General features: G+C 35.7%; 8 protein-coding genes across 17 annotated transcripts in view; 4 read left to right on the forward strand and 4 right to left on the reverse strand.

The window, feature by feature from the left end:
* LOC116143219 (calcineurin B-like protein 10) overlaps positions 1–9,168 on the forward strand; it is a 9,206-nt gene extending 38 nt beyond the window's left edge. Inside the window, exons 1-9 of one of the 3 annotated variants that reach the window (XM_031428662.1) lie at positions 1–367; positions 474–651; positions 959–1,041; positions 1,889–1,948; positions 2,320–2,428; positions 2,526–2,578; positions 2,693–2,773; positions 2,844–2,960; positions 3,074–3,426. The exon at positions 1–367 is cut by the window's left edge and continues 38 nt beyond it. In XM_031428662.1, coding sequence (XP_031284522.1) covers positions 338–367; positions 474–651; positions 959–1,041; positions 1,889–1,948; positions 2,320–2,428; positions 2,526–2,578; positions 2,693–2,773; positions 2,844–2,960; positions 3,074–3,139 — 777 coding nt within the window. In that variant the 5' untranslated portion in view covers positions 1–337 and the 3' untranslated portion in view covers positions 3,140–3,426. Of the gene's footprint in view, positions 368–473; positions 652–958; positions 1,042–1,888; positions 1,949–2,319; positions 2,429–2,525; positions 2,579–2,692; positions 2,774–2,843; positions 2,961–3,073; positions 3,427–8,925; positions 9,018–9,095 lie in introns of those variants that run through there. The other 2 variants (XM_031428663.1, XR_004130098.1) reach the window with 2 other exon arrangements.
* Positions 6,410–7,765, forward strand: LOC116143221 (calcineurin B-like protein 10). The gene is made up of 4 exons (XM_031428664.1): positions 6,410–6,653; positions 6,732–6,903; positions 7,210–7,292; positions 7,501–7,765. Exons 1-4 carry the CDS (start codon positions 6,618–6,620, stop codon positions 7,528–7,530), a joined length of 321 nt encoding a protein of 106 aa, XP_031284524.1. The 5' UTR covers positions 6,410–6,617; the 3' UTR covers positions 7,531–7,765.
* A 9,074-nt stretch (positions 9,169–18,242) lies between the features above and the next one.
* Positions 18,243–21,693, forward strand: LOC116143218 (calcineurin B-like protein 10). 2 transcript variants are annotated; one of them, XM_031428661.1, is made up of 9 exons: positions 18,243–18,332; positions 18,421–18,592; positions 18,908–18,990; positions 20,080–20,139; positions 20,511–20,619; positions 20,716–20,768; positions 20,873–20,953; positions 21,036–21,148; positions 21,265–21,693. In XM_031428661.1, exons 1-9 carry the CDS (start codon positions 18,282–18,284, stop codon positions 21,317–21,319), a joined length of 777 nt encoding a protein of 258 aa, XP_031284521.1. In that variant the 5' UTR covers positions 18,243–18,281; the 3' UTR covers positions 21,320–21,693. The 2 variants fall into 2 exon arrangements, 1 of the variants encoding a protein (XP_031284521.1); XR_004130097.1 differs by lacking the exon at positions 21,265–21,693 and having other exon boundaries at positions 20,862–20,953.
* A 523-nt stretch (positions 21,694–22,216) lies between these two features.
* Positions 22,217–24,759, forward strand: LOC116143217. 2 transcript variants are annotated; one of them, XM_031428659.1, is made up of 6 exons: positions 22,217–22,494; positions 22,933–23,003; positions 23,088–23,149; positions 23,245–23,754; positions 23,829–23,919; positions 24,408–24,759. In XM_031428659.1, exons 1-6 carry the CDS (start codon positions 22,353–22,355, stop codon positions 24,492–24,494), a joined length of 963 nt encoding a protein of 320 aa, XP_031284519.1. In that variant the 5' UTR covers positions 22,217–22,352; the 3' UTR covers positions 24,495–24,759. The 2 variants fall into 2 exon arrangements, with proteins under 2 accessions (XP_031284519.1, XP_031284520.1); XM_031428660.1 differs by having other exon boundaries at positions 22,322–22,494; positions 22,926–23,003.
* A 257-nt stretch (positions 24,760–25,016) lies between these two features.
* Positions 25,017–28,358, reverse strand: LOC116143276 (protein REVERSION-TO-ETHYLENE SENSITIVITY1). 3 transcript variants are annotated; one of them, XM_031428735.1, is made up of 4 exons: positions 28,288–28,357; positions 27,689–28,080; positions 26,030–26,482; positions 25,017–25,692 (listed from the first exon to the last, which is right to left on the reverse strand). In XM_031428735.1, the coding sequence occupies exons 3-4, from the start codon at positions 26,345–26,347 to the stop codon at positions 25,270–25,272; spliced, it is 741 nt and encodes a 246-aa protein (XP_031284595.1). In that variant the 5' UTR covers positions 26,348–26,482; positions 27,689–28,080; positions 28,288–28,357; the 3' UTR covers positions 25,017–25,269. The 3 variants fall into 3 exon arrangements, with proteins under 3 accessions (XP_031284595.1, XP_031284596.1, XP_031284597.1); XM_031428736.1 differs by lacking the exon at positions 27,689–28,080 and having other exon boundaries at positions 28,288–28,358; XM_031428737.1 differs by lacking the exons at positions 27,689–28,080; positions 28,288–28,357 and having other exon boundaries at positions 26,030–27,670.
* Positions 28,359–30,661: 2,303 nt separating this feature from the next.
* On the reverse strand, positions 30,662–33,436 carry LOC116143231 (uncharacterized protein ycf36). The gene is made up of 3 exons (XM_031428683.1): positions 32,647–33,436; positions 32,470–32,526; positions 30,662–31,742 (listed from the first exon to the last, which is right to left on the reverse strand). Exons 1-3 carry the CDS (start codon positions 33,154–33,156, stop codon positions 31,533–31,535), a joined length of 777 nt encoding a protein of 258 aa, XP_031284543.1. The 5' UTR covers positions 33,157–33,436; the 3' UTR covers positions 30,662–31,532.
* Positions 33,437–33,573: 137 nt separating this feature from the next.
* On the reverse strand, positions 33,574–44,072 carry LOC116143230 (probable serine/threonine-protein kinase SIS8). 3 transcript variants are annotated; one of them, XM_031428681.1, is made up of 15 exons: positions 43,609–44,072; positions 42,022–42,462; positions 41,656–41,759; positions 40,877–41,109; positions 40,049–40,285; positions 37,529–37,621; positions 36,855–36,895; positions 36,346–36,414; positions 36,129–36,229; positions 35,382–35,460; positions 35,165–35,263; positions 34,956–35,024; positions 34,780–34,829; positions 34,495–34,671; positions 33,574–34,156 (listed from the first exon to the last, which is right to left on the reverse strand). In XM_031428681.1, the coding sequence occupies exons 1-15, from the start codon at positions 44,011–44,013 to the stop codon at positions 34,057–34,059; spliced, it is 2,298 nt and encodes a 765-aa protein (XP_031284541.1). In that variant the 5' UTR covers positions 44,014–44,072; the 3' UTR covers positions 33,574–34,056. The 3 variants fall into 3 exon arrangements, with proteins under 3 accessions (XP_031284541.1, XP_031284540.1, XP_031284542.1); XM_031428680.1 differs by having other exon boundaries at positions 40,049–41,109; XM_031428682.1 differs by lacking the exons at positions 35,382–35,460; positions 36,129–36,229; positions 36,346–36,414; positions 36,855–36,895; positions 37,529–37,621 and adding exons at positions 37,808–37,886; positions 38,555–38,655; positions 38,772–38,840; positions 39,281–39,321 and having other exon boundaries at positions 39,956–41,109.
* Positions 44,073–47,467: 3,395 nt separating this feature from the next.
* LOC116143266 (glycine dehydrogenase (decarboxylating), mitochondrial) lies at positions 47,468–59,037 on the reverse strand. Of its 2 annotated transcripts, none has more exons than XM_031428723.1 (15): positions 57,597–59,037; positions 57,121–57,366; positions 56,961–57,038; positions 56,754–56,854; positions 56,478–56,673; positions 56,244–56,369; positions 50,642–50,827; positions 50,398–50,511; positions 49,840–49,992; positions 49,156–49,344; positions 48,800–48,877; positions 48,588–48,713; positions 48,408–48,506; positions 48,149–48,266; positions 47,468–47,842 (listed from the first exon to the last, which is right to left on the reverse strand). In XM_031428723.1, exons 1-15 carry the CDS (start codon positions 58,854–58,856, stop codon positions 47,748–47,750), a joined length of 3,165 nt encoding a protein of 1,054 aa, XP_031284583.1. In that variant the 5' UTR covers positions 58,857–59,037; the 3' UTR covers positions 47,468–47,747. The 2 variants fall into 2 exon arrangements, with proteins under 2 accessions (XP_031284583.1, XP_031284582.1); XM_031428722.1 differs by lacking the exons at positions 47,468–47,842; positions 48,149–48,266; positions 48,408–48,506; ... (4 more) ...; positions 50,398–50,511; positions 50,642–50,827 and adding exons at positions 52,615–52,760; positions 53,067–53,184; positions 53,326–53,424; ... (4 more) ...; positions 55,316–55,429; positions 55,560–55,745 and having other exon boundaries at positions 57,597–58,856.
* Positions 59,038–69,187: the final 10,150 nt, after the last annotated feature.

The following is a 69,187-nucleotide window of genomic DNA, read 5'->3' on the forward strand; positions in this document are numbered from 1 at the left end:
CCTTATTAGTAGTGGTGGCCATAAAATTAATGATCAAATAAGTAACCCTTATTAGCAGTCGGTGTGGATTCGAAAAATAATAATTTAAGTACTTCATGATTCATAATTGTTTTGGTTGTTTTAACTTTTACCATAAAGCATGAATTGAGGTTAAGGAGGCGGTGTCGACAGCAATATGCATAAACACATAAGTCATACGCCAATTTAGCACAGACATGAAGATAGTCCCTACAAGATGACTGAGTCTGTGACAATGATAACTTGTATACACACTTTATTCGAGCATTAGAGACATAAACAAGCTTTCATGTCATGAGTTTTCTTTTCGCTTACTTCCATGGACTCTAACAATAACAACACCTCTTTTGTAAGAGCTTTCTTTTTTAATGTATCAAATCTCTTGTTTATGTCAATTTCTTCAAACTGCTTGGAATTGTTATTTGATGCTTAATTTTTTTATTTATTTTGACCAGATGTCGAGGTCGAGCTCTCTATCAATAGCTGAACGTATCTGTACAGCTTGTCTACCGTTCATAGCCATCATAGAGGCTCTAGGAATCTCTATCGTTGGCTGTTGCGAGACTCTGCAACCACCTAAGAAATGCCGCTTAGCCATCAGCGATCTGGCTCGACTCGCTAATGAATCTCGATGTAATTTTCTCCTCTTGCTTTGCTTCTGCTTTTCAGTTTATTCTTAATGTGTTTGGTACTTGAGAAATTGCAAAATTTGACACTATATTTTTGCTTCTTATAACAACTGGGTAATTAACTTTCACTTTTGAAATTCATGAGTTTTTTGTCGCTTTCTTCCAAGTTCTTATAAAAAACTAAGGTCTAAGCATATTGACATAAGAAGAGACTAATATCTTGGGAAAGGTCTTGAAAATTATAGTCTGCGAGTGATTTTTTTCTTTAGTGTGCAACTGGGATTTGAATGCTGGTGCTTTTGCTCATGCAGTTAATGTTAACGAAGTGGAGGGTTTGCATGAGCTTTATGATAATTTGAGTTGTTCGATTATCAAAGATGGGTTGATTCACAAGGTAAATTGAAAATTTAAGTTTCTTGCCTTAAATTTTGCAGCCTAGAAGTTCTGATGTAATATTTGCTTGCTGTCCAAGTATTTGATTAGTTAAGAATCTATATAACATATGGACTTTCAATTAATATTACAGGACCTGGCATATTGAAATTGCTATTACAATAGGATATTGTCTTTTAATAGCTTCTGAATTATTCACTACTTCTCAGTTAATATATGAAACAGAAGCAAAACTATAAGAATTCGGCAACACTCGTTATTTTTGAAGTAAGGCATTGAAGGATTTCAATATCTGAGAATTTTGTGACAAATTTGGTCTTGGGTGTCCTTTTCAGTTCTATATCTAGATGATGAGTGAAAGGCGAAAGCACTGTTCATTGTAGAGATTTTTCATCCAAGTTGTGGAGACGATTGCGGGTACCTTGATGGAATTTGATTCAATGTTGAGATTGTTAGAGAACTGTTTCAATTCTTTGTGTTAGAATCACATAATTGGTTCTATCTCAGTATTCCATGTGTTTGTCAAGTGAAGAAAACAAAAATATAAGACTGAATGTCTTGCATGCGATTCTTGGGTCATAGGAGCAATACTGGTGTCAAGAACTTGACCTTAAAATCTTGGTCTGGATGATGATGTAAGAGCTGTTGAAAAAAGTAAAGAAATTAAAGGATTTTAACACTGAACTGGCACATAAAAGGTGTCTTGTAGTCATTCTCACTTGTGTCTATCAAAGGCATCCTCTTTCATTTTGGTTATGCATCAGTGTTTTTGTTTGATTCTTTTTGCAAATAGGAATGTGTTTCTTGCATATTGATGTGATTATTGTTTACGATTGTTTAACTTGTAGGAAGAGCTCCAGTTAGCACTCTTCCATACTCCACATGACGAGAATCTTTTTCTGGATCGGGTAATCACAACGGATCCATGTCTTAGAATTTTATCATGATATGGATATTGCTTTGACTTGATGCTGTGCTGGAATAAACTATGATAGAAAGGGCAGGGGAACAATTGATCTAGCTTTTGAAGGATTGTTATAGGGTGTGGGTGTGACTTGCCTGACTGAATCTTTTTTATCTGTTCAGTGCAGTCAAAGTGGAAGTTTGATATACCAAAATTAAAGTTTCACAAGTTTGATGTACCAAAATCAAGTCCACAAATTGGTTAGCAAACTTCATATGTTTCTGAACCAAATAAAAGAAGTTTGTTAAAAACAAAAGTTTTTCTTTAGTCTTACACATCAATGCATGTATACAACTACTGCATTTGTTTTTGTAGGTTTTTGATCTTTTTGATGAAAAGAAAAATGGTGTCATTGACTTTGAGGAATTTGTTCACGCACTCAGCGTCTTTCATCCCTATGCCCCAATGGAAGAGAAAATTGATTGTAAGATTTCTAGAGAAAAAAATTTGGGATCATATACAACCAAACATTTAGCTCAATAAATGTTAATCTTCAGACTTTTTTCTATTTTTTTTGGCAGTTGCCTTCAGGCTATATGATCTGAGACAAACAGGGTTTATTGAGCGGGAGGAAGTGAGTAACTTTTATGTACTTATTGTTGTCAGTAGTTGAATTCTGAAAAATGCTGATAATTGATGTTTCAGAGCACTTGTTGGCTAATTTGTTTAAAGAATGTTTTCATTTCAGGTTAAGCAGATGGTAGCTGCCATGTTGAATGAATCCGATATAATATTGCCAGATGACATTCTTGAATCTATCATTGAGAAAGTAAGCTATTCATTTTAACTTCCTTGAGTCTATTTTCTTGGGCATTTTGATAACCATAGCATCCCTGCAGACATTTGCTGATGCTGATACTGACAAGGATGGTAGAATCAATAAAGATGAATGGAAGGCATTTGTGATTCGTAATCCATCCCTCTTGAAGATCATGACTCTTCCTCATCTAATGTATGTGAGTGGCTCCTTGTTGAAATTTGGTCATTTTTTTATTCTATGCTCCCTAATTGTTTGTCGTTCCTTGCAAAGCTGATTATTATGCTTATTTTAATTATTATCATTTTCCAGGCCCAGTTTTTGAGGTTGAAGACTGAAAATCCAACATGCTTTCGACCTTGGTGGTTTAGTACATAAGAAGCTATTGGTGAGTTTACTGTAGATGATGTAAATATACCAAAATGAATATAAACTACAGAACTAGTCATAGTCAATCAATCAAATATTGCAAGGTGTATAATGTAGATGATGTAAATATAAAGATATTTAATTTTGGGTAAGTGTAATAATCAAGCGAGTGGTTGAAATTCAGAGGCATCATTGACATTAAGGTTTGGACGATAGCCAAATCCAAACCTTATATTAGTTTTCCGTTTGAAAATTATATAAGTTATTCCATTCAAAATAATTAGAGTATGATGTTTGATCATCCCGTACCCGTAACTTGATGTTACAACTGTGATCATGTAAAGTTAAGAGTTGCGTCCTGGTCCCTGAGATGCAGTGATATGAACAACGTCCATTTGATCTAATTTCGTCTACTAAATTCCAAAATGATCAATACTTCACTTAACGGGCCATTGGGCCCTCGCTGTCTTCTTGAATTATTAATAGGGAGAACAACATTTTCCCACCCAAGGTTTGATAAAACAACCCTTTTCCACCCATTAAGTTTCAAAATGACACTTTCACACCTTTCGTTAGGTTCTGTCAGTGTTTTCTGTTAACATTTGACCGAAAATACCCTTAAATAGTTTATTTCTTAATTAGTTTATTATAAATTAAAATTTAATTAATTCAAAATCTTTATTCGATTATCTATTAGTCCAAGTATAAAAATATTTTTTTTTTCTTTGCTTATTTAATTAATTAGAAATATTGATTTTTTATGTTAATTACTAAAAATAAAAAACATTATAAATAATATTAATGTGATATTGATGACATTATAAATAAATAAATATTAAGATTTTTTAATTTTAAATAATTTTATATCATTACTCCTAACTTTTTAAGTGGGATTAACTGTTTTTTTTTTTTAAATTTTAATATTTGACTTTTTGGTTAATTAAAAAATAATAAAAAATTTATAAAGTAAAATATTTAAGGGTATTTTTACCTTTTCAATAAAATATTAACGGAAAATATAACAGAATCTAACAAAGGATTGGAAAGTGTCATTTTGAAACTTAATGCGTGGAAAAGTGTCGTTTTGCTAAACCTTGGGTGGGAAAATGTCGTTCTCCCTTATTAATATTATACTAAATTAATTGAGGCAGGGGGGCTCCAGTTGAAATTTTACCTAACTATTAGCCAACTTTGAAATAGGATAACCATTATCCTCTCTCTCTCTCTCCCCATATACATATATATATATAATTAGGAATGATAATTATAAAAAAATTATAACCCCAACTTAGAATAATTATAAATAAGTATAAACTCTATAATTATAATCAATTATAATTTTCTAAATTCCCAAAAGTTGCATTCACATAGTAACAATTTTTTATCTTGCAAAAAAAAAATATATATATATAAATATATATATATATATATGTTGTATTGCATTGAAGGCGTAAAATAAAATAAAATATTTATTTAAAATTGTTTGACCAATAATTTATATTTTAGAGTTGTTAGAACATCTCCAAATGACCTTTTATATGATCTAAATTATTTATTATAGAGAGTCTATCTATAAAAACAAGAGTCCAATATACTATTTATCTTGAAAGTATAAATTAAAGAGTAAATTTGACTCTCTACATCTAGAGAGTCAAATTTCACTCTCTATCCTAATTTTAATTAATAAATTACAACTTTCTATATATTTTATTTATTATTTCTCTCTCCCATTAAGTTACTTTCTTGAAAATAAAGAACATCTTCATTAAATTTAAAGAGTTTATTGGATTTGAATAAAAATTATGTTCTTTATATTTAAAAATTAATGAAAATGCTCTTTATTTATAAAAAAGATACTCTTCAAAATAAAGAGCACTATTGGAGATGCTCTTATACGGATTTTAACTTACATGTACGCAAATAATTCGCTAGTATTAACACTTTCTTCTTTAAGTCAAAATATTTATATCTTTTAAGACATATTTAGAGTTTATTGACATGAAACATTTTATATTTTTATATTATCATCTTTATGATTATTATTATTTTTTTATTGTTTAATTAAGACAATAACTATTAAACAATAGATTGAAATTCTGATATATACTATTAAAAATTAAAACAATAATTTTAATAACAAACGAGATAATAATGGTTGTGAGCGTAACCTCTTGCAACAACCACGATAACATTTTTAATTTTTATTCTTGTTTTACTCAGAAGCTGTCTTTATTGTCGATAACACATGGGCAGTAACCATAACAAATATTATGGTAGGTTTGGTTTATTATTTTGATGGTTTTTAGAATAATATTTTAAAAAAAAATTAAATTAGATGGGTATTACGATAAAAGATTTGAAAATTAATAAAATAACCCTTATGTTTATTTATTTACTAAACATCCCTATAATAAAATATTAAAAGTTAACAAAAATACCTTCAATCCACCAATTAAATACGGACAATCGGCCACTACCATTGGAGGATTATTGGGGTGTTTTTGCAATAAAAAAAATATTTAGGAGTGTTTAGTTAAATTAATAAATTTAGGAGGATTTAAAAAAAACTGAATAATATAGAATAATATTTTGAGAATAAGTCAATTTTACTGTTTAATTTTATTGGGAATACTAATAATAGTGTAACAAACGGAGCCTATGTAAGTTATACTATCACTCCCCTTATTTTAATGAGAAACAGTTCATACGCTTTACGAAGGTCCAAGCTTCACGGCCTTGTTAAATAAACAATAATACTAGATGTACAAACAAATTTTATAAAGATTTGTATATAAATTGATGTGACATAAAATAAATAAATGAGTAAATATAAAAAATCAAACTCATCATATTCACTCTTTTATTTATTTTGTACCACCTCAGTTTGTATACAAATCTTTATAAGACTTGTTTGTACATATAACATTACTCTTAAATAAATGCAAAACCATATTCTTTATTTGGTAAGCCTCAATTATAAATTATTAAATTAAAACAGTTAAGACTCATTATTATATATGTATTTATCTGTAACTTTCATGTAATTTTAGATATTTATATTTTTAATATAATACAAAATAAATAAAAATAATCAATAAATATTGGGTGGTACTGGTTGGGCGGAACACGTGTGCTCCACCCAATACAAAAACTTTCTATAAAAGTACGAGGGGGAGAAAACACGGCTCTTTGATGATTACTACAAACAGATCTGATATGAAAAACAAGGAATACATTTTTGTGCATAAAAAAATTAAAAAGTAATGGAGTGATTACTTTATGATTTATAATTTAATTTGGTTGTTTTGACTTTTACCTCATAAACCATGAATTGAAGTTACGAAGGAGATAAACCACACGTTAGTTTAGCAGAGACATGAAGATAGTCCTTATAAATAAGAATAAAGATAAGACTGATTCTGCGACGAAGTAATGGAGAATTAGAGACATAAACAAGCTCTCATCTCATGTCTTTTCGCTTGCTTCCATGGATTCCAACAATAACAGAGCTTTCTTTCATAATGTATCAAATCTCTTGTTTTCTTCAAACTGCTTCGAATTTTTATTTGATGCTTAATTTTTTGTTGGTTTATTTGACCAGAGGTCCAGCTCTCTATCAATAGCTGAACAGATTTGTACAGCTTGTCTACCGTTCATAGCCATCATAGAGGCTCTAGTAATCTCTACCGTCAGCTGTTGCGCGAATCGGCAACCACCCAAGAAATGCCGCGTAGCCATCAGCGATCTGGCTCGACTCGCTAATGAATCTCGATGTAATTTTCTCCTATTACTTTTGCTTCCACCCAAGAATTAATGTGTTTGGTACGTTGAGAGATTACAAAATTTAACACTATGTTTTTGCTTCGTATAACAACTGGGTTTTTTAATTTGGCTTTTGAAATTCATGAGTTTTTGATAGCTTTCCTCCAAGTTTTTACTAAAAAACTAAGGTCTAAGCATATTGACATAAAGAAGAGACTAATATCTTGTGGAAAGGTTTTGGAAAATTATAGTCTGCAAGTTATTTTTTTCTTTAGTGTGCGACTGGGATTTGAATGCTGGTGTTTTTGCTCATGCAGTTACTGTTAACGAAGTGGAGGCTTTGCATGAGCTTTATGATGGTTTGAGTTGTTCGATTACCAAAGATGGGTTGATTCACAAGGTAAATTGAAAATCTAAGTTTCTTGCCTTAAAATCTGCAGTCTAGAAGCTATGGTGTAATATTTACTTGGTGTCCAGGTCTTTGATTAGTTAAGAACCTATATGACATTTGGACTTTGAATTGACATTACAGGACCTGGCATATTGACATTGGTTTTACAGTAGGATCTTGTGTTTTAATAGCTTCTGAATTATTCACTACTTCTCAGTTGATATATTTAACAAAAGCAGAACTATAAGAATTCGGCGACACTCAATTATATTTGAAGCAAGGCATTGAAGGATTTCAATATCTGAGAATTTTGTGACAAATGTTGTCTTGGATTTCCTTTTCAGAAGTAATTCTTATGTTGAAAAACTACTTTAGGATTTGGTTATTATTTATTTATTTATTTTCTAATGTGTTATACCCAAATCCTACACTTTTGCATGACTCTAGATAATGTTGAGCAAGCATCTCATGCTTCTGTGTCATTCTCCCCATGGTGAGTGTCGAGTAATATTTTGAGTTAGAAAAATGACTTTAAGAACAGTTGTTTCTTTTGGCAAGTATGCTAGGTGCTTAGTTGAATCAGTTAGCCTACCAAGATGATGAGTTAGGAGGCAAAAACACTGTTCAGTGTAGAGCTTTTTCATCCAAGTGTGGAGACGATTGATGGAATTGATTTAATGTTGAGATTGTTAGAGAAGTATTTCAATTCTTTGTGTTAGAATCATATAATTGGTTCTATCTCAGTGTTTCCTGTGTTTATCAAATGGAGAAAACAAAAATATAAGACTGAATATCTTGCATGTGATTTGGGTCATAGGTGCAATCCTGGTCTCAAGAACTTGGTCCTAAAATCTTGGTCTGGATGATGTAATAAGAGCTGTTGAAATAGAAAAGAAATTAAAGGATTTTAACACTGAACTGGCACATAAAAGGTGTCTTGTATCTTTCTGACTTGTGTCTAGTAAAGGAATCCTCTTTCATTTGGGTATGCATCAGTGTTTTTGTTTGATTCTTTTTGCAAATAGAAATTTGTTTTTGCATATAGGTGATTATTGTTTACTATTGTTAACTGTAGGAAGAGTCCAGTTGGCACTCTTCCATACTACAGGCGAGAACTTTTTCTGGATCGGGTAATCACATTGGCCATCTCTTAGAATTTTATCATGATATGGATATTGCTTTGACTTGAGCTGTACTGGAATAAACTATGATAGAAAGGGTTCGGTGAACATCAATACATGTATACAACTGCTGCATTTGTTTTTGTAGGTTTTCGATCTTTTTGATGAAAAGAAAAATGGTGTCATTGAATTTGAGGAATTTGTTCACGCACTCAACGTCTTCATCCCTATGCCCCAGTGGAAGAGAAAATTGATTGTAAGATTTCTAGAGAAAAAAATTTGGAATCATATACAACCAACATTTAGCTCAAGAAATGTTTATCTTCAGACCTTTTTTTTTTTTTTTTTTTTTTTTTTTTTTTTTTTTTTGTTTGCAGTTGCGTTTAGGCTATATGATCTGAGACAAACAGGGTTTATTGAGCGGAGGAAGTGAGTAACTGTTTGTCGTAGTTGAATTCTGAAAACTGCTGATAACTGATGTTTCAGGGCACTTGTTGGCTTTTTAGCTAATTTGTTTGAAGAATGTTTTCAGGTTAAGCAGATGGTAGTTGCCATTTTGAATGAATCCGAAATAAAATTGTCAGATGACCTTGTTGAATCGATCATTGACAAAGTAAACTATTCATTATAACTTCCTTACTTGAGTCACTTTCTTGGGCATTTTGATACCCATAGCACCTGCTGACCGCAGACATTTGCTGATGCTGATACTGACAAGGATGGTAGAATCAATAAAGATGAATGGAAGGAATTTGTGATCGTAATCCGTCCCTTTTGAAGAACATGACTCTTCCTTATCTAAAGTACGTGGTTGCTCCTCTGGAATTTGGTCGTTTTTTATCCTAAGCTCCTAATTGTTTGTCGTCCTTGCAAGGCTGATTATTATGCTTATTTTAATCATTATCATCTTCCAGGGATGTCACGACGATATTTCCAGTTGTTTTCAATACTGAGGTTGAAGACTGAAAATCCAACATGCTTTCGACCTTGGTGATTTAGTACATAAGAAGCTGCATGTATCTTATTAATTTGTTTTTGCAGGCTTAAACGATGATTTTTAGCATAAATAACAGTTTTGAGCTTAAATTATGTAATTTGAGTTTGGAAACTCGGATGACTGAATTTAGAAGCTTTGGAAAGCTAAGAAGAGAGCTATAACTTTCATGTTTGGTGTTTTTCCTAATCTACCGGACAAGGGTGAAAACTTGGTTTGAAGTTGTGAAAAGTACACAGGAACGGAAGAAAAAGTCTTTGGACTACTTAGTATTTGCCATAAATTGAGCTGTAGACCTCAGATTGTGCTGATTCTTGAACGACCAAAAAGATAATTAAAAGGGTTACAATTCATATGTTTAACAGTTTTCCAGATTCAGACTATATCAGGCTCAAATTTGGCCCGAAAGTCTTCGCCACGGCGAGAAAAAAGCTTCGCCGCGGCAAAACCTGCATCAGATGTAAAAATAAGACGACGCGTTTTGGCTTGCTAGAGCTTCATCCTTAAGTGAGAGAGGTATAAATTAGAGCAAAAAGAAAGAGAAAGGATTTTGGTTCGTCATTGGGAGGCAGCTCATGGAAGGAGAAGATTATTGAAGATTGGGCTTCAAATTAGAGAAGATTTCTCCATCTTTTACTTGTTTTCAATGATGAATCTTGATTCAGTTTGTTTTTGTTATTTATTTCATTTTTGAGTATGAATGAGTTGTTTAGCTAGGGTTTGATGTAACCTTGATACCTTGATTCAAATTATATGAATGTTACTTTGAGTTTTAATTTCATGCTTGAATTATCTCTTTGCTTAATGACTTTTGGATGCTTGATCACCATTCAAATGTGTGTTGTTCACAATGAGACTGAGAAGTGATTTGTGATTGTGCCTCTTGGAATAAATATCGTAGATTAAGCAAACGTATAGATAAGTTTAGCGATCTATGAAATCTAGATAGAATTCCATAAAGCTTAAAGACTTTGAACTATTAATCTTCATTTTGTTGGGTGCGGAAGCTTGATAGAGATAAGTAGGGCAAAGGTAGCCTGAGAAGGTATGTTTTACAACTTAGGGAATTCGATTTTCAATCAAAGAATTAGAACTTGGGTAATAGATTCTATGATTTGGGTTAGCATATCTAGGTGAAATCAACACCCTAGCATTTTTTAGCATTGTTTAATTAGTTAAGTTGTTGGGTTTTGCTTTAATTTCATTATTATTCATTTATATATATTTTGTTAATTTGTATTTAATTGTTAATTTTTCATCAATCCAATTTATTGTTGCTTTAATTAAGACTTAAACTAAGGAAATCGGTACTTAGTGACACTATCCTTGTAGGAACAATACTCACTCATCACTTTATTACTTTGTGTGACTAATATACTTGCTACATTAGTATGTTTATGAAATCAGGCATCAGTTACCTGTGTACATTTTCTTTTCCTGGTAATCAAACAGTGCTGAACTGAGGCCGTGGGAGTGGAGACTTTTCTGAATATTGAAGGATTGTCAAGGAACCTTAATACTGTCCACTTTGGAGAAAATCTGAATTGAGGGTTTTGATTGTTTCATTGCACCAACTCAATTTCCAAATTTGATCTTCTACATATTCCCTATATAATGTCATGAATTTAGATGCTCATAATCTGGTTATATTAAACTATCAAAATAAAATTCTAATATGTTGTCAACTACTTCACTTTTTTTGAAATTAATAATAATACAGCCGTGGGCTGCTTGCTCAACTATAGCCGACTCAAATAAAATAATCAATCAGTTCAAACTACTCACAATCTATTACCTAGAAAAATGAAGCGACTTCTGATGGTGGTGAGCCATCTTTTTTTGGGTTTCTAAATTATACAATCAGTAAAAGGTGAACCAGATGCATTAGGTATACCCAGAAGACAAATCAACTGAGAGACCATCAAGCTCAAATCACATAAAATAAAACTAAAAATAACAGCTCTAGTAAGTCCTTACTACAGAAGACCAAGTTAAACATGGCATTTTGACCAGCATTACCACTTAAAAGTTCACAATATACTACTACTAAGAAAATTTTCCTTCAAAATTATTTGTGCAGTATTGCATCTTCATGGCAAAACTTATGGAACGAGATGAAAGGCACCAACTGGCAAGTCATGCGTATAATACATATGAACTAAGGACCCATCTGTATATCTATGCATATTATAGAGCTGAAATTGGACTTTACAGCTGTTACAGTGTCAATTTTCATAATCCTTTAGAACAGACTCCTGCAATGTAACTTTTCCCATTACAAGTCAATATTGCCTTCAAAACCACTTGAAAACAAGCTCGATGCTAGCTTACATAGTTAAATACTTTCATATCAACTCTTATATTCATAATAAGTCACTGCATATGCCAAAGAGAAAGAAAAGCAAGAGTTCATCAATGATATAAAAATTACCACAAGGAGATCCTTTTTTGACGCTTCCATTGGCTCAACAATACGAGTTTTGTCCAAAACACCATCCAAATTGAGGAACTGGCATATGCGACCCCATTTAGAAGAATCAAGTGGATGCCTTCATCCATTGCATAGACAAGTCAAGAAAACAGTCTATTAACTACTCAAGTTCAGTCCACAACCCACCAAATTTAATGGAATTGGATTTTTTTACATTATCCATGATTAGCACAACATCCTGTTAGGGAAAGTTATACGATACCTAAGTCCAAATTGTTTCACGGTGAGCAATAATGGACTAAATTTCATCTTGGGCTGGAAAGGTCTAAACAAATAAGTCCAAAGCTAAACTCTAGGAATTAGGCACGTTCACGCTCTAATTGAAAACGCATATATTAAGCTAGTTAACCAAATTAATTTAAACTCTTCTGTACTTCAAATTGATTATACTCTTTTACATTTCTTCACTAATCCGTTCAAATAATAATGAAAAAAAAATATAAAAATAAAATCACATAAACTGAAAGAAAAAGAAGTAAGAGCCTCAGCTTCTCTATTCCAAGAAACGAAATATCGTAAGCGCATGAGTAAACCATTGGGACCTGGATAAAACAATAAAAAATTATCAGTCCAAAAAAAAAATTTAACAACGTGTATAACTTGTAAAAACATATCAGTGTTAGGTTACCTTGGATGGGGAACATCGAAGTAGAGCTTGCTGGAGAGAATTCTGTTTCGCCGAAGAGTTTCAGCGTCAGTTGCAGTTGAGGTTGATGAAGAAGATGACATTGTAAGATTTCGCGTGTATGTCAATATAACATTACCGAGTTTCCGAGTTGACTCTACGACAATCGGTATGAATTGGTTCTTCATGGGTAATTGTCCAGTAAGTAAGTAGAGCGGATAAAAGGGGAAACATAAAAGCAGTGTTGAATTGAGATTCGTTGATCTTACCAGTTACCGCTAATAGGATTGCCATTTGGCGCCTTCAATGAATTGGTTTAAACATGCGGCTACGTAGCGTGGAAATCTAATCGGTGACATGGTAAAGGTGATATCATTGTCGGTTAATAGTTGTAGGGTCAATAACAATCACCCTCTATAACTTCACACTTCAACCATGGTTTCTGAAGTCAATGGTTGCAAGGTATTATTCTCTAAAGTTACAGAGGGGGTAATTGTCGTAACCAGTAGTTTTATACCACTACGGGCTTAATGGACCTATGAACGGTGGATTTTTGTTACAGGGTTAACGGTGCCCGTTACTGTAGAAAAGTAAGGCCCGTGAATACTAGATATCAAGAGGAAGCTTCTTGTTATCCGGATCATGTTTTTCACGAGCAAATGATGGCTGCAATGAAACTTAGCGAATTGATTAATAAAACGGTGCGATAAGCATTAGTAATAATTTACAATTCCTTACAACGTTGGCAATAAATATGCCATTTGAAGACTAGGAAAATTGGAATAAATCCTGAAAAGAACACTTAAAAGATATAAAGATATAAAAGTGTAATATTATTTATTTATTTTTGGTAACCGAGATGTCCAAATCAGTTAATGCACACCTCAACTAATTTGTTAGGTACATTGAACACTTTACAAGTTCAAAGAACTAAATAAACCATAATATTATTGTGATAAATAAATTCAAGATTTGAATTTAGGAACTCAAGAAATATTGTAAACCTCATTGACCAATAAACTCATCCCTTAGGTTAAGTGTAATATTATTTGTGAAACAGTTTTTAAAATAATTACAAAATTAAATTAAATTTTAAATTATTCGCGAAAGGACAATAAAAAATATACCCGAATGAATATAACCACTAATCATTTAGGCCTCATAATCCATAAATCAAATATTGCAAGGTGGAAAATGATTTTTCCAGTTTCCACATAACTGTGCGATTGATGAGTTTAATGTAAATGATGTAAATGTAAAGATATTTAATTTATAACCACATGTTGGGTAAGTGTTATAATCAAGTGAGTGGTTGAAATTCAGAGGCATCATTGACATTAAGATATGGACGATAGCCATATCCAAACCGTATATTAGTTTTCCGTTTGAAAATTATACAAGTTATTCCATTCAAAATAATTAGAGTATGATATTTGATCATCCGGTACTTGTAACTTGATATTACAACTGTGATCACGTGAAGTTAATGTTGCGTCTTGGTCTCCTAGATGCAGTGATACGGAAAACGTCCATTCGATCTAATTTCGTCTACTAAATTCCAAAATGACCAATACTTCCCTTAACGGGCCATTGGGCCATCGGTGTCTCCGTTAATTTTTTTTTTTTTTTTTTTTTTTTTTTTTTACCCATTTTGATCAATATTTTTTTTTTGCTAGTTGTCTTCGTAAACTATTAATACGAGATAACAACTTTTTCCCACCAACGGTTTAAAGATGTTTTTTCATCCATAGATTTTTAAAATATTATTTTAGTACTTAAAGTTAGTGATTTTCATGGGTGAAGAAGTGTCATTAGATCATTATTTGGGTAAAAAAAAGTCGTTTACCTTTATTAATACTATACTAAATTAATTGAGGCAAGGGGCTCCAGTTGAAATGGATAATTTCTTCAATGATTTTACCTAACTATTAGCAATATATATATATAACATTTCTATAGTTATACTTATAAAATATTATAAAATTTGGGTAGTTTGATTTAGATAACAAAATGGTATTTTAAAAGTTTATGGGTAGAGAAGTGTCGTTAGACCATTATTTGAGTGGGAAAAAGTCTTTTACTCTTATTAATATTATACTAAATTAATTGAGTCAGGGGAACTCCAGTTGAAATGGATAATTTTTCGATGATTTTATCTAACCATTATATATATAATAAAATATTTCTATAGTGATACTTTATATAGGACCAACTTTTATATAATCATAAAAACTTATAATCTCAATTTGGGATAGCTATAAATAAGAATAAATTTTACATTATAATAAATTATAATTTTTTTAATTTCCGTCTTAGTAAAATTGCATCCACATAATAATAATTTCTTATATTGTAAAAAAATATATGTTATGTTACATTAATTTTTTTTTAAATATAATATTTATTTAAAGTTGTTTGGGATAACGATTTATACTTTAGAGTTGTTATCACATCTTTTGATTTACAGGTACATTAAAATTGGAATAAATCCTGAAAAAAACACTTGAAGAAGATATAAAGAAATAAAAGCATAATAGTATTTATTTATTTATTTTTGGTAACCAAGGTGTCTGTGCCAACTTACACGTATCTCAATTAATTTTTGAGGTCTATTGAACACCTTACAAACCCAAATGACTAGATAGACTATAATATTATTGTGATAAGTAGTCTTAAAGTTTAAACTTTGAACCAAAAAACTCAAGGAATAGAGCAAATCTCTTTGACCGCTAAGCTCACCCCTAAGGGGATGTTTGGATTAGGGGTAAATAAGATAACGAGGGTAATATTTGTTTATTTTGCAAGATTTTTGTGTTTGGTTTGCAAGTAATAAAATAGTACAGTAATCTTTTATTGCAAATAGTGGTTGCTGTTGGTAATGTGAGAGGTAATCTTATTACCTTGTTAGAGGGTGTTATTAAAACATTACCAGGGTAATATGATATTTCTTCCTATTTTGCCCTTAATTAAAAACCATTTCGGACACAATTGCCCTCAAATATTTACCAAATAACAATTACCTAACCCTCTTACATTTGAAAAATTGGCTAAAACACCCCAACCACAAAAATAAATAAATTAAAAGTTAACAAAATACCCCCAACCACCCAAGACCATCGCCGGTCGTGACTCACCACTGCCAGCCGTCGGTGTTAGTCGCAGTAATGGTGCACGACCGGTGGGATTTTGCCGATCGTGCACCGGTAAGGCCTTTTCCGACCAAATCTGGGATTTCTATGGTCGTTTCATGACCAAAGATGTGGCCGTGAGATGACCACAGATCTAGCTGTGAAATAGCCACGGATTTGGCTGTTTTTCGGCCATGGATTTGTGATCCGTGGTCATTTCCTACTTTGCCAACGAACAGTAAGCCATATACGGCCAATCGTGTAACATTCCATCGATTGCTGGTGATGCCCAACGGTGGTGGCTGCCTACCGCAGTGGTTTGGGGAGGGTAAAGATGATTTTGCTATAAATTAAAGTTTTATATAGTTGTGATGTTTTAGCAAAATTTAAAATGTAGGGGGTTAAAAAAATGATTCAAAAAATAATAATAAAAAATACTATTATATTAATATTTAAAAATGAGGGTAATTTAGTAATCTATATAACATACCCATCCATTTATCCTCTAAACCAAACATATTATTTACCAATTTATTCGAACTAACCAAACACATTTTCTAAACATTTATAATAATTTTCAAGATGATATTTCTTTCCGTTAATATAATATACCTCTATAATAAAGTATTATATAATCTAAACACACCCTAAGGGTTAGGTGTAATATTATTTGTGAAACAGTTTTTAAATAATTACAAAAATTAAATAAAAATTTAAATCATTGGCAAAAGGACGATAAAAAATATACCAAAATGAATATAACGGCTAGTCATATCAGGCCTCATAATCTATAAAGCAAATATTGCAAGGTGGAAAATGATTTTCCCAGTTTCCACATGATTGTGCGATTGATTAGTTTAATGTAGATGATGTAAATATAAAGATATTTAATTTATCACCACATGTTGGGTAAGTGTTATAATCAAGTGACTGGTTGAAATTCAGAGGCATCATTGACACTAAGATTTGGACGACAACCAAATCCAAACCGTATATTAATTTTCCGTTTGAAAATTATATAAGTTATTCAATTCAAAATAATTAGAGTTTAATATTAGATCATGCGGTACCTATAACTTGATATTACAACTTTGATTACGTGAAGTTAATGTTGCGTCTTGGTCTCTTAGATGTAGTGATACGGACAACATCCATTTGATCTAATTTCGTCTGCTAAATTCCAAATGACCAATACTTCCCTTAACGTGCCATTGGGCCCTCGGTGTCTTCGTGAATTATTAATATGAGTTAAACAACTTTTTCCCACCAATGGTTTAAAGTCGTTTTTTAATCAATAAAATTTTAAAATATTATTTCAATACTTAAAATTAATAATTTTTGTTAATAATTAAAAATTCGTTATAAATGAGGGTAAAATAGTGAATTAACATTTTACATTTGAATTCTGAAATCAAAATTACATAAGACAACTTTCTTCCTCTCTTTTCTTTATTTCTCTTTGTCTATTACCTTTCTCAATCGCACCAGGCAGCTTTCTCTCTTCTCCTTCACTTTTATTTTCTTCCTTCTTTCTCTCTTCCCATTATTTCTCTCTTTACCCCCACCTATCCACCCGTTAACACAACAAATGTCAACTTCTTCCAGATCTAAGACAAGGCACGCCACATCTTCATCATTGTATTTTCGTATTATTATCTTTATGATTATTTCTTTTTTCTTATTTTCTAATTGCGATAATAACTATTAAAACAATGAATTGAAATTCTAATACATAATATTAAAACATGAATTATAAAACAAAAAATCAAAACAATAATTTTTGTAACTACACCTTTATTACATTATAACATTTTTATAATAATAAATTAGTTTAATCATACTTCAATCAACCATTACATAATTAATAAAAAAAAGAAGCATCGTATTCCAATTCCAAGTTCAGATTAATATTATATATGTATGTAATGGTCAGCAAGAATCAATAATGTTAATAACAAATGAGATAATAATGGTTGTAAACGTAACCTCTTGCAACAACCACGTTACGATTTTTATAATTGTTTTACCCAAAAGCTGTCCATTCCCCTTATTTTAATGAAAAACAGTCCATACGCTTTACGAGGGTCCAATCTTCACGGCCTCCGATCCCTCATTAAAAAAATGCTAACTAACCATATTCTTTATTTGGATGGAAAGCCTCAATTATAAATTAAAATAGTTAAGACCCCAGCCCATTCAATAATTTAAATAAATAAAGATTTAAATAAAAAGTTAGTATTTAAGGGAATTATTGGGTTGTCTTGTTGGGCGGCAAACGTGTGGCCCACCCGGACCCAGTACTAGGAGAGAAAACACGGCTCTTGGATGAACAATGCAAATAGTTCTGATGTGAAAAACAAGGAATACATTTTTGTGCATAAAATAATTAAAAAAGTAATGGACTTATATTATATGTAGTCCATTTAATACGAGTGATTATGATTTATAATTGTTTTGGTTGTTTTAACTTTTACCTCATAAATAATGAATTGAAAGTTATGGAGGACATAAGACACGCGTCAGTTTAGCACAGACACGAAGATAGTCCCTGTAAATAAGAGTAAACATGACTGATTCTCCGACGAAGTAACCGAGAATTAGAGACGTAAACAAGCTCTCATGTCTTTTCGCTTGCTTCCATGGACTCCAACAATAACAGCTCTTTTATAAGAGCTTTCTTCCATAATAATGTATCAAATCTCTTGTTTATGTCAATTTCTTCAAACTGCTTGGGAATTGTTATTTGATGCTTAATTTTTTATTGGTTTGTTTGACCAGAGGTCCAGCTCTTTATCAATAGCTGAACGGATCTGTACAGCTTGTATACCGTTCATAGCCATCATAGAGGTTCTAGTAATCTCTATCGTTGGCAGTTGCGAGAATCGGCAACCACCCAAGAAATGCCGCTTAGCCATCAGAGATCTGGCTCGACTCGCTAATGAATCTCGATGTAATTTTCTCCTCTACCTTTGCTTCTGCTTTTCAATTTTTATCTTTTAATGTGTTTGGTACTTGAGAAATTACAAAATTTAACACTATGTTTTTGCTTCTTATAACAACTGGGTTTTTAAATTTGACTTTTTGAAATTCATTAGTTTTTGATTGCTTTCTTCCAAGTTTTTATTAAAAAACTAAGGTCTAAGCATATTGACATAAAGAAGAGACTAATATCTTCTGGAAAGGTTTTGGAAAATTATTGTCTGCAAGTGATTTTTTTCTTTAGTTCGCGACTGGGATTTGAATGCTGGTGCTTTTGCTCATGCAGTTACTGTTAACGAAGTGGAGGCTTTGCATGAGCTTTATGATGGTTTGAGTTGTTCGATTATCAAAGATGGGTTGATTCACAAGGTAAATTGAAAATCTAAGTTTCTTGCCTTAAAATCTGCAGTCTAGAAGCTATGGTGTAATATTTTCTTGGTGTCCAGGTCGTTGATTAGTTAAGAACCTATATGACATTTGGACTTTGAATTGACATTACAGGACCTGGCATATTGACATTGGTTTTACAGTAGGATCTTGTGTTTTAATAGCTTCTGAATCATTCACTACTTCTCAGTTGATATATTTAACGAAAGCAGAACTATAAGAATTCGGCGACACTCAGTTATATTTGAAGCAAGGCATTGAAGGATTTCAATATCTGAGAATTTTGTGACAAATGTGGTCTCGGGTTTCCTTTTCAGAAGTAATTCTTATGTTGAAAAACTACTTTAGGATTTGGTTATTATTTATTTATTTTCTAATGTCTTATACCCAAATCCTACACTTTTGCATGACTCTAGATAAGGCTGAGCAAGCATCTCATGCTTCTTGTGTTATTCTCCCCATGGTGAGTGTGCAGTAATATTTTGAGTTAGAAAAATTGACTTTAAGAACGGTTGTTGCTTTTGGCAAGTTATGCTAGGTGCTTAGTTGAATCTGTTGGCCTACCAAGATGATGAGTGAAAGGCAAAAACACTGTTCATTGTAGAGATTTTTCATCCAAGTTGTGGATACGATTGATGGTAACTTGATGGAATTTGACTTAATGTTGAGATTGATAGAGAACCGTTTCAATTCTTTGTGTTAGAATCATATAATTGGTTCTATCTCAGTGTTTCATGTGTTTATCAAGTGGAGAAAACAAAAATATAAAACTGAATGTCTTGCATGTGATTCTTGGGTCATAGGTGCAATACTGGTTTCAAGAACTTGTCCCTAAAATCTTGGTCTGGATGATGATGATGTAAGAGCTGTTGAAAATAGAAAAGAAATTAAAGGATTTTAACACTGAACTGGCACATAAAAGGTGTCTTGTAGTCATTCTCACTTGTGTCTATTAAAGGCATCCTCTTTCATTTTGGGTATGCATCAGTGTTTTTGTTTGATTCTTTTTGCAAATAGTAATTTGTTTCTTGCATATTGATGTGATTATTGTTTACGATTGTTAACTTGTAGGAAGAGCTCCAGTTGGCACTCTTCCATACTCCACAAGGCGAGAATCTTTTTCTGGATCGGGTAATCACATTGGAACCATCTCTTAGAATTTTATCATGGTATGGTTATTGCTTTGACTTGATGCTGTACTGGAATAAACTATGATAGAAAGGGCAGGTGAACAACTGATCTAGCTTTTGAACAATTGTTATAGGGTGTGGGCGTGACTTGCCTGACTGAATCTTTTTCATTTGTTCAGTGCAGTCAAAGTGGAAGTTTGATATACCAAAATTAAAGTTTCACAAGTTTGATGTACCAAAATCAAGTCCACAAATTTGTTAGCAAACTTCATATGGTTCTGAACCAAATAATAGAAGTTTGCTAAAAACAAAAGTTTTTCTTTAGTCTTACACATCAATACATGTATACAACTGCTGCATTTGTTTTTGTAGGTTTTCGATCTTTTTGATGAAAAGAAAAATGGTGTCATTGAATTTGAGGAATTTGTTCACACACTCAGCATCTTTCATCCCTATGCCCCAATGGAAGAGAAAATTGATTGTAAGATTTGTAGAGAAAAAAATTTGGAATCATATACAACCAACATTTAGCTCAAGAAATGTTAATCTTCAGACTTTTTTTTTGTTTTGTTTGCAGTTGCGTTTAGGCTATATGATCTGAGACAAACAGGGTTTATTGAGCGGGAGGAAGTGAGTAACTGTTTGTCAGTAGTTGAATTCTGAAAACTGCTGATAACTGATGTTTCAGGGCACTTGTTGGCTTTTTAGCTAATGTGTTTGAAGAATGTTTTCAGGTTAAGCAGATGGTAGTTGCCATTTTGAATGAATCCGAAATAAAATTGTCAGATGACCTTGTTGAATCGATCATTGACAAAGTAAGCTATTCATTTTAACTTCCTTACTTGAGTCACTTTCTTGGGCATTTTGATACCCATAGCAACCCTGCTGACCCTGCAGACATTTGCTGATGCTGATACTGACAAGGATGGTAGAATCAATAAAGATGAATGGAAGGAATTTGTGATTCGTAATCCATCCCTTTTGAAGAACATGACTCTTCCTTATCTAAAGTATGTGAGTTGCTCCTCGTTGGAATTTGGTCGTTTTTTATCCTATGCTCCCTAATTGTTTGTCGTTCCTTGCAAAGCTGATTATTATGCTTATTTTAATTATTATCATCTTCCAGGGATGTCACGACGATATTTCCCAGTTTTGTTTTCAATACTGAGGTTGAAGACTGAAAATCCAAGATGCTTTCAACCTTGGTGATTTAGTACATAAGAAGCTGCATTGTATGTTATGGATTTTCTGCCATTTTGCTTCAAGGAGGCTTTGATCCTGCTAGACAATTCATGTGTATTGGGTTTTGACAAGGCAGCATGCCCTGATTTCATACAAACGAAAGTAGAACAGTGGGGATGTTCTTATCGACCTCTCAGCTACAGGCATAGCGTACAGTTTTAAAATGAGCTGAGTTGCTTTAATCCAAAGCATTGTATAGAGAGTAGAAAACTCGATTTTTTTAATGACTGTGTTTTGTATTAGATACTATTGTAAATTGTTTTTCCTGGTAATCTAACTCACCTGAGGCCGTGGGAGTGAAGATTTTTCTGAATGTTGAAGGATTGTCAAGGAACCTTAATACTGTCCACTTTGGAGAAATTCAGAATTGAGGGTTTTGATTGTTTCATTGCACCAACAACTCAATTTCCAAATTTGATCTTCTACATGTTCCCTATATAATATAATGTCATGAATTTGGATGCTCATAATCTGGTTATATTAAACTATCAAAATAAAATTCTAATATGTTGTCAACCACTTAACTTTTACGTTTTTGAAATTTATAATAATTCACTACCTAATCAAACAGCCGTGGGTTGCTTGCTTAACGATAGTCGACTCAAATAAAATAATCAATCAGTTCAAACTCATCATAAAATGAAAACTATTTTTTAAGATTTTTTTTAGAGAGAGGTTGTAAATAATATAGAAATAAAAATATCAAAATCAAATATAATTAGCTACCATTGATGTGGAGTGGTAGTGGTGGATAAGTGTATTATTTGAATATATTAATATGATAGTTATTAAGCTTTTATCTAGTTTAAATATGTTAGTACGATGGTTACTTAAGCTTTAATCTAGTGAATAATTGCAAGACAAGAGTAGTTCTGTCCGGACACCCGATGATTAAAATAAAAAAAAAATCAATATAAATTTAATCCCACCCAAATACCAAGGACGATTCTCTCTTCACTCTTGCTGCTCTGAATGGCGGACAAGCCAAGCAAAGCTCTGGTGTTGTACGGTGACGGGTTGCCCCGTTTCGTACACTCATCGCACACCCATCTCCACTCTTTTGCATCTAAAGCTTCCTGTGGCTTCTTGACCCTCCCTAATGCACCTCCCTCAGGTTTGCTTTTACCTTTTTTTATTTATTTTTATTAAATTTTAATATCGCACCTACAATTCCCCTGTTCTTTCAATTGTTTTACTTTTCCAACTGCATGTGGGATCAAAAGTAAAATAAGGAAAAAAAATAATAATACACCGAATTTTATGATTTAACCAAAGTACCTGCTCAAATATATCGAGCTAGCTCAGATAAACTTACTATTGGTGTTAATGAATGATAAATCATAGTAGTTTATTTCGATTTGTTGTAATTGGGCTTGTTTTTTTTTTTTTTTTTCCTAACGGCTTATTTGTATTTGATCTATTAAAGCAGCATTAGATTGAAACTCATTGATTCTATTATGACTATTTTGACATTCATTGTAACCGATTCCAGCCTACAATTCAAAGTTGTTACATCTATGATTGTTGGGATTTACTTGGATTTAGATTGCAGAAAGCGAGGATGAGCGAAGTGTTAGAGAGTTTGCAGTGCTGCTTGATGCATGCCAAGCTTACCTTAATATGGTGAAATTCTCTTTACTTTTAGTGATTGGAAACCTTAATTTCTTATAATGTACATCTTATAGTTCTCATTCCTGGCTTTTTCAGATTGGACATACTAGTGAACTAGAATGCCAGGAAAAATCTGTAATTCCAACTTTATCCGACAGGTGACATTACTTCCAGTTTTTGCTTGAAGTCTTGGTTTTTGTTGGCAAGAGGTTTAGGCTAATATTGGTCAACATGCTTCTTTATTGCAATACAGGTTCATGGGAATGAGAGCTGCTTTAATCACAGACAATTCAAGGATGAAATCTTTTGGTGGGAAACTTGGCTTTACTACATTGCAATTAAATGAGTTATGTGGAACCAACGACTCCCTGGCTGAATTATCAATAGACGTTTTGGCCAGTGAGATGCTAAAGTTGCTTGGATTTCAAGATGGGAAGATGGTGGAGGCATGCCAGTATGATTTAGTGTTTCTGCACATTGGGGCTGGTGAAAAGATGGTTCATGAGAAACAGAAGGCTGTTGCCAATGATGTGGAATATATTAATTCTTTGGTTGGTGGTATTATGCAAATAGCTCAACCTGGATCTGAAGTTGGTTCCCGTTTGCACTTATCTGTTCTTATGAGCTATGGGTGTGTCTCAGAAGCTGATGATTCTGATCTGTCAGTTTTGATTTCTACTGATGAAAAAAACTCTTTTCTTTCGAAGCTCATCCCTCATCAAAGTTACACCATGAAAGGAGAAAATCCCCGGAATGATGTTAGGTAGGAAATAATGTTGTCTATTCTTGTATCACATTTACATGTCCCAATGACTTTGGCTGATTTGTGATCAACAGGCACCATTGCCCAATGTTAATCGCTCAGTGGCAGTATGCTGTGACCCGCAAAGATATGGCAGAGAAATTTTCTTTTAAAGATTTTAAAGAGGTATACATTTAGATTATAAAATGTTATATTGAGCTTGCTTTTTTTAAATTATTAAAAATTCATAACATTCTGTTTAATTAACAATTATTTGAAGTACAAATTTCATATGCTCTTTGTAACATTACTATTTGCCAATGATTTCTAAAGTTAAATGATTTGTAATATTATACAGATTAGTGCCATTCTGTGCCATTCTTACTTTTTCATGAGTTCTTTGAATCATCCATCATAATATGCTGAACTTGTTATGGGATTAGTGTCTTGCCTGTCAGAAAAGGGCTAGTTTGATCCCTAAGGACTTCTCCTATCTTCTCATGCATGTTTATGCAAGTGTTGAATTAAAACTAGAAAAGAATAGTTCTGTTTCCTTGGTTAGTTTGTCCAGGATGTGAATTCATTATAGCAAATGGAGGATTCTAATCTGTTGGTTTTACTAAAAGGTGCTTTATTACTGTTAGTATTTTAAATTAATTTCCTTTCCAATGCAGCATGGTGGTAATCTCGTAATACCCGCTGATAGATTTCTGTATGAGGTAGCATTTAAGCTCTGGAAGGCCCCCAAGTATGGAGCATAAGATGGGAAATCTACTCTGGAATGGTTTCCAACTTTTAGATGCGGCAATGAAAGATAAACAAAGAGTTGTGCAGTTCCTGCTGATACAATTATTTGTATTTTTAATCTTGATTTCGTTTTGCAAAACCGATCTTGGTATAAAGACTTTTAGTCTCATTTGCCCATAGTGACGAGGGCCAACTAATGTCAGTGACGTTGTTGCAGTTTTTGATTTAAATCTAATAATCTATCATCCGATGAAATTTGATAGAAATGGGCATTATGAATTCGATTCTGTTAATTTTGAGGAAAGGTCAAAAGGCTACCAGCTGAATAGTTTAGCTTACTCGTGTATACATAAGCGTATGACTGAATAGCTGCTGTCACTCGGAGGCAAATGGCTTCATATCTGCATTGATGATTTATAGCACGTTTGTTGTTATTTTCAGTCCTATAGCATTAAAATCAAATTCCGCCAGAAAAAATGAAAAATATGGTGGGGTTTCCAGTCAGACTCAATAGATGCTGTAAGGGATACAAATCAAAATGCCAACCAGAACCAAGATTAAAGCAAAAAGATTTAAACCAAACGTTCAGTTTCTGTTCTAAAACAGATCTACAATTAGTTCAGTTCCTTGATGCGGAGTAGACTTTATACTGTAACATCAGCAAAGCTCTCCGCAGAAAACTTGCTGCATCTCTTTAGCATGTACTATGAACATAATTTTCAGAAGAAAACATTAATCTGTACCATCTTTGCTTCCTTTACAAAACATTAATAACGCAAGGACCAAGCACTAGCACTCTATCAGTCCTGTGACGCAATAGGTACCAAATACAAACCACCCTAAAAGGAGGAAAGAAAATGAGAACAGCCCAATCAAGAACGGCCAGCCCACCATCAATACGCCTATGCAGAGCACCACCACGAATGGAAGAAATGACCGTATAATTGACATGCTGTTAACCCACTGCCCCTTAAACAGTATTAAAGCTGCCACATTTATCATGTTCCAACCCATTGATCCACCGTAACAAAGCCTGTTCAGACAATTAGCAACGAAGGAGTGGCAGTTGCATGTAAATAGGTTGTAAGTTTTGTGCTCAAATTGTCGCACACTTGACTGTAGAGCATCATCCCATGTGATTGCTGTTCCAAATTCTGTGTGCTGATAACCATGATTGCATGCGTGCGCAGCCAGATTTGGGGGAAAGCAACACTGTTTCACATTTCAAATTCCACAACATAGTCAGTAGACCGGCTGGCAGTTTTAGGTAGTCATAATCATCTCTTTCATAAAGCAATGATGAATATTAAGAATTAAGATGGGAAAAAGTTATCTGAGTTTCGACATTAATGGTGAAATCACATTAATGAGAAACATAATTATTAATGAATTGCTCATAAGCAGAAATAGATGACTGTAAGAGCATTACTTCCCAACTGTTGATGATGATGATTGTGGTGCATCTTTTGAGTTTAATTGAGTGCGAGAGAGAACAATAATACACAATGAACAGCTTAGTTTGGGAGCCGCGCTATTAATAAATCTCTACCTGATTCCGATCAAGCTGAAGATATCTGGCCACAGCACCAAAAGCAAAATCATCAGCATTCACAAAGTTGGAACCTGAAAAATCCAAAATAATTCCATCCTCCCTGCAAATACCAACATGCCCCATGAAAGGTGCCAGCCACGAAACAACTGGGAGCGGAGTCCAAACTAAACAACATGGAAACCTAGCGGCCTTTGGATTAATCTCTTCAAGTGGCCACAGCTCGTGCTGAATTCTAGATGTAGAACTACTCATCAGTTCAACATCATAAGCTGCTTTTATATTTGTTGTAGAAAGTCCTCCCACTCCCCTTGGCATATGACCTTTTGCAATTTATATGACCTTTTGAAATTTACTGTGATGCAGTACCACTATGTCAAACTACTCCCTCAGACATAATGAGCTTGTTTCCGATAAGGGATACAATTGTCTCATAAAAATAGAAGTCTTATTCTGCAAGAAACACAGTATATAAGGACCTTCTAGTAAAAAAAATAATCAAAAGGGTGCACTTAAAAAATTGAAGACATTGCCTAGATCCCAATTACAGAGTATCAACAAAAAAATCCATGAAATCAAGAATTTCCATCTTCTAACCTGCAAGCATTTCTTAACGGCAGATTGCATGGTCGCATTCAAACTAGTAAAACAACCATATAAGCCATTTTAGACATTGCCTTTTTGTTTATTATTTTTTTTCCTAAGTTATTTTTCAACGAAATTACCCATTTTAGACATATATTGGAACCAAACACTTGAGAACTGAAGGCACAACATTCTAAATATGCTGATCCTCATTCATACTTGAATGACAAGAACTACAGAGAACACAAGCAGTGTTTTAGAACAATGCTGAGAAGAGCTTGTCTTTAGTAAACTCATTAAGCCTTTCAGTATTCCAATGGACATGAGACACGACACAATCTATGCACCCAAATCCATCAGATATCTGAACAATAAAATCACCAAATCATAAGGGTACCAAAGTTATACTACAGCGTTTCAGAGTATGACCATACTTCTAAGTCTATGTTTTACTCTGTTATATCAAGTGACTTCAAGCTATGAATATATACAGCATCTATATTGCCATTTGCCAACAAGATTCGACTTTTAGTATGCATTTCTAGCATGTTGAATAGATGGCACTACAATGGTTACATTCAAACTGACCCTTTCTAGTTAAGCCAAACATTTTATGACGAATTGCAGTCCAAATGCATTCTTCCCATTGGAGAAAGTTCTCTTAATGAATCTAATAAGATTTCGGCAAGTGCAGCCGGCGAAAGTCCAAATAATACTGTAACATCTTAAACTAGGACCTTTTCAGATAACACCAAGATCTAAGATATTTACGAAACTTGATTTATGATGCCAAAAAAAAAAAAAAAAAAAAAATTCTAAATCAGATCATTTTGATCTAGAAGTGGAAAAAGAGCAAAGAAAAGAAACTGTTCCCTTCTATGGAATATGATGCTTCAAGAACCCTTATTGCCATCTAGCTCTATCTTGGAGTAAGTGTAGGTTAAAACCTCTCAAATTCTTAGCTACTTCAGCTTAAATCAAATCACTCAACGTATCTTAAACAAAGTTCATCCTCAACATCCCATCAAAAATTGAAGCCTCAAAGACGGACATTACATAAAGAATGTAACTTACTAAACATATGAGGTGCAAAATTCCCCTTGCTTTCACGCAGGACATACTGAACAACTACATCTTCTACATTCAGAGACTAAAAACCATCTATGATCTTTAGCCTCGTCACGGAGAGTCTAATAGAAAAGTCATAATCCAAGATTCCAAAAATGCAGATATTTTCTTATTTAAAATAAATAAACAAATAATGTTTGTTTCAATGGAGAATAGTTCCCAGAAAATCTTCCATTTTCAGCTTCAAACGAATCAAGGAAAACATTAACAATTGCTCATTAAGTAGAAATCTTAATATCTATTTCCAGTTATCGTTGAAGCTTTCACAAGACCTTCATTGAATAATCAGATGGTTTCTCGCAAAAATTAGGCAATCCACCCAGTTCATAAATAATAAGCTGAAATAGATAAAAAATGAAAAATAAAAATAAAGGAGTCTTCAAGTTTCATATTTTGGATTTAATTTAGATCGTTTTCTCAGGAACCAAACAAAACCAAAATGATTTTCCTTCACATTACACATTGAAGAACAACAAGATCTAAACTCTAAAGTAAATGCAATGCGTTTGAATAAAAAGAAAGTGATGATTTGTTAGTAAACTGACCTGAGCAAAGAAGCAGAATCAAAGAAAACAAGTTGAATGGAAGGTCTGTATGGAAGAAGAAGAAGGAGGAGAATAAGAAGAAACGTTTGTGGTTGTGTAATTGTTTTTTGTTGTTGTGCATTCATGGTGGCAGAAACCGCTTTGATTATATGGTGACAAAAATCAAACTTGTAATTATTTTTATTTTTATAGAGAAAAATATTTTGTTTTGGAAATTGGATTTCGAAGAAGAAGATGGGAAAGTGGGAAGGTGCATGAACCAGACCCTGATTTAAAGATTTTCAGTTCACTAGTGGGACCCTCATGTATGTACCTCACCTCACCTTACTTTTCTTTCAAATTAATTGAATATTCTTAGAATGAGTTACAATATGCTTTTTTTTTGTTTTAAAAAAAATAATAATATTTCCAAAGATAAGATCCTTATATTTGTATTTATCTAAGTAAAAGATTATGTTTAATAACTTTATGATAAAATAATTTACCTAAAAAAGTGTTTGATGTAATGTAGATCTCATGCCTAACCTGATTGTAAAGTTAAAGGGTTAGTTAGAAAGTAGCCAGGTTAAATGAATCGACTGAAAACCAAGTATTATACATAATAAATGTTATACCTATTTTCTTTTGTTTATTCTTTATTAGAAATTTTAAATATTTGTTTTTGTATAATTCAGATTTGGTGGGTCCCCTCCCTAGTCCCCTACTATGAAAGTTGTGGTTACAAATGCAGTCAAAATGAGAAAGGGTGAAAAGGTAAATGACGTTCAATGTATCTATCAAACAATAAGGTTAGGTGGCACTCTCTTTTGTTGACACTTTGCTAACTATGTGCCATGCCATGCCCACGGGGTCGGTCGCTACCAATTACCAACTATACACGTTACAGCAGAGAAACCCTGTAAATTAACAAAAGAGTAAATAACATTATCCCACCCAAGGTTTAGTTAAGTAGCAAGTTTCGCCCCTGGTTTCATAAATTCCAGATTTTCACCGTTAAATCCTCGGAAAAAATAATCACCTTACTTTCAATAAATTCCTCTTACAAAATAATCATCTAACTTTTAAATTTATTTCAATAACGTCTTCTTCTTCTTCTTCTTCGACCTTCTCACCGTCCATATCTCCACCCGTCCATTACCAACCCTTCGTAAGCTCCAGAGAAGTTTCTTTTGTTTTTTCTTCGGGATTCAGAAACTCCTAACAAAATGAGAGTAATAAATAAAATTATACAGTAATGGCAGTTTTATGATTTTGGTTAGCCTTTGAGAGCTGGCTCATAACAATTATTAACTACTGGACAAAGCAATCTTCATCAAAACTCTACAGAAACAGAAAGCAGCCAGCTCTGCTGGTTAATTTATTTAATATGAAACTTGCAAACGATCGAAGATCTTAATATTGAAGCGATCAACACTTTAATTGATGTGATTAATCAGTTAATTCATTTGCTTTGGGGCCAGATTGATGGCCTCTGCTTCAAGTTCACCGAGCTGTGAACATAGCATTTCTTCAGCTTCCTCCGCCAAACGCAGCCGTTCCAGACTTTCTGAAGCTCAACTCTCGTTTGTTCTTCTCTTTCTCGGCTTTTCTTCGACTCTCTGTCGAGCTCTTCGTTTCTCTTCTTTAGATCTTCTTCTTCTGTTTCTTTAATGTTGTTGTTATTCTTCTTTTCGACTCCTGTTGCCACTACCATTGCTGCAATGGAGCCATTTTTTATTGGTGAATTGAAGACGGAATGATTTCTCCTCTTTTGATTTGGTGCTCTAATGAAGATGAAGTGCTCTTTTATTTATAGCCTATTGATTGTTGTTGATATTTGATTGCTGTTGTGTGTAATTACCTGGTCGCCGGCGACTTCTCATCATTTCCAACCTTCCCACTGCCAACCCGCTCACCACCTGTTTGACAAAATTCCTCACCCGTAGCCACCGCCCAGCCACTTTACCATTGAGATGTGATGGGTTATTTTGAAATTTTTATTTCCATTTTAGATTTAATGGATGCAAATGATCACTTTACCCTGTTAATTAAACGATTTTCTGTTATTTAAGGTTGGGAATCCAGAATTTACGAAACCTGGGTGGAAACTTGCCATTTCGCTAACCTTAATTGGGAACATGTTGTTTACTCTTAAGAAAATTGTCCCGTGTATTTAAATTTTACAATAGGGTAATATTATTACAATCTAATATCGTAACTTTTTCTTTTAAAGGTAGTAACTCATAATTGACTAGTTTCTAAATGGGTTTTACCTACTTGTTATGAGTCTGTCTACCTATTTACGAACTACTATCACATTAAAAAAGTTATTAGGAACCTAGAATTATTCTATTGTAATAGCCATTTTAGATTTTGATTTCTACTAATTGCAAGGCATAAATTACAAGTCTAAAACCAGGAGCCGAGTGGGCAATATATAGTGTGATTAATTTACATTTTCAGCCTCCCACCGAAAGATAAAATCAAACTATCCTGATTGGTATTCAAGAACCTGGACATATATGAAGTATGAACCTGCAAGAGATGACGTTGTTTCAGGTAAACCACCACTGGACTTCATTCACATTCTGATTTTTCAATATAAAATCACCAAAATTTTCAAGTTTCCCTGTCTTGACTTTAGGCAAATGACACGTTATTCCATGGTCAGACTGACTCACCCAAATTACAAGACTAGTCCTTTACACTACTATAATGTGTCTGCATTTGACCCTAAAAAAGGCCATCAGCCCATTCCATTTTGTTTTTTATTGAATTTAGAGACAAATACATTACTCCCTTTGTCCAAGAAAGGTTAAGAGTTTTAGTTCAACCGTCCATCTTCACATTCAATGTATCACAATTTTTTTTCCCCTTTTCATCTTTATACAGAAGAGAAACTTTGTCAGCTGGTCCACCGCCATTACCACAATGCACCAAGCAACCATAATGTGTCTGCATTTGACCCTAAAAAGGCCATCAGCCCATCACTACTATACCGTTTCGTTGATGTTGCTCTAAATTTCTCAACCTCTACTTCAGATTTGAAAGAATTATTCTTTTTGTGATTGTCACATCAACAACAAAATGCTGGTCAGTTTTGCCTCTGATGATGAAAACCAACGAAGGGCTATTATAAATATATTTTTGGTAGAGCAATAGACAGAACTGTACATAGAAGGTATATGAAACACGGTGTTGAATGTATATACTGGACTGTACAAAATAGTGCTTTCTTAATGACTAACCATCACGAAAGATTTGATTCACCGTTCACCACAGAATGCATCTGGCTCAAACGATCTTGCAGAATCATCGTTATAAACACCGGGAATGGCTCTGCCCCCAGATTCTGTAGGTGCTAAGTAGGATCCCTTTTGACCTCCCTCCAAATTCATGAGAAGAAGAGCACAAACAAATAGTGACGCTCCAAGTGTTACCAGAGTATACTTCAATCTGCTCAGCACAGGCTTCACCTGCAGGAGTAACATAAGACAAGGCTCTTTGATTAGTTTGTAATATGAATTTTTCTAGGATGAGGTTTCTTGTCTAATGCAAACGCAAACTATTATCTGCTATCCCTAAAATTGTGAAAATCAGTACACATCAAAAGTTTTCAGAATTACAAAGAAACAACCAAATGATGAGTTCTTAGACATGAGGGTTCTTTACATTTATCTGAGAGTTTTAACTTTAACAGCCAACTGAACACACAGAGAAAAATTTGTTTACTATTTGTCATTGCCTAAAAGGGATTAAATCTCCACGCCATTTTAGATGTACACAATATAATATTTCAAATGCCATTAAGCAACCAGCATGCCCAAGAACATTCAGAATCCAATCAATCCAGCCCTATCTCAGTCCATGACAAGAAGCCGCTAATATTTAAGTTGAAATATGTCATAGATGCTGACAAATCAAGAAACACATTTCCACTAGTTATTTGAGACAGTGCTCATCTAGTCAGATCGTATTGGAGGTTGAGCAAGACATAAAGTCATAAAAATATTCTCTGTGTTTCATTTTGGCCCCAGAGTAAGCAAAAGTCATAAATTTCCAATTTCCCCACAAATTCATTTCATAATGGCGAGAGGAAAATAACGCAATGATTATCAACTTGGTTCACAATGATTACCAAAATGATTTCCACCAAATGCCAATCTAATACATAACCAAACGCGTAGACTGTTGACTACTTACTGAAAATGAACCTAGAAGCCGGTCACGAGCCAAAACTTCAGCAGTCTTCACCCATATCTGCGGGGGAAAAATGTCACATCTTGAATATTGCAAATTATCCATAAAAGCATTTGCATCTTAATTCCAAGCTAAATTAACAAAAAAAAAAAAAAGGAGGTAAATTGAGACATCACAGACCTGACCATCGTACCACCCAGTCTCTTCATATTCAACAGTTGCACTTAGCAACCTATTTCCCACGTAGGCCCAACCCAGATACATCCTAACAACAGCAAGAGTTACCACAAGAATCCCACTTGAAACAGCCCCAAAAATTCTCTTCAAAGGCTCTGAGTCAGCCCCCACAGTACCGAACCAGGCGACCGGAAGAGCAACAAAAAGAGAAAAAGAGGCGCCAGTAACGAACAAGCGAGAGCAGAACTCAACCAAGTCACCCGAAGCCCATGAAAAAGGGAAGGATGTTGAAAGATCTTGGTACTCGTTTATGGGCTGCTGATCTGCTGGAACAGGACACTCTGTTTCAGGTAGGGGCGGGATGTTGCCGCCTTTTCTGCTCCTAACTGTAGACGAAGATGAAAAGGGGGTTTTGGGAATTATATATTTGAAGCGGTGTAGAGTTGGTTTTGGTAAGGAGATGGGACGGTAAAGGGAGAAGGGTTTTGGTGAAGCGTGGAGGAGGATTGCCATGCCTCGACTTCCTGTTCCTCAATCAATTTTCCATCACTTTATCCAAATTCCAGTTTTCAAAAGATTTTTTTTTTTGCTGGGTAATTGCCACAAACTAAATAACGCACCAACCAAAAAAAAAAAAAAAGTTGTTGACCGGAGATAAATAATGGGTAATACTACACTTACCACCAAATTTCACAAAATTAACATCACTACTCATAACGTTATAGTTTAAAATTCTGACCAATACCTTCATAAATTTTAATAGTACGAGTTTAAGTTAAAGGTTCTGGGAATTTCTATTAATCAATTTGCTCATCAAAATGCAGCCACCACTCAGCACAGCAGGGACTGAAAAGTAACAATAATTTCTTAAAACAATTAAAAGTTTTCAATTCAACCCCAATTAAAAAACGAATACAGAAACATATCAAATGCGGACAAATTTTTTTCTTCTTTTTTTTGTTTTCACAACTTGCAGAGATCGTATGTTTACAATTCCGGAGTTGGGATTGCTTACCCAAACAAGACCCCCACAGATACGAGTATTTGAAAATTTAAAAAAAAAAAAAAAAAAAAAATTATTTTTCTTTCTTTCCACTTTTTTAAAATTTTCTTTTGAAACTTTTACATTTAGATTGAGTGATGCTACCTATTTGCAGTTTATGCTAATAATGGCGGAACCTTTCGATGTATCCTCCACTGCTCTTATACAGTTGCTTGACACGGAGGATCTCCATTCATTCCTGAATGGGTTGTGTTGAGCCCCCACTTTGATTGAACCAACACTTCCCTCTCCGGTATTCTCCTAACTTTCTTTATATATATCAAATGAAAAAACTTCTAGCTGCTCTTGCTCTTCGAGCCAAGATACAACCTCTTTCAGGTATTTTATTACACCAAATGACTCTTCATCTCTCACAATTCATCTGTAGAGTTTGATCTATCCACACACAGACGTTGCAGGCGTCTCAGACGGGCCATTAGCTCTGAAAAAGACGGCCGTAAATGTGGCTCCCTGCAAAAGCATATTAAACAAACAGAAAACCAGTTATTGAAATGAAAAAAGCCAGCTGTAAATTAAAAAATCATTAAAACAGAAAGGATTATTATCATTATATTTACGATTGCGAGTAACTTGCTAAACTCTGCTACCCAAAAATCAAGAAATCTACATTTACTTTTAATCTCATGTCTCAGTGGGTTTTCATAGATAAAAAATTAAAATTACAGAGATTTTTTATTCCTTTTAGATGCTACCACGATAGCATGAGGTTCATAAACCCTAACGATTAATGCAAAACATGACAGTAATCTGATAGGCAAGGAAAAATAATATGAAATTCTACAACTTACGTTTGCCAACAATCACATATTATCTGAGCAACTACTGGATCAACGTCCTCTGGGATTTCAAGACGTCTATTTTGGAAACCAACAGCTCCAACCACCTGCATTGGGTTCAAACCTTTCCAGGGAATTCGCAAGGTAGCCAGCTCCCACAATATCACACCAAAACTGTACACATCACATCTGCAAGCCAGCCAATTTGGTTGCATAAGCGTAACCAACTACATTCCAGATAATGTGTCAAAACCCCTGAATTGAGGCAGATTATACAAATTTATTGAATTCACTCACTTTTCATTGGCTCGTTCATTCCGTAAAACTTCTGGCGCCATCCATTCCGGCTGCAGTGCAACAGCAAATTCTCAATGCCATGTGTTTACATAAACAAGATGGTTCTTTATTATTGTGCTAAGAAAATAACATGAGACTACCAAAAGTAGACACATATCATTTGTTCAAAGAGTTACCGTTCCAGCCGTAGATTTTGAAGATAGAAAAGTGTGGTGCTTCGTGCGTGACAATCCAAAGTCACAGACCTACAGATAGAAGAAAAACAAGATTTAAAACAACTAAATTGATTTTCAATCACCAAACAATAAGATAGTCTGTAAAATATCTAAATGACACAGTACGCATAATAAGGCAAAGTTGGAATGCCAAAAGTTTATTTTTAAACCTTTACAACCCAGTTCTTATCGACAAGAAGATTTGGAGATTTTAAGTCTCGGTGCACTATAGTAGGATGGCTTGTGTGCAAGTAATTCATTCCCTTGGCCTGCAAAGAATAAAGAAGCTTTTACTCAAAAAGGAAATACACAAAGGGAGCAGGGGAGAGCTGGAAGATCTGAACCATATTGAGGAACTAAAAAGAAATAAAATTTTCCAACTTATACCACATCGAAAGCCATTCGCGTTCGCCTCTTTTCATCAAGTAGTTGGTTGGGACGATGCAGTAGCCTATATAAACTCCCTCTGCGTACAAATTAAAATTAAAAAGGGAACAAGAAAACAATTGTTAATTTACAGGATAAAGAACCATCCATTTTTTAAAATTTGAAGAAACCTCAAGATGATATAACATAACAGGCAAACTATATTTATCAAACAAATGGGAAGAAAACTCTCTCAAGCATTAGAACAAACACGGTTACAGTTTTTCATATAAAGCACAAACTATATAAATGCACAGTGGTAAAATGCATCTACAGCAGTGGCTGGGGTTCGGGTTTATCATCTACTGCTAACAAAAGAAAATGCCTGCACTTAAAATGCGCACATGCAAAACATGCATATGACAAGCTTAAATGGGTGCATTTTATTTACTTTCTTTGGGATTCATCTAAAATCCCAAGAAAACAATGACGATAGTTTATAATGCTCATTGAATTCTTGATACCATGAAGGCACAAGAAGGTAAATGGTACTGAAAAATAATGGTACTAAATGATGATGCAAGTTTCTTATATATATATATGCCAAGTCAGCAACTTTTAAACCATTGGAGTGCATTAAATTAATGGATAAAAATTTGTCTTACAATAGCTTGACCTAAGATATATATATATATATATATATATATAATGGAGCTTAATTCATCAATTATTGAAACAGAAACCAAAATGTTAAAAAAAAAAATTAACCTAGGAAGGAACTCTGTCAGTATTGAGAAATGTGGAGGGTGAGTAACAGCTCCCATAAAAAGGACAACATTAGGATGTCTCAACCTCAACATGATATCAACCTGCAGAAAGCCAGAAAAAAAAAAAAAAAAAGGGATTCAATTTAAGAAAATGATTATCAATTGTTTGGCTCACGAAAGAAAAACATAATGATAACAAGTTGATATCTAGTGCTTACTTCACATTTAAACTGCATCAATGCATCACCAGAGAAATCTTGATCCAAGAACTTCTTCACAGCAACTTCCTGTCAAGCAAAACTGCTTTTTAAGATCAACATGGACCAACAAACAGCTAAAATGAAATAACCAGTGAAATTCAACATCCAAGTATTTCTTAAGACTGAACAAGTTACATACATGCTGTCTCCAATTAATAGATAATAATTCAATAGAAAATATTACTTTGGCAGATATTATGGAAGAGTCGCCCATGCAGCTGAAAGATTTTCAACTTGCCACACATTTAAAATGATCGCAACAATTTATTTCATGCAGAAGGTCACATTTTGCAAAAGAAAGATGGTGAATATTACCACATTGGAAGTCTAATAACATCCCAAAATTTTGCATAAATCACGATCATTGCAGTCGTTAAGGAGTTCATGTGATATTATGAACAATGCTGTTGCTAGAAGTCCCAACAATTAATACCATAGAATAAAGGATGAAACAAAAAATAACTTACAGTGCCATTCCAATCTGCACGGTAGACCTCACCATATGAACCTGCATATTAACATGTCAGTTGAGACAAAATCTGAACAGCCATGCCAAGCCAAAGCAAGCACCATATCTTACCTCATATATATATACACGCTCAAACATGCATGTTTAACCCCAATAAATGGGATAAGATCCAATATTGTACCATGAAAATAAGACTTCTGACCCTTAACCATAGATGAACATAAACCAAAAATACAATTATCCAGAAGGCCTGTCCAATCTGTTTGGATAGATAATCAAGACTCTGAACAGTCGTCTAGGCACCTCCTAAGGCAAATCCAAGGTATTGGTAGTGCCACAATAGTGCCAAAAGGCTAACACAAGTTTAGACAGGTAGGTTTACCAAAAGAAAAGAGTGGTTTCATCAATTGAATTCATTTTATTCACTTTATAAATCCAAACCATTCTTACTTTCTTACTTTATTTTAATTTACAATAAAATGATATAAAGACATCCTAATATGTGACAGTGAGACATGCATTTCAAAACAGTATCACGACATGCACTACCTGAAGTTATTTAAAAAAAAAATAAAAAGATACAAGACTATCCTTATCAAAAAAGATGAAATGTTGTGTATATTACCATAAGATTGCCGTCTAAATAAAATTATTGACAGAATGAAAACTTACCAATCCCAATGCGTTCACCAATCTGAAGATCCTCCCACAGAATTTCCCATTCTGCAACCTCCATCAACAATGGGTTAATCTTGTCACTGCGACCATTGCAAGTAATAGGCAGNGTGCACTATAGTAGGATGGCTTGTGTGCAAGTAATTCATTCCCTTGGCCTGCAAAGAATAAAGAAGCTTTTACTCAAAAAGGAAATACACAAAGGGAGCAGGGGAGAGCGGGAAGATCTGAACCATATTGAGGAACTAAAAAGAAATAAAATTTTCCAACTTATACCACATCGAAAGCCATTCGCGTTCGCCTCTTTTCATCAAGTAGTTGGTTGGGACGATGCAGTAGCCTATATAAACTCCCTCTGCGTACAAATTAAAATTAAAAAGGGAACAAGAAAAAAATTGTTAATTTACAGGATAAAGAACCATCCATTTTTTAAAATTTGAAGAAACCTCAAGATGATATAACATAACAGGCAAACTATATTTATCAAACAAATGGGAAGAAAACTCTCTCAAGCATTAGAACAGACACGGTTACAGCTTTTCATATAAAGCACAAACTATATAAATGCACAGTGGTAAAATGCATCTACAGCAGTGGCTGGGGTTCGGGTTTATCATCTACTGCTAACAAAAGAAAATGCCTGCACTTAAAATGCGCACATGCAAAACATGCATATGACAAGCTTAAATGGGTGCATTTTATTTACTTTCTTTGGGATTCATCTAAAATCCCAAGAAAACAATGACGATAGTTTATAATGCTCATTGAATTCTTGATACCATGAAGGCACAAGAAGGTAAATGGTACTGAAAAATAATGGTACTAAATGATGATGCAAGTTTCTTATATATATATATGCCAAGTCAGCAACTTTTAAACCATTGGAGTGCATTAAATTAATGGATAAAAATTTGTCTTACAATAGCTTGACCTAAGATATATATATATATATATATATATATAATGGAGCTTAATTCATCAATTATTGAAACAGAAACCAAAATGTTAAAAAAAAAAATTAACCTAGGAAGGAACTCTGTCAGTATTGAGAAATGTGGAGGGTGAGTAACAGCTCCCATAAAAAGGACAACATTAGGATGTCTCAACCTCAACATGATATCAACCTGCAGAAAGCCAGAAAAAAAAAAAAAAAAAGGGATTCAATTTAAGAAAATGATTATCAATTGTTTGGCTCACGAAAGAAAAACATAATGATAACAAGTTGATATCTAGTGCTTACTTCACATTTAAACTGCATCAATGCATCACCAGAGAAATCTTGATCCAAGAACTTCTTCACAGCAACTTCCTGTCAAGCAAAACTGCTTTTTAAGATCAACATGGACCAACAAACAGCTAAAATGAAATAACCAGTGAAATTCAACATCCAAGTATTTCTTAAGACTGAACAAGTTACATACATGCTGTCTCCAATTAATAGATAATAATTCAATAGAAAATATTACTTTGGTAGATATTATGGAAGAGTCGCCCATGCAGCTGAAAGATTTTCAACTTGCCACACATTTAAAATGATCGCAACAATTTATTTCATGCAGAAGGTCACATTTTGCAAAAGAAAGATGGTGAATATTACCACATTGGAAGTCTAATAACATCCCAAAATTTTGCATAAATCACGATCATTGCAGTCGTTAAGGAGTTCATGTGATATTATGAACAATGCTGTTGCTAGAAGTCCCAAAAATTAATACCATAGAATAAAGGATGAAACAAAAAATAACTTACAGTGCCATTCCAATCTGCACGGTAGACCTCACCATATGAACCTGCATATTAACATGTCAGTTGAGACAAAATCTGAACAGCCATGCCAAGCCAAAGCAAGCACCATATCTCACCTCATATATATACACATGCTCAAACATGCATGTTTAACCCAAATAAATGGGGATAAGTTCCAATATTGTACTATGAAAATAAGACTTCTGACCCTTAACCATAGATGAACGTAAACCAAAAATGCAATTATCCAGAAGGCCTGTCCAATCTGTTTGGATAGATAATCAAGACTCTGAACAGTCGTGTAGGCACCTCCTAAGGCAAATCCAAGGTATTGGTAGTGTCACAATAGTGCCAAAAGGCTAACACAAGTTTAGACAGGTAGGTTTACCAAAAGAAAAGAGTGGTTTCATCAATTGAATTCATTTTATTCACTTTATAAATCCAAACCATTCTTACTTTATTACTTTATTTTAATTTACAATAAAATGATATGAAGACATCCTAATATGTGACAGTGAGACATGCATTTCAAAACAGTATCACGACATGCACTACCTGAAGTTATTTAAAAAAAAAATAAAAAGATACAAGACTATCCTTAGCAAAAAAGATGAAATGTTGTGTATATTACCATAAGATTGCCGTCTAAATAAAATTATTGACAGAATGAAAACTTACCAATCCCAATGCGTTCACCAATCTGAAGATCCTCCCACAGAATTTCCCATTCTGCAACCTCCATCAACAATGGGTTAATCTTGTCACTGCGACCATTGCAAGTAATAGGCAGGCCACCATTGGTCATTTCGATTGACTCTACAGTAGATTCTGTACGCAAATCAGGGTAATCGAAAATCCTTTCCATCACTCTATTATCACTGACCAAGGCATTTTCAGGGTGTCTTTGACAAAACTCAGTTGCAGGGGGCAAGGGAGATCCATGAGTTTGTTTCTCATGCAAAGCTCTAGCACCAACTCCACAGGGGTTAACATGAGCAGTATCTACACCTGTAGGATCGGTTGGTAATAGTTCATTAGCTCTATCGCCAACAAGAACAAATCCATCACTTGTGGTAACAGAGGACAAAGAAAGTTCTGATTTAATGACATTAGGTTCCTGTTCTATTTGGTGTTCAGCAAACCACTCAGTTTGCTGTTTCTGTTTATTATCATAATCTAGATCATTAGATGATTCTACTCCAACTGAGGATAAAAGTCTTTCACGGCTTGACAAAAAATTATCTGAATGGCAAAGAGCATAATTATCTACAATTTTCCCGTTCGCTAGATGGAGCACCTTCCCTTCACCTGGATCCTGTGGGTTAATATCCATAAACAAATCTGGAGGAGGCGATGCACCACTTTCTAACAAAACAGCATGTAATTTCTGTGCAAATTCAGGGTTCTTTGCCGCACTAATGACATATTTGGAAACATTTTTAACTTTCTTCTTTTGCGCAGAGCATGGTTTTCCAGAAGTGCTGGATGAGTTGTCACACATTTTACGTAATGAGGGAAAAAGATTCCCAAACTCTTGCTCAAATCTCTTGGTTTGTTTATTATCAGCAAGGTGTAAGTCATCTTTACTTGTCTGCTTACCTACATATATAGCATCCTCTGACATTGAGCTGCCAACTTCAGGGATACTATCCAGAACCGGTGAAACAGCCAGAGTTTCAGTTTGTTTGTCAAGCGCCAATTGAGAAACTCCAGAGGTTTCAGTATGATCAGGGAAACCCCTTGCATCTAATCCAGCATTTTGGAGATGATTGCTGGGTACCTCAGCTGGAATTAAGGTTCCAGGCGCACCCATTAGATCAATAATGTATTCACTGCACCAGAGCAAACCAAGAAAATCAAAAAGTATTGCAACAAACCTTGATTATACAAATAGGAAAGAAGGGAGAAGCAAATCAAATAATACAAGACATGCATCTTTAGAAATTAAAAGAATAATACAAAAGGTAAACATAAATCCAACAACTTAAGAACAGTGGCTATCTAAGAAAATCAATTGTAGCCAACACATACCAAGGGTTAATTAATGTACATACAGAAAACCGACAATGATTCATGCTTTATAATATAAGAGAAACAGAAAAAAGTCTCAAATTAATGTCCATTACTTTGTAGTAAAAGTTTTAAAGCATTTACACAAAATCTTACCCAAGATAAATAGTAGAATTACATCCAAAATAACATTCTAGCAAAATATACTTGAAAATATGTTTCGAATCCATTTGGATCTAACATAATACCATGATACATATATAAATCAAGAGAACAAACCAAACATACACCCGAAAAAAAAAAAAGCCAGTATCAAGGATATTGGCATACATCAGAAACATTCATGAATGCAAATTTGAAGTCATTACCATCCATTATCAATTCTGATCAAGTTCACAGCTCCATCATCAGTGCCAGTATAGCAGCTTCCTTTGACCAACATACATGGAAGACTGATTTTATCAGCTAGCACCTAGCAGTAACACCATGAATTTAATTATTAAATTAAACCAATGTTTCTAAAAAGGGCAGGAAACATTCTCAAATTAAGCTGAACAAAAGGGAAGAACACTGAACATTTTTGCAAATAATTCAGACTGATAACCAACAAACTTAAACAAAATGAAGGTACTGAGGACACCAATTGAAGGTGAATAAAAATTGTTAATGACTAAGCTTAATTTTGAGAATATATATATATATATATATATATATATAATAAAAAAAGTTAAAACCTTGAAAAGTAGGGCCCTGTGACGTGAAAGTCCAACATCAAGATAACCAAGGGGAAGAATGTTTGTATTCAGAAGATTCCTTAACTCAGTACGCCTTGAGATCCACCTTCTACACATTTCATCAGCATTACCAACTGGACCACCCATTCTCTCAACAACAATATCTGCAATTTTCTGAATCAAGCCACTTAAAACTGGACCAAGCTCACGAAGCCGGCACTCTAGTGATACATTATACACTCTTTTCTCAAGCTCTTGAAGTTTAGGATCAACCAAGCGGTTTACGAAAATAACTTCATAATCAAAGTTATCGGAAAGGGATACCGCTTGGAGATCCACCAACAATGGCATCTTCCCTTGTGCAACTGAATTTGAGGTAATTCCATATACGTCATAAAATCCATCCACAATTTTTTCATCATAATTTACAGCATTATAACTCTGCACATGAAAAACATAAAATTGAGTACAAGTCCTTCTTATCATAGATAATATATCATATATCTGCACATTCAAACACGCTAACAGGACATTTAAAGGGGTTACGAATAATGCTCCCCTGGATCACTATGGAGATATAGAACAAAAATCAACATTAAAATATCAAGTCTCAAAAGTTTCAACATTCCAACTCTAGAAATTCGAAACTCTCCGCTACAGGAATATAAAAACCATTTGGTAAATTTGGCGTAATGAATAAAACACAATAACTTATTGAATGAAATTCAGAATTTTATTTTATTTTCCTTTGTTGACTTCTTAGCAAAGACGCTTTTCTTATATGAGGACTCCACAACAAAACCTTCACAAAAAAAATTCAACCAAATAAGCAAAAACAATTAATTGATACATATGAAGAAATCTTCGTCATTAACCAGAGTAAGGATTTCCAAAAATGAAAATTATACTCAGTTATACACCAAACATAGAATATCAAAATTCCATAACAATATAAGAACGACATAATGCTAAAGCCAAGGGTTGGGCTTCACAGCAAAAGTCCTTATATTTCAACTAAGAGGTCAAAGATTCAAATCCAGGCTCGAAGCAACCAACTAGGGATATTATATCCCTGTAGGGTTTTAAACTCCTTGCATACGTAAGGAGAAGGTCAAGGGATTTAAACGTTCTACAGCAAAATGGGTTATTATTTTCTTGGTACAAACATTTCCCATACAAAGACCATGGCATTATGCTACCAAAAAGTTACTCTGAGCAAGTTAATCATAGTCCAATACACAGCTTCAACTACACTCGTATGCCAATTGAATTCATCCACACAAATGAGATCCACAAATTCGCATAGAAACCATTACCATAACTCTAAAACTTGGGAATTCAATCACGATCCGAAATAACCATATAACTCGCTAGTGGACTAAAAATACCAAATTAAAATCATACAAATTTACCCTATATACAAAACTACTTATAAAATCAAGCATAGGCAGTTACCCTAAAAACGAAATTAATTCAGAAGCACATTCCAAAAGGAAATGACTAAAAATGCAACAATAAGATCCACAGTCCCAGACCTAATTAATCAACAATACAGAATTAAACTAAAACATCCAAAGAAAAGCATACCCAATATCGAAGCGAGAGAAACTCGACGAGAGCATCAGTGTCAGTAACCGAAGCCGACCGGCAACCGAGGCTCATCCGCTTAGCGGTGTCGATCTGAGCGGATTCAGCCTCCTCTCTCACGTCTGGATCGGACGCGCTTATCGCTAAAGCCAACTGTACCTGAAACTCCTCTTCCAAGAAATTATAATCAATTCCACTCTCCCCTTCCGTCCGATCACCAACCGCCGATTCAACCGCTCCGATTCTCCCCATTGTTCCCGAACCCGAAGACGAAGTCGATGAAGACGGGTTGGGACTCGGATTAGGGCTCGGGTTTAACACGGGCTGCGTCTCACCCAGCCTCTGGTGCTCATTTAACCCGCCGCCGATGTGGAGTTTTCTTAGTAGATGCTTCACTTTCGACATCGATGATCATTAACGATGACTTGTTCTCTCTCTTAAAGGTTTTTTTTTTCTTTTTTTTTTTTTTTTTCTCCCTCTTCTTATCGCTTCTGGCTTAACGTACGCCCCCTAATAAGAAAAGAAAGAAAGGCAGATTCGCTTAACCTGCGCACCCTTCTTCGTCAAGCTACCTCCTCTTGAGAGACTTAAATTAACCGCTCACCCATTCCCTCCAATACGCTGTCTCACTCTATCTGACCCCCCCAATATTATTGTACTATTGTATTTTACTAACCATTTTATAATGTCAATCAAGTCAAGCTTTCTTACTACAATTATAACCTGTGTAAACCCTACGTTGCCTTCCCTGGACCTCTTTCGATTTATGGGATTTAAATTTAGTAGGAGGGAGTGTGCAGTGTAAAAGGAGCACTCACCCGCATGGGATAATTGTGCACTATCGACGTGAAGATTTGGGGCGGCTATTCATAGTAACGAGAGGCTTGTGACTTTGTAAATTCCTTTTGACTCATAATTTAGTTCGGGTGATTCTGGTAATTAAAATTTGTTAAATTAAGGTATTTAAAAGTAGAGTAAACGAAATTTTCCCACCCAAGGTTTGGCCAATCTTTGTGCCCCCCCCAAGGTTTTATAAATTACTAATTTTTACCCTTAAACTAACTTAAAACTGTTTTATCTAACAATTAAAAAGGTAAAAGGGTCATTTTAAAGATAAAAATTTCAAAATAACTTTTCACTTCTCAAATTCACTCCACCGGCAATTTCAGATCATTTTCGCCTATTCCCGATGCAATCAACCCTTCTCAATACCACCATTACAATCCCCTCAACCCCCATATTAAAACTCGTAACCTCCTCGCCTGATTGAACCCCCCAATCGCCGAAACCCCTCAATCGTCAATTGCCGCTCTTAGCATCAGTCGGCATTTCATCCAAATTCTGGCAAACCCTAGCACAGGAAACCACCCCCAACACCACCAATAGCATCACCGGCTTCCCCCCATCAAAACCCTTATCATTGTAGACCGCAATTGCTCGTCGATCATCGCCACTTCTCCCTTAGGTTTTTGTGTTTTGTCACGACCTTCCAGCCAAATTTCAGTATCTCCCCAAGGTGCAATCGGGTGGAAAAGTTAGGGGTTTTGGTGAGGAGGATAAAGGGATGGTAATGATAATGTTGGGGAGGTCCAATGGTGCCGGAATCAGGTCGGATTTTTGGCTTAGCCAGGATCTCCTCTGGGGGTTATTTGAGAGAAATTTGAGATTTAGTGGTCATTTTGAGAGAAAAGTAACAGTGTTAATTTAATGGTGAAAATTTATAATTTATGAAACCATGGGTGGGAACTGGAGATTGGCCAAACCTTGGGTGGGAAAATATGGTTTACTCTTAAAAGTAATAAAATTGGATGGGTTAGCACGTGTACAGGAGGGGTAAAGCCCCAACGAAAGGAGGCGAAGAAAACCAGACAGAATATTAAATGAAGCTTGAAAAGAATATCCGATTAGGTGAGAAAGAATGTACATACTCCATTCCATTGGATCTTTTTTTTTTTTTTTAATATCAAAATGTTTAATGTAATAGTAGGAATGGAAGGGTTGATGGAGAGGCTTTTTCTATCACAAAAAGAAATGAGGACATGGAAATAGAAACAATAACGTATTGGAAAACTACAGGCTGAGCTGAGAGAAGTGATGTAACATATTTAGAGTATGGATAAGTATTTCCCCATAATACACGACCGTTTTTGTCTCATTCAAAAAACCCTTTAAACATCTGACACCAATCCAAAATTAGCATACTTCTTCTCTTCTAGAAGTCCAGATATTTCTACGCTCTTAAGAGGCATTTGCCTATTCCAATAAAATATTATTGTAAGAATATATTGGACTTTCGATTATACAGCATCATTGGCCTGCCTTCTACTATAATCTAATCACAGCCATTTCCGACCAAAATGCAGGGAGGATAGGGAGTTTAGGGGTGAAATCGAGTCGGTAAATCTAACTCGACTCGATCATTGCTATACCAAATTCGAATTCGAACCTAATTGAGTTTGAAAAATCAAGTTCGAACTCGAACCCAGTACTTGAAATTGGAAATTGAGTTCGTATAATCAAGTTTTTTTCAAGTTTTATTCCAATTAAGTTCATCTAACAGGGGTGAATTTACAAATTTTATAACTTTTAAATTACATATGACCCCTATTACTTTAAAAACTATCAACTTAATCATTGAGTTTAGAAATACTCGTAAGCATATCAAGTCGAGTTCTACTGTGATTGAACTCGACTCGATTAACTACTCGAACTTGATTTGACTAATGCCGAGTTGAGTTTGAGTAGCTCACAAGCGACTCGACTCGATTTTTATCCCTAATAGGGATTATGTTGTATTCACTTGTATAACATTAAACATTGAAAAAACGTCTTTTTTTGGGTTCGTTTGTTTTATTATTTTGGATAGGATTTTGGGAATAATATTGGGTAGTTGAATGAGGGAGTATTACGAGGTAAAATTTAAAAATTTATTAAAAAAAACCCCCTAGGTTTGCTAATTTAACTAAATACCCCAATATATAAAAATGTTGTAAAATGACAAAAACACCCCCATCCACTCACAGTGCTAGATTCCGACCACCATCGTTGGAATCTGGCCGAAAAAGGGTGTTACAACGCAGACCGGTCGGATCTGGCGGGTAGGGCGTCGCTATAGCATTTTCCGACCAGATCTGACCGTCAACAGTCGCAAAAGTTCAGATCTAACGACCAAAGATATGACCGTCATTGTCTATCAATGATGACCAAGATTTGGCTGTTGTTGACCGTCAATGACGACCATTTCTTTGGTTGTTGCTGACGGCCAGATCTGGCATTTTCTGATCAGATCGGTGAATTACTGACCAGTTTTGATCGTTTATAGGCCGTTGTGATAGATTCCAACTACCACCGATAGTGGTTACCAGAATCTGACAAGTATGGGTGAATGAGAATATTTTTGTTAATTTTTAAACTTTTTTTTTGAAAGTATTTAATGAAATTAATAAACTTAAAAGATCTAAAAATAATTAAAAAATATACTAATATTTTTTAAATAACAAAATTAACAAGTATTTTGAAAATATAGGTAGAAATAATAAGTTAAACGGAGCCAAAAATTTGCATGCTCTAGTCTATTTTCACATTTTAAGTAGACAAAATTATATTTTTCTTTATCCTCTATGGAAGGGATAAATGTCTGAACAGCAGACAGCAGATTTAGCAGGGAGTCAGAGATGGGTGAAGAATCTAGCTGTGATTTGACTTGAGTCATGAAAGCTTCAGTGTTACACACAGCTGGCATGGCAAAATGCCAACTGGGGTTTGACCCTCCCAGCCTCATACAGTTTAGACTTTTTTTGGGACACTAATTTTCTGAGTTCTCGTATGTGTGTCTATAACTTTAGGAAAAAAAAGAAAAGAAAAAAAGCGTATAGTAACCATTAGCCATAGAGAAATGAAGACTGAAGAGAAGAAAAGAGCAATAACAATTACAGTATGTGAGTTGCAATCAGCAACAACTGTTATTAAAGCAGAGCAGCTTATCACCAGTAAATCAAGGGAAGGAAAGTCAATAGCTGCACTGGGGCATAGGGCTAGGTATTAATAACTTATATACAAACGACATCATAGAGATAGGCCTTTCAACTTCCATATTCTTCAAGAAACCTTGCATCAAACAGAGGGCACAGTGATGAAGACTAAGCAGTAGCTGCTGCCTGTTCCTCGGCATAATGTGAAGCTGGTTGAAGGGTGCAGATTAGGTTGCGGTCACCGTAAACATTATCGACACGCCCTGAAAGCAATCCCCAAAGTCAAGTTTCATTAATAATCAATCAGGGTACTGAAATGCACATGGATACTTTAATGCAATGTTTCTATTGTACAAGCCATTCAATGAGCAGTCACATTTTTAAGTGGAGCCTATGGAATTTAAAATTAAAAAAAATAAAAAATAAAAAACTACAGTAAATTTAAAGGTCCCATGTAAAAAGTGATTGCAGTCTGATGTAGCCCACTGTATTATTCATGGCTGTTGTTCTGATTATCAATAAGGAAACTGAACTTGGAAATGCAAAAATAGTAAGATGGAAATGCATACCAGTACTAGGCCAGAACTTAGCAGCGCGGAGCCAGGAAGCGGGGAAGGCTGCATATTCCCTAGAGTATGGTTTTGTCCATGCATCTCCCATGAGCAAAGATGGTGGATGAGGTGCTCCCTGCACTTGCTCAAGTTAGATAATAGATTTAAAAGTTCATGAACTAAACTATAATTCTACAAAGAACTAAGAAACGGAATCATCAATTCTAGTAGCTATGTAACCGAAGAAACAACCAGGGTGAGAAAAACAAGCCTTCACCTTCAGGACATTGTTGTGGATATCAGCCTTTCCTTTCTCAATCTGTGCAATTTCTTCCCTAATGGAGATAAGAGCATCACAATACCTGTCTAACTCTGCCTGCAAATATATTGAATTATGTGAGGAAGAGAGAGAGAAAGAGAAAGACTTAACAGAGAACAGATTGTTAACAAGTCATACCTTGCTTTCACTTTCAGTTGGCTCAATCATGAGTGTGCCTGGAACAGGCCATGACATTGTTGGTCCATGGAATCCATAGTCTATCAGACGCTTGGCAACATCTTCAGGCTCTATCCCAGCAGTATTCTGCAAAAATAATGGTGTGCATTCAGTCATGGAAACAAGTGGATAAAAGAGAAAATTAATTACAACATTCGTGCAGAAAGAATAACCTTAAACGGTCTAAAGTCCACAATGAATTCATGAGCACATGTTCCATTGAAACTGCGGAAAAGAATGGGATAATGGTTCTGGAAAAGCAAAGCAATCACCAACAAAATATTAAGTAACAAAACCATAATAATCCAGAATTTAACTTCAATGGAAAGCAATATAAAAGGTAAACCAATAATATGAGTCCCACGCACACACGATTTCCTTTTAGGAAAAAGTAAGTTTGAGCATAGAGTTTTGTCATCTTGACAAATAGAACTTTGACAAAAGAGTGACTATGTATGAGCCGGCATTGCACCCACCAAATTTATAATTGCAGATCATAAAGCAAAAGACACAAGGGAAAGCTAGGAACCTCCAAACGTTTTGCCATGTAGTTTGCATTCAGAATAGCTGTCTTAGAAGCATCAGTAAGTCCCTCAGACCCCATCATGGCTATGTAAGTATAAGAGATTGGCAAGATAAGTGCAGAGCCCCAAGGTGCAGCTGAAATGGCACCCAGGGGTTGGGTCTTCTCAGGGGCAGGTATTCCACCAGTGGGTACCTTCATGACAACAAAAAAGTTAAAACTGAATGACAAGTATATTGCAGCAACAGAACGCATTACCATTAATAAGGTAATCTCAATTCACTAATAAAACTTAATGATCCTAGGAGTAGAATCTTTCAACCATTCGAGGTCATTTCATTTGTTAACAATAAGAAAGATACTGAAACAATAAGAGGTAATGCATGGTCTGGCTGTGTATATGTCAACACTAGTAAAAGAGAAGGCTCCATCGGAACAACTTATTTCAAGGAAGCATGCATTTCTTATCCTCTGTTGCTTCTTCATATTAAATGTGATAAGCCTCAATAAAACTCAATGTAAACAGATAATAATACACATATTTAAATATTAATTTTTATATAAGTAGTCAAAAATCAAATTCACTGATGCAATGTTTTTCCACACAAAAAAATACACATGATGCAAAGAAAGAAGGGTGAAAAAGTATGAAGTTGTAAATATAGATGGTAAACGTAAGAGAGCATGTACCACTGGATGTGAAGGCAGAAAAGGTGCCAAATGTTTCTTCACACCAATAGGACCCATACCAGGACCGCCACCTCCATGAGGAATGCAAAATGTTTTGTGAAGATTGAGGTGGCAAACATCCGCTCCAATGTACCCAGGGCTTGTCAGACCAACCTGTGAAAGCAAATATTTTCTCAGACTTTTTTTTTAACCTTGATGGAATGAGGAAATTTTCTCATTCTTGTATTTGAAGAGTTTATTTACATAAAAAAATATTAGAAGTTTCACTACTATAAGATGTAGAGATGCCTACAAAAGGTAACATTCAAATGACACAATGCAGAAGAAGATCTTTCGTATCAACATTATGATCAGATAAGCTTTACATAAATTAAATCTGCAAGTTTAAATTCTAACTCCCATCTAACCCACAGAGGCAGAGACCAACCCCTTTTCCCCACTTTATCCAAAAATAGATGCATTTAAATTAATTGAAATTCAAGCAAATAATATGGTATGCTTGAGAATTGAAATCAACATGTAAATAGGAGTTCATAGGAACAGAGAAGGAATACAGACCTGAGCATTCATGTTAGCCCCATCCATGTATACTTGGCCTCCATTATCATGAATTATCTTACATATCTCATCTATACCTTCCTCATAGATTCCAAGAGTTGAAGGGTATGTGACCTGAAATTTAGATTAAAATCAGATTAAAACCGAAATTGCACCAGGCAGGCATTTCATAATCCCCTAGTTTCTTCAATGATTTCTATCCTTGGAAGGCATAACTTCCAGTTCAGGATGCAAAAATCCATACCATAAGAGCTGATAGGTTATCCTTATTAGCTTCTGCAGCCTTCCTTAACTGTTCAATGTTGATGTTCCCCTTTGCATCTGTTCCAACAGCGACAATCTTCATCCCGCACATTGCAGCACTAGCAGGATTTGTCCCGTGCGCAGAAACAGGTATAATGCATACATTACGGTGATGGTCTCCTCTTGACTACAGTTTTCAAGTCAAATCATTGTAAGAAAACAAAAGAGTGTTTCGGGAGATGTTAGTGAGGTTTTATGAATTCAAGATAGTCACAAAAGAATACAGCAAGAATTTAAAAAAAGAAAAAAAAAAAAAAAAATCCTGCCAACAAGATTGCATATTCCCCGTATTCACATACCATGAGCTCTGCATTAGATTATAGTCAGGCCATGGATATTAAAAAGGCCCTTCTGAATGAATTTAAAGAGATCCCTATTTTATATACTTGATGTGCACAAGGCTCTTTATTTATATTGTGCTAATTAGAAATCCTGGTGAAGCTTGAAAAGAATATCCGATTAGGTGAGAAAGAATGTACATACTCCATTCCATTGGATCTTTTTTTTTTTTTTTAATATCAAAATGTTTAATGTAATAGTAGGAATGGAAGGGTTGATGGAGAGGCTTTTTCTATCACAAAAAGAAATGAGGACATGGAAATAGAAACAATAACGTATTGGAAAACTACAGGCTGAGCTGAGAGAAGTGATGTAACATATTTAGAGTATGGATAAGTATTTCCCCATAATACACGACCGTTTTTGTCTCATTCAAAAAACCCTTTAAACATCTGACACCAATCCAAAATTAGCATACTTCTTCTCTTCTAGAAGTCCAGATATTTCTGCGCTCTTAAGAAGCATTCGCCTATTCCAATAAAATATTATTGTAACTTTTGATTATACAACATCATTGACCTGCCTTCTACTGTAATCTAATCACAACCATTTCCGACTAAAATGCAGGGAGGATAGGGAATTTAGGGGTGAAATTGAGTCGGTAAATCTAACTTGACTCAATCACTATATACCAAATTCGAGTTTGAACCTAATCAAGTTTGAAAAATCAAGTTTGAACTCGAATTCGGTACTTAAAATTAGAATTTAAGTTCGTATAATCGAGCTTTTTTCGAGCCCAAATTCATTTGATAAAAGTGGATTTACAAATTTTATAATTTTTAAATTATATATGACTCCTATTACTTTAAAAACTATCAATTTAATTATCGACTTTAGAAATACTCGCGAACATATTAAGTCGAATTCTACTGTGATCGAACTCAACTCGATTAATTACTCGAACTTGACTTGACTAATGCCGAGTCGAGTTTGAGTGACTCACAAACAGCTTGACTCGATTTTCATCCCTAATAGGGATTATGTTGTATTCACTTGTATAAACATTAAACATTGAAAAAACGTATTTTTTTTTATTTTTTATACTCTAGTCTATTTTCAAATTTTAAGTATACAAAATTATCTTTTTCTTTGTCCTCTATGGAAGGGATAAAATGTCTGAACAGCAGATAGTAGATTTAGCAGGGAGTCAGAGATGGGTGAAGAATCTAGCTGTGATTTGACTTGAGTCATGAAAGCTTCAGTGTTACACACAGCTGGCATTGCAAAATGCCAACTGGGGTTTGACTCTCTCCCCCCAACCTTACAGTTTAGACTTTTTTTGGAACGCTAATTTTCTTCATTACCTAGATGAGTTCTCGTATATGTGCCTATAATTTTGGAAAAAAAAAAAAAGGCGTATAGTAAGCATTAGCCATAGAGAAATGAAAACTGAAGAGAAGAAAAGAGCAATAACAATTACAGTATCTGAGTTGCAATCAGCAACAACTGTTATTAAAGCAGAGCAGCTTATCACCAGCACATCAAGGGAAGGAAAGTCAATAGCTGCACTGGGGCATAAGGCTAGGTATAGATAACTTATATACAAACGACATCATGGAGATAGGTCTTTCAACTTCCATCTTCTTCAAGAAACCTTGCATCAAAGAGAGGGCACAGTGATGAAGACTAAGCAGTAGCTGCTGCCTGTTCCTCGGCATAATGTGAAGCTGGTTGAAGGGTGCAGATTAGGTTGCGGTCACCGTAAACATTATCGACACGCCCTGAAAGCAATCCCCAAAGTCAAGTTTCATTAATAATCAATCAGGGTACTGAAATGCACATGGACACTTTAATGCAATGTTTCTATTGTACAAGCCATTCAATGAGCAATCACATTTTTAAGTGGAGCCTGTGGAATTTAAAATTAAAAAAAATAAAAAATAAAAAACTACAGTAAATTTAAAGGTCCCATGTAAAAAATGATTGCAGTCTGATGTAGCCCACTGTATTATTCATGGCTGTTGTTCTGATTATCAATAAGGAAACTGAACTTGGAAATGCAAAAATAGTAAGATGGAAATGCATACCAGTACTAGGCCAGAACTTAGCAGCGCGGAGCCAGGAAGCGGGGAAGGCTGCATATTCCCTAGAGTATGGTTTTGTCCATGCATCTCCCATGAGCAAAGATGGTGGATGAGGTGCTCCCTGCACTTGCTCAAGTTAGATAATAGATTTAAAAGTTCATGAACTAAACTATAATTCTACAAAGAACTAAGAAACGGAATCATCAATTCTAGTAGCTATGTAACCGAAGAAACAACCAGGGTGAGAAAAACAAGCCTTCACCTTCAGGACATTGTTGTGGATATCAGCCTTTCCTTTCTCAATCTGTGCAATTTCTTCCCTAATGGAGATAAGAGCATCACAATACCTGTCTAACTCTGCCTGCAAATATATTGAATTTTGTGAGGAAGAGAGAGAGAAAGAGAAAGACTTAACAGAGAACAGATTGTTAACAAGTCATACCTTGCTTTCACTTTCAGTTGGCTCAATCATGAGTGTGCCTGGAACAGGCCATGACATTGTTGGTCCATGGAATCCATAGTCTATCAGACGCTTGGCAACATCTTCAGGCTCTATCCCAGCAGTATTCTGCAAAAGTAACAGCGTGCATTCAGTCATGGAAACAAGTGGATAAAAGAGAAATTTAATTACAACATTCGTGCAGAAAGAATAACCTTAAACGCTCTAAAGTCCACAATGAATTCATGAGCACATGTTCCATTGAAACTGCGGAAAAGAATGGGATAATGGTTCTGGAAAAGCAAAGCAATCACCAACAAAATATTAAGTAACAAAACCATAATAATCCAGAATTTAACTTCAATGGAAAGCAATATAAAAGGTAAACCAATAATATGAGTCCCACGCACACACGATTTCCTTTTAGGAAAAAGTAAGTTTGAGCATAGAGTTTTGTCATCTTGACAAATAGAACTTTGACAAAAGAGTGACTATGTATGAGCCGGCATTGCACCCACCAAATTTATAATTACAGATCATAAAGCAAAAGACACAAGGGAAAGCTAGGAACCTCCAAACGTTTTGCCATGTAGTTTGCATTCAGAATAGCTGTCTTAGAAGCATCAGTAAGTCCCTCAGACCCCATCATGGCTATGTAAGTATAAGAGATTGGCAAGATAAGTGCAGAGCCCCAAGGTGCAGCTGAAATGGCACCCAGGGGTTGGGTCTTCTCAGGGGCAGGTATTCCACCAGTGGGTACCTTCATGACAACAAAAAAGTTAAAACTGAATGACAAGTATATTGCAGCAACAGAACGCATTACCATTAATAAGGTAATCTCAATTCACTAATAAAACTTAATGATCCTAGGAGTAGAATCTTTCAACCATTCGAGGTCATTTCATTTGTTAACAATAAGAAAGATACTGAAACAATAAGAGGTAATGCATGGTCTGGCTGTGTATATGTCAACACTAGTAAAAGAGAAGGCTCCATCGGAACAACTTATTTCAAGGAAGCATGCATTTCTTATCCTCTGTTGCTTCTTCATATTAAATGTGATAAGCCTCAATAAAACTCAATGTAAACAGATAATAATACACATATTTAAATATTAATTTTTATATAAGTAGTCAAAAATCAAATTCACTGATGCAATGTTTTTCCACACAAAAAAATACACATGATGCAAAGAAAGAAGGGTGAAAAAGTATGAAGTTGTAAATATAGATGGTAAACGTAAGAGAGCATGTACCACTGGATGTGAAGGCAGAAAAGGTGCCAAATGTTTCTTCACACCAATAGGACCCATACCAGGACCGCCACCTCCATGAGGAATGCAAAATGTTTTGTGAAGATTGAGGTGGCAAACATCCGCTCCAATGTACCCAGGGCTTGTCAGACCAACCTGTGAAAGCAAATATTTTCTCAGACTTTTTTTTTAACCTTGATGGAATGAGGAAATTTTCTCATTCTTGTATTTGAAGAGTTTATTTACATAAAAAAATATTAGAAGTTTCACTACTATAAGATGTAGAGATGCCTACAAAAGGTAACATTCAAATGACACAATGCAGAAGAAGATCTTTCGTATCAACATTATGATCAGATAAGCTTTACATAAATTAAATCTGCAAGTTTAAATTCTAACTCCCATCTAACCCACAGAGGCAGAGACCAACCCCTTTTCCCCACTTTATCCAAAAATAGATGCATTTAAATTAATTGAAATTCAAGCAAATAATATGGTATGCTTGAGAATTGAAATCAACATGTAAATAGGAGTTCATAGGAACAGAGAAGGAATACAGACCTGAGCATTCATGTTAGCCCCATCCATGTATACTTGGCCTCCATTATCATGAATTATCTTACATATCTCATCTATACCTTCCTCATAGATTCCAAGAGTTGAAGGGTATGTGACCTGAAATTTAGATTAAAATCAGATTAAAACCGAAATTGCACCAGACAAGCATTTCAAAATCCCCTAGTTTCTTCAATGATTTCTATCCTTGGAAGACATAACTTCCAGTTCAGGATGCAAAAATCCATACCATAAGAGCTGATAGGTTATCCTTATTAGCTTCTGCAGCCTTCCTTAACTGTTCAATGTTGATGTTCCCCTTTGCATCTGTTCCAACAGCGACAATCTTCATCCCGCACATTGCAGCACTAGCAGGATTTGTCCCGTGTGCAGAAACAGGTATAATGCATACATTACGGTGATGGTCTCCTCTTGACTACAGTTTTCAAGTCAAATCATTGTAAGAAAACAAAAGAGTGTTTCGGGAGATGTTAGTGAGGTTTTATGAATTCAAGATAGTCACAAAAGAATACAGCAAGAATTTAAAAAAAGAAAAAAAAAAAAAAAAATCCTGCCAACAAGATTGCATATTCCCCGTATTCACATACCATGAGCTCTGCATTAGATTATAGTCAGGCCATGGATATTAAAAAGGCCCTTCTGAATGAATTTAAAGAGATCCCTATTTTATATACTTGATGTGCACAAGGCTCTTTATTTATATTGTGCTAATTAGGAAGCTTAACCTGAAAGACTGACTAAAACATTTTTTCTTTTTCTTTCTTCTCTTTTTTTTTTTTTTTTTTTTTTTTTTGGTTTTTCTGGGCTCTGCATCAAAATGAGTTTCAGGAAGAAACCTCCGAAATGCAAAACTGCAGCTTTTCTGAAACAGGGAAGTGGAAATAGTTTGAAAACATGGATTAATTCAATGTACCTTGTGATATGCGCGGATAACCATCAGCCCAGCATACTCACCAGCAGCACCAGCATTAGGTTGCAAAGAAAAAGAATCAAAGCCAGTAATGGTACACAGAAGTTCACCCAAATCTGTAAACATTTCCTGGAAAAAACAGAAACCATATATTGTCAAGAAACAATTTACATACAACATAAGAAAAGAGCCATGCACCTGGAAGTTCCATGCCAAGAAACATGATTTTCTAATTACCTGATAACCCTGAGCCTGTTCAGCGGGGGCAAAAGGGTGGATGTTAGCGAAGTTAGGCCATGTCACTGGCATCATCTCAGTTGTTGCATTCAATTTCATTGTACAAGATCCCAATGGAATCATACTGTGGCACAATGAGAGATCCTTTGATTGTAATCGATGAATGTATCTAAGCAACTCATGCTCTGTGTGGTACCTAATGAAACAATATATGTAAGTCAGAGTGTCCTCTAAATCGTGAACAATCAGTGGTTTGAAAATTAAAAAAGATTATACATGTTAAAGATGGGGTGTGTCAGAAATGGGCTCTCCCTTGTTAGCCCAGAAGGAATTGCACTCTGAACCTCTTCTGCAAGTGATGCGGCAGTGAATGAAACCTGGCAACTCAAACATAAAAGGTGTCGATTAAATGAAAAAAAAAAGTAATAAATTATAATTAATTTGCAACAAAATAGTTGTGATAGAAAAAACCACAATACTCACAGGTTTGCCACCAGCGAAAACTTTGAAAAGCTTATCAACATCCTCCAAGGTAGTTGTTTCATCGAAAGAAACAGTGATCTGAAAGACAACAGAACTCCAGTATCTCATTACACATGATCAAACACAACTAGCCCGCACAAAAGGCAAAAGTTATACTTACAGTGTTGGAGTCCACAACCCGGAGATTAATTTCACTTTTGTACGCAGCATGGGCAATGGCATGAGCATCCCCAGACTTCACTTTCACAGTGTCAAAGAAGGGAAGGTCCTGGACTTCCACTGTCCCAAGTTTTTTCAGCCCAAGTGCAAATGTCCCGGCAAGACCATGGACCCTTTGGGAAATGGTTTTAAGGCCCTCAGGTCCATGATAAACAGCAAACATAGCCGCCATGTTTGCAAGTAATGCCTAGATAAAACAAGATAACAACCAAAGCAAAGCTAATTCATTGAACATATGCTAAGGGAGTGCTCTGTTTGTAGAGAACATATGAAAAAACATGTTGATGGTAAAAATCTTGAGCAAGTTAGGCTGTGTCTCAAATTGTATTACAAAAACTATGGCACTTTTTCGATCTCAACATTAGCAATCCCTATAGGTTAAACATAAAAGCAATGGGATAAACAAAAATATCTTACTTGAGCAGTGCAGATGTTGCTGGTAGCCTTATCCCTGCGGATATGCTGCTCCCTTGTCTGCATCGCCATGCGGAGAGCAGGCTTCCCTGAAGAATCAACACTAACACCAATAATTCTCCCGGGCATCATCCTTTTGTACTCCTGGGAGGTAGCCAGAAATGCTGCATGAGGGCCTCCATACCCCATTGGCACACCAAACCTCTGAGCAGAGCCAACAACAATGTCAGCCCCCAATTCACCCGGAGGCTTCAACACTGTCAATGCCAACAAATCTGATGCCATAACAACCTTAACCCCATTAGCATGAGCCTTCTTAATAAAGTTCCCATAATCTAAAACTTCACCCTCAGTGCCTGGATACTGAACCAGAACCCCACAAACGTCACCCGATTTGTAATCAATATCCTTAAGATCTGAAACAACAACTTTCAGATCAAATCCGTCCGCTCTAGTAACACAAATATCAATGGTTTGAGGGTGGCAATTGCTAGCAATAATAAATGTCTTCTTCTTTCCTTTTAGTATATTATTACACATTGCCATTGCCTCAGCAGCAGCCGTTCCCTCATCAAGCAATGAGGCATTCGACATAGGCAATCCAGTAAGATCTGTGATCACTGTTTGGAAATTAAGCAAAGACTCAAGTCTTCCTTGAGATATTTCGGCTTGGTAAGGAGTGTACTGTGTGTACCAGGCCGGATTCTCCATTATATTCCTCAAAATCACAGGTGGAACAGAAGTGTTATAGTACCCCATACCAATAAATGACTTATAAACCTTGTTCTTTGATGCCAAGTATTGCATGTGTTCAATCATTTGGCTTTCAGTTAAACCTTCATCAAACTTAGAAAACTTCATTGAATCAATTCGTATAGATTTTGGCACAGTAGCATCAACAAGTGAATCAAGGTTATCAAAACCACATAACTCAGCCATTTTGGTTTGTTCTTCAGGGGTTGCTGAGTTATGGCGACGAGGGAAAGTATCACTTGGCTTCAGAGCCTCAACAGAGATGGATCGAGTTTGTGACCCGAGACCATGAACTACACCATTATAAGACACGTTTCTAGACGGTAACAAGTCTGATCTTGTATTTCTGGACACAAATGGTGACAATGAAGAGACATACCTTGAAGGTGTGCACAAAGCAGTAGACTTTGAAGAGTTCAATGATGATTCATGGTGGTGGCGGGACTGCTTCGACTCATTAACCAGGCGTTTAAGGATTGCCCGGTTCGCGACCCTCCTTGCACGTTCCATGAATGCACAGAGATAGAGCGAAACACGGGCTCTCACAAACTTAAGAATAAGAAGTTAATGAAGCAAGCAAATGGGGTTGTTGGAAAGGCAGAAGGCTACAGAGAGGTAATGTTTTTTATTTTGGTTCCATAAAAGAATGTATACGGTTGGTGGCTTGGTGATAAAGTGATAATATACTGAATTTTTTTCTACATATAAATATATAAATAGAGAGATATTAAAATAAAAAAATAAAGAATAAATTATGAGTTAAAGATGTAGTGTTAGTGGTGGATGACAACTGAGCACCTACGAAGATAAAGACAGTGCAGGAGTTATCTGTTATCATATCACATTCTGCAAAACATCAAATAAATGTATGGAAGAAATTGAAGCAGAAGAGATTGAGATTCAATGGATCAAAACGAACTTTGAAATTTTATGGTAAATATTATTTATGTTTTGAGGAAATCTGGGATTCTTTGGTGGCTGAATCTGTTTCACAACCAGTTTATCTCTATGTCTCACCTCACACACATAAAAACAAAATAAATTTTAGGGTTTAGCTTTGCCAGATATAAAGCACACAAAAATCTTTTCTTTAATTGAAATTTTGGTGTGTTTGGTTGGGTGGATTCTGTCCTGAGGATAAAATTGGAATTGGAAAATGGTTGGATCATCCTTGGGAAAAATGTCTGTGGCTGACATCTTACATCATTGTACCTATAACAAGTCAGAGTTAGTTTTGTTGCAGATACGGTTTGGTTTTGTTGGTGTGACCACAACCTTCCGATTTTGAAACCAAGGGTCACGATGAGACTATTCTATAGCAAGTCTGGTACTGTTGGAACTGGAAACAATAGGTTTGCTGTTTATTAGAGGGAATGTACTGGGGATATTTCTTACTGGCACCAAATCAAATGTAGACTAGGTTCTATGTAATTAATTAAATGATTTTCATGAACGTTTTTAATTAAATATGGCATGCTACTTCTTAAGCTAAGGAAATGATTATTGATACAGAAATACAGGATGGAGAGGCTAAAACCAGATCTTACCTACCACATTGGAATTAGATATTGAAGCGATGGAGTATCTTTGAATTTAATATAAGTAAGTTCGAGACTGGAGTAATGTCTTATTCTATCGTTAATTTAATTTAATTTAATAATATATATTTGAATGATATTTATAACCATGGTTCCTATGTGAAATTATATGTCTTTTAAGGAAACTATTTAATAAAGAGTAAAATTGTAAATAAGAATAAAATTTAGGAGTCTTATTAGAATTTGAAATATGAATCCTATTAGAAAAAGAATATCTCATATATTACCTATAAATATAGGGGTGAGAATCAATTCAAGAATATGAGAACACAATGTATTTGATGTAAGGGTTATTAAATATCATGGGTAGAGTGTTTTAGAAACTATGATCATTTCCACTTTAGGTACTAGCCGTCGAGCGTAGTTAGAAACTATAATTGTTTTTGCTCTGTTTTATGTATCAGATTTATGGTGTTGTGTACTCTTGTATATTGTATTCATGAAACTATAGTAAATTTCTCTCATTCGTAGATAGAGCTGGGCATTTGGGACTGGGCCCAAAAGCCCAGTTTCAAAACCCGGTCCTAAGACCGGTCCTTGAGAGGACCGGACCTAGGAGGCCTGGTCCCAAAACGGGACCAGGCCTAACGAGGAGGGCCCCGGCCCTCCACTGGGCCCTCCTCCAAGGCCCGGGTCTGGGCCCAAAAAATTTTGTATTTTTTCAATATAGTCCCCTACCAAATTACATAAAACCCCCTATTAATTTTAAAATAAATATAAATTACGAGGGCTAAAATAAAATTTTGCAAAATTTATAAAAAAAAAAAAAACTTTCAGGTCTAAAAAATTTATAAATTTTATAAATTTTACCCCTAAAAAATACTAAAATCCCCTTATAAAATTTTGTTTTGCCCCAAAATATAAAAAAAAATTGAGAGGAAAAAAGAAATTATCCAAACCCCATGGGACCAGGCCTAGGGCCTGGTCCAGGTCCTGATTTTTCTCATGGGCAGGGGACCAATCCCAGGCCCATGAGTGACTGGTCCCATTTGAGACCAATCCCAAACAGGCCCAGACCTGGGCCTACAAAGGACAGGTTTCTGTCCACCTCTATTCGTAGATATAGGCAGATTAGCTGAATTATATTAATATCGTATTTTTTTGTGTGATGTGATTTTATTTCTATATTATTTATTTCGAATATATATTTTCCGTTCCGTTTATCTCCTGACAATTTATTTCTTAGTTACTTCAAATTGTCACTAAGTTTGTTTGACCCGCTTCACCAAGATGTCCAGCAACAATTATTCTAAAATATTTTCTCCAAACAATTAATAAATAGGAATAGAAATAAATGACAGATTAGACTTATTATTGATTATTTAACGCCATACGCTTTCTTAATACACCCAATTTTTTTTGTAAAAGCCACACTATTATTTTAGTGAATCCTGGCGTCTCCACTTTATGGCCACCTGGCCCACCTCAAAGTTAGATTACTTCTCCGCCCAATCCAAACCCACCAATCTGGCTCTTCTCGAAAAACGCCCCCGTTTCTTGCCTCGGCTCGACACCGATAACTGTTAACTGCTAGCCCTTTGGAGTTCTTGCAAGGCACCAACCAAAACCAAAATTAGAAAATGAATTATTTGAAACTCTCCTTCCGTTCCCAATATAATTCGTAATTCAATATGCAATAACGCTGTTTTTCCTTAACAAATTCAAGTTATGTATCATAAATATTATGACATGTGATCTAATATTTCCATGCAGTGACAGATTCAGCCACTTTTTGGCCCACCCTCAATTTTTTTTTTTAATATTAATATGTAAATTTATATATTTTGACCCACCCTAAAAAAAATATTAATGGACAAAAATAGTAATGTATAATAAATTTTTATTTTAGCCCACCCTAAAAGAAATTCCTGGATCCGCTACTGTTTCCATGTCCATGTTGATCTTTGTTTCATCCATATTCCTATTAAATTTTTATTTGCAAGAATTATAATAAAATAAAATTAATATAAATAAAAAAGACCATGAAATATCATTTAATTAGAATACAATAATACTACTAATCTCAAAATGTACATCTTAACGAAATGTCATTAAACTAAAAAAAAAAAAAAATTATATGTCACTATATGTGACATTAATGTGTATATTATAAAATAATAATACATTAAATGATATGTCGATATCATATACGGTGAAACATTACTTAGGATGTGAAATTATTTACGACGAACAATATTACTCTTTAAGTAATATGCCTTTAGGACGAATAAGATTTCAAAGACTAGATTAGCCTCTAATCTTAATTTATCAGGTTAACCTTTTAAATGATATAAGATGCAATTATTATTAGTAATATACGTTTAATAAACATTTAAGTATGATTGTTGCCCATATAAATAAGAGAATTTCTTTTTTCTAATTAAATTGGAGATATTACTAGGAAAGAGTACGAATTAGTATTAACTGGCAGTTGATATGTATCATATTGTTGTGTGTGATTTTTTCGCCAAGCTCGAGCCAACTCGAGGATAAAGCTTGATCCAGAATGAGCTCGACAACTATGATTGATCGACCCAGTATAAGCTTGTCGAGCTATAGTTCAACCCAGCATAAGCTAGTCACAAACAATTCAAGGAATCATTCAATCAATCCCCAGATTACTTTAGATCCCATATATTGCGGGAATGACTGGATCAACAGTAATTACTGTGCAATCACAATGCCCAGTCGCGAGGATATCAGAATTATGATTCGAATCAGTTGTAATCCCCTAAATTTCGTTTCTTCCTTTGTACCAATCTTGTATATAAACTCTCTCAGACAATGAGGAGGGGGTTACGAATTTCAGATAAAAATCGCATTATAAGCTTTCACAACAAATACAAAAAGACAGTGGACGTAGGCTATTAACCTGGCCGAACCACTTTAAAAATCTATTTGTTCTTAGTTCATTTCATTCATATTCATCGCTGATTTTCACAAATCACGTACACATCGGTTTCGATCTTGGCAAGGTCTATCAGATCACGCTGGTTGGTGCAGAATTCTGTATCAACATTTTGGCGTTAGAAAAAGGGTCTTCGCACATATTTCAAATATTTTGGCAAACGTTTACTGCTATTTATCTGTTCCAGGACCAAAATGGTATACACCAGATCGAAAACTATCACCGAAAATCACGAGAACGTGGAAACAACCTACCAGGAGGTGCAACAGGAGAACGCTGGACACCGACCACCTGTGTCACCAACTCAACACACCGCAAACAACCAGGGGGCAGGGACGTTAGCCCTCGAGAACGACTAGCTGATGGAGATGCTCAGGACAATGGTTGCACAAGTGGTGCAACAGAACGTGGCTGAGCTGAGGAATTAACAACTAGTTGCCCAGAACCTTGACCGGCTGCGTTTCACCAATGCAACCCCAATAGTTATGAATTCTGCAGGTGGATAGTCTTTTTCATCACCGCCAAGGGGCGATCAACACCTCCAACCTCGAGGCAGCACTCCACGCACGAGCGTGAGTCCTATGAGCAAACAAACCTTGGGAGGCGACCGGGGAAGCAACCGCTGAGGGAAAGCAAAGGCAATGGACACCACCAAGAAGCTCAGTGATATCCCCAGCGTCAGCGTGTCAGTTTTAACCCACGCCCAAGGCAAGATCGATCTTCACAGACTCATGAAGCGAGTCATGTGCGTCAATCTGGTAATGACTGACGTTCTGGTTATGACCAAGGTCGCGAGCAACGCACCGACGAGCATGATAGCACATATCAACCCGGCCAGCATGACTCGACCTCGCGCATCAACGTGCACGCCAAAGGAGCTTCGCAAGCAACAGACTTGCAGACTCATTTGCTCGAGGTAAGGCTTAACAGAGCCAGCCAGGGTAACCAAAATGAAGACTTAGATCGCATGCAAATGATGTTTGATGATCTAAGAGCTCGCCAGAACAACCTGGCGGAGGAAGTAATAAGTTCCCCCTTTACAGAGGAAGTTCATCAGGCTTCGCTCCCATAAGGGTTCAGGGCGCCGAAAAGCAAGTTCGATAGGAGAGGGGACCCAAGAGACCATCTTGACAACTTCAATGACCTGATGGAGCTACACTAGGTCAGTGACTTAGAGAAATGCCGGTGCTTTATATTCACATTAGTCGGAGATGCCAAGAGGTGGTACAAAAGGCTAAAGGCAAACTCTATCAACTCTTGGCAACAATTCTCCTCGCTGTACTTATAGCAATTTCAGGCAAGGAGACAGTTCTCAATGCCGTTTAGCTACTTGAGCAACATTCGCCAAGAGCGAGACGAATCACTGACCTCGTATTTAACGAGGTTCCAGAACGAGCAGGCAAAAGTCATTGACGCCTTCGAACAATCCATTTGAACTATGCTGATCGCAGGGATCAAACTTAACACGGAGCTATGAAAAGAGCTCTAAAGTGAAGAACATGTGAGCCTAACCAAATTCTACCAGATGGCCGCAAAATACCAGCGAGTAGAGAGCTCGTTGGCAGCACTAGCTAGAAGCTCAACGCGGGGGGTCCTAGATAGGAGACAAGATCGCCCATCAGATAAGCGTGGGGGTCAAGATCGCAACAACAGGGATCGCAACAAGTCCTAGAAGAAATAGAGGATAGATAACCGCGGTGACAGACAACCTTTCCCGCGATATACAGAATACACCCCCCTCACTTAAGACATCACCCACATCTACGAAATGTCCTGAGAGGCGAAGAGACTGACCACTCCAGAGAGGATAAGGGAGGCCCCAGACAGAAGAGATCGACAAAAATATTGTCGGTACCATATGGATGTCGAGCATAACACGAATGATTGTCGAGCCTTGAAAGATGAAATCAAAGACCTGATAAGAAGAGGCCACCTGAAAGAATTTGTGAAGGCAGAACCGGCTCGCAAAAATCATGGCGAGCAAAGTAGCCAGGCCCTAGGACAACTTTAGACTCCAGCCCAACAGGCTCAACCAAACCCCAATGAAGTCTTCGTGAATATGATCTACGGAGGACCCGACATAACGGGGAGCTTGAGACGGGCTCGCGAGCAATATGCTCGTAAAGCGAGGATGAACTTGGTCCCCCAAATAACGAGTTGCGAAAGGAAGCCACCCAAGCGGCCCAAAGAAGAAAGTGAGGTAGTGTGGTTCATAGTCGACGAGTGCAAAACATCCCTACATCATAATCATGACGCGATTGTAATCGCGACCAGGATCGACAATGCAGGAGTGTTAAGGGTTATGGTTGACAATGGGAGCGAGAAAAACATCATATTCTTGGGATCCTTTCGAGGAATAAGATTCACAGAAAGGAACCTATGAGCGTTTTCCTCTCCGCTTTATGGATTCATCGAGGATAGCCTGGTTCCCAAAGGTACTATCGACCTTCCTGTAACTTTGGGGGTAGAACCAAATGTCAGAACAGTGATGGCCGAATTCTTAGTGGTGAATTGCTCGACAACGTACAACGTCATCCTTGGAAGGCCAATCTTGGATGATTAGGAGCTGCACCAAGGAATCTCGAGAATGCTATAATCGGGCTATAAACGTTGCACAGAAATGGCCACACCAAAGACAATGATCATCGCAAAATCCAAGCCGAATACCGGGCTACTAGAGGACATTATAGATCCTCGCATCCACAAAGAAAAGCCTTCAGCGGGACCTATCGAAGAGCTGCTAGAAATAAGTATCAGCGAGGAAGATCCAACTCGCGTGCTGAAAATCGACAGGAGCTTGACCAGAGAAATAGCTGATAATCTGGTCGGGTTCCTGAAGAGGAACCTCGACGTATTCACATGGGTGCAGGCAGATATGATTGGGATCAATCTCGAGGTGATGTGCCACAGGTTGAACCTCGACCCATAGGCTTGGCCCACAAGGCAGAAAGAAGGGGTATGGATGTAGAGCGCTCTCAAGCGCTTAAGGATGAAGTCGACAAACTCCTAGAAATCAACTTCATCAGGGAAGTCAAGTACCCGGACTGGCTTGCCAACCTAGTCCTAGTCAAGAAGTCGAATGGCAAGTGGCGGACTTGCATCGACTTCACGGATCTGAATAAAGCCTCTTCAAAAGACAATTTTTCACTACCACGGATTAACCAGCTAGTAGACGTAACAGCGGGAAACACACTACTTAGCTTATGGATGCATACTTGGGATATAACTAGATCTCGATGTACCAACCTAATGAAGAACATACTTCTTTTATTACTAACCGCGGAATCTATTGTTACACGGTTACGCTGTTTGGCCTCAAGAACGTTAGGGCGACCTACTAGCGTTTGGTGAACAAAATGTTCGCCAACCAAATCGGCTGATCCATGGAAGTATACATCGACGACATGCTCGTCAAATCAAAGGTCGCCGAAAGTCACATTGAGCACTTGGGGGAAATGTTCGACATCCTCAGAAAGTATTAAATGAAGCTCAATCCACTGAAATATGCTTTTGGGGTAAGCTCCAAAAAATTCCTAGGTTTCCTTGTAGACCTGGCAAAACAGGTCCAGACCCACGGGTCGACCCGTACCCTGGTAAAAAATATAGGGTACGGGTCCAATATATTAAACCCATTTTTTTATACCCATACCCATACCCATACCCGACCCGACCCGACCCGTATAGCTGAGGGGTTATATGGGTGAACCCGCGGGCACCCGTTTTTGTAAATCCCTAACCCTAAGTGCTAAGTCCCTAACTCAGTAACTCTCTCCCGCCTCTCAATCTTCAACAAAACAATTCTCTCCCGCCTCTCAATCTCTCATCAATCAACTCCCTCTTCGATTAATCGTCAGTCATCAGTACCTCACCTGATTCATTCATTCTGTAAACTCTCAATCTCTCATCTAGTCCGTCATTCCCATTCCCAGTACCATTGTCGCCGGTCGCCCCCACTCATCCTCGTTGGCTGGTCATCTCCTCTCTCTGACGTCGTCGAGAGTCGACTCGTCATCTCCTCTCTCTCTCCATCGCAAGACTCGCGGCTCTCCTCCCCACCATTGCAGTCGCAGATCGGTTTGTATGAAATCTATGATTACAGTTCGTGAAATCTCTGTCTGATTACAAATTTACAGTTCAAGAAATCTCTGTCTGTATGAATAGTAAATTTTGACGATTTTTGTGCTGTCTGTATGGGATTGCTTAATAGATAGATAGATAGAGACATTCAATAGTTGTCTCCCTGTCTATTAAACCGACATTGTTTAGGCAGAGTTGCGCATTTGTATTAGACTTTGCCTAGTTTTCAGTTTTCACCAAACACATCTAGTTTTTTTGTTTGATTGCTTTATGAAACTTATTGTCATATTTGATATGAAGCTTATCAATATGTGGTTGAATATAATTAGCGTCTACATTCGTCTATTGTGAATTTAACTTGAATTTAGAGAGACATAAAAAGAAAAGAAAAATAAAAAACGATTACTGTTGGTTTGTGGCAACGATAGATTAGCTAGGTCCGATGTTACCAGAATTTCAAGTGATCACTATATCTCATATCAAGAACATTTAATTGATATTAGTGTTTTGGTGGTGGTAGTGATTGGAATAGCTAGGCATGGAGGAATTATTTCCAATGTCTTGTACAATTTTTAGAACTAAATTGTTTACTGAATAAAACACATAGAGATCATTTCATAATGAAACTGCAAAAACTAAAACCTAGAGAGAGAAAAAACGGGTACCCGCAAGTCCACCCATGCCCATATAGGGTAGGGTACGGGTCCAATATTTTGAACCCGTATAAGATGGCATCCTACCTCCAACAAGTAGAGACCGAGCTCGGACAGTTTAGATCATTTACCATTCACCAGATCCTAAGTTAGAAAAACTCGTAGGCAGATGCATTGGCTTGCTTGGCCTCAACAATGAATAATCAACAATGAAAAGGCCGATTCAATCCCAGTTAAATTCCTCCCGAAACCAAGCATCTCTACTCCACAAGATCCAATGTTAACTACAAGTCAAAGGTATAGCTGGATGAATGCAATCACAACCTACTTGAAGGATGACACACTGCCAGAGGACAGAACCGAAGCTAAAGCACTCTGCACAAAGGCAGCTCAATACATGCTCATCAATGATTAACTTTACAAGTGTGCGTTAAATATACCATTGCTATGATGTATTGACCACGAGGATATAAATTATATTCTGAGAGAAATACACGAGGGAATTTGCGAAAATCACGTAGGAGGCAGATCTCTAGCTTACAAGTACTCCGCCAGGGATATTACTGCCAACGATTTATGATGACACAGCAGACTATGTTTGCAGATGTGACAGATGCCAGAGATTTGCAGATATTCTGCGAGCTCCACCGCAAGAATTGACCAATTTGACAAGCCCATGGCCATTTGTAATCTGGGGCATTGACCTTATTAGTCCCTTGTCTTAGGGAAAACGAGGCATTAAATTCGTGGTAGTTGCCGTGGATTATTTCACCAAGTGGGAGGAAGCCGAATCATTGGCAACAACAACATCGAGCGGGCTGAAGGATTTTGTCTATAAGAACATAATTTGTCGGCTTGGGATTCCCCACACTATAATAACCGACAATGGAAAATAGTTCGACAACGAAGATTTCAGGACCTTCTGCAAGTGGCTTGGCATCAAGAAGAGTTTTGTTGCCGTCTATCGGCCTCAAGTCAATGAACAAGTAGAGGCTATGAACAAAGTAATCAAGCACACCATAAAGAAGAAGCTCGACGACCTTAAAAGGAGATGGGTTGACGAGCTGCCAGAAGCTTTATGGTCCTACAGAACGACTGCCAGAAGCTTTATGGTCCTACAGAACGACTGCCAGAAGCTTGACGGGCGAAACCCCATTTTCTTTATTTTATGGATGTGAGGTGATAGTCCCGATTGAAGTAGGAATCAGTTCGTTCTGAAGAGAAGTCTTTGACGAAGGAGCAAACAAAGACCTTCTCTGCCTGAGGCTAAACCTGATCGAAGAAAATCGAGCCAAATCTCAGTTGAGGCTCGCCTTGTATCAACAGCGAGCCAAGAGATACTTCAATACCAAGGTAAAAAATAGAGACTTTGAAGTGGGCGATCTGGTCCTCAGAAAGGCCATACAAGATACTCAAAACCCAAACTTAGGGGCACTTGAGCCCAAATAGGAGGGTATCTTTAGGATATTCAAAAAGCTCGCACCAGGATCCTTTCACCTGGAACACCTTAACAGCGAAGCAATAATGCGAGCTTGGAACGCTGAGTACTTGCGAAGGTATTACCAGCAAGCAACTCAGGTTTCACTTGTTCTTATGTTCTGCATT

This window comes from Pistacia vera, unplaced genomic scaffold (assembly GCF_008641045.1).
Source record: "Pistacia vera cultivar Batoury unplaced genomic scaffold, PisVer_v2 Contig427, whole genome shotgun sequence".
In the NCBI taxonomy this organism is placed as follows: Eukaryota; Viridiplantae; Streptophyta; class Magnoliopsida; order Sapindales; family Anacardiaceae; genus Pistacia; species Pistacia vera.

Excerpts from the sequence above, each read along its gene's own strand:
- LOC116143221 (XM_031428664.1), top strand. The coding sequence starts at position 6,618 with ATGGATTCCAACAATAACAGAGCTTTCTTTCATAAT. Across the intron at positions 6,654-6,731 it reads ACAGAGCTTTCTTTCATAAT|AGGTCCAGCTCTCTATCAAT; the intron begins GTATCAAATCTC and ends TTATTTGACCAG. Across the intron at positions 6,904-7,209 it reads ACTCGCTAATGAATCTCGAT|TTACTGTTAACGAAGTGGAG; the intron begins GTAATTTTCTCC and ends TTGCTCATGCAG.
- LOC116143218 (XM_031428661.1), top strand. The coding sequence starts at position 18,282 with ATGGACTCCAACAATAACAGCTCTTTTATAAGAGCTTTCTTCCATAAT. Across the intron at positions 18,333-18,420 it reads GAGCTTTCTTCCATAATAAT|AGGTCCAGCTCTTTATCAAT; the intron begins GTATCAAATCTC and ends TTGTTTGACCAG. Across the intron at positions 18,991-20,079 it reads AAGATGGGTTGATTCACAAG|GAAGAGCTCCAGTTGGCACT; the intron begins GTAAATTGAAAA and ends GTTAACTTGTAG.
- LOC116143217 (XM_031428659.1), top strand. The coding sequence starts at position 22,353 with ATGGCGGACAAGCCAAGCAAAGCTCTGGTGTTGTACGGTGACGGGTTG. Across the intron at positions 22,495-22,932 it reads CCCTAATGCACCTCCCTCAG|AAAGCGAGGATGAGCGAAGT; the intron begins GTTTGCTTTTAC and ends TTTAGATTGCAG. Across the intron at positions 23,920-24,407 it reads CTTTTAAAGATTTTAAAGAG|CATGGTGGTAATCTCGTAAT; the intron begins GTATACATTTAG and ends TTTCCAATGCAG.
- LOC116143276 (XM_031428736.1), bottom strand. The coding sequence starts at position 26,347 with ATGCCAAGGGGAGTGGGAGGACTTTCTACAACAAATATAAAAGCAGCT. Across the intron at positions 25,693-26,029 it reads TTCAGCTTGATCGGAATCAG|TGTTGCTTTCCCCCAAATCT; the intron begins GTAGAGATTTAT and ends AATGTGAAACAG.
- LOC116143231 (XM_031428683.1), bottom strand. The coding sequence starts at position 33,156 with ATGGCAATCCTCCTCCACGCTTCACCAAAACCCTTCTCCCTTTACCGT. Across the intron at positions 32,527-32,646 it reads CTGGGTGGTACGATGGTCAG|ATATGGGTGAAGACTGCTGA; the intron begins GTCTGTGATGTC and ends TTTCCCCCGCAG. Across the intron at positions 31,743-32,469 it reads GGCTTCTAGGTTCATTTTCA|GTGAAGCCTGTGCTGAGCAG; the intron begins GTAAGTAGTCAA and ends TTACTCCTGCAG.
- LOC116143230 (XM_031428680.1), bottom strand. The coding sequence starts at position 44,013 with ATGTCGAAAGTGAAGCATCTACTAAGAAAACTCCACATCGGCGGCGGG. Across the intron at positions 42,463-43,608 it reads TTCTCTCGCTTCGATATTGG|AGTTATAATGCTGTAAATTA; the intron begins GTATGCTTTTCT and ends TTTCATGTGCAG. Across the intron at positions 35,461-36,128 it reads CTGACAGAGTTCCTTCCTAG|AGGGAGTTTATATAGGCTAC; the intron begins GTTAATTTTTTT and ends ATTTGTACGCAG.
- LOC116143266 (XM_031428723.1), bottom strand. The coding sequence starts at position 58,856 with ATGGAACGTGCAAGGAGGGTCGCGAACCGGGCAATCCTTAAACGCCTG. Across the intron at positions 48,714-48,799 it reads TGGACTTTAGACCGTTTAAG|AATACTGCTGGGATAGAGCC; the intron begins GTTATTCTTTCT and ends TTATTTTTGCAG. Across the intron at positions 47,843-48,148 it reads TAAGTTCTGGCCTAGTACTG|GGCGTGTCGATAATGTTTAC; the intron begins GTATGCATTTCC and ends GATTGCTTTCAG.